Below are 67,890 nucleotides of genomic sequence, written 5' to 3' on the forward strand. Positions count from 1 at the left end.
AAATTAGTCTTTTGATGCAATTGCTGATGGAGCTCTGGTGTATGGTGGTTAAAGTGCAATATTGCAAGCAAAGTCTGCCCACAGCCTGTAGTTTGATCCTGATGGGGCTCAAGGTTGACTCAGACTTCCATCCTTCTGAAGTTGGTAAAACAAAGACCCAGATTGTTGGGGGCAATGTGCCAATAATGCATCTATATTTTAAACCACCCAGAGAGTCTGTAAAACACTATGGGGTGGTATATAACTCTAAATGCTATTGCTGAGTGGGTTGGCTAGGCAGGAAAGGTAGACAGTCTTAAATTTAGGTGTTGACTCTCTTCAGACCAGGAAGGGCAAAAAATATTTCTCTACACTTACAATCCCTTTGATGACACTTTTCTTACTTTGCTCAACCTCAGCCTGCAAAATTTGAAACAAGAAACAACAACAAAAAAATCCTACTCAACTACAACACATCTAAGAGGAAAACTATTCTGATCTAAAAACTACAAATGAGGAACAACGTATTTTACAGAAAAAATGTTTAATTTTCATACCTGGTTATATTTCTCCATATTCTTTTCCTTGGTGCCATAGTCATATGCTTGAAACACCTTTTTATTATAGATCTACAAAGAATAGTATAGAAATACAGAACTGAATAAAAGAATTACCAGTCATTTTGCTAACATGATGCCACTACTATATAAGCTACATTGGCTTCCAGATGCAACTCAAGGTGCTGGTTGTCACCTTTCAAAGTCTTCATGGGTTGGGACTGAGTTGGGACCAGTGGTCTCTATCTGTCCCATCCAGCAGGAGGACCCATTCTGAGGGCTGGTTTGATTGCATCTATGCTGATCTTCTGCAAGACTTTGAAAACTTGGATTGGTGCCCAAGACTGTAGTGTGTCAGCGTTCCAAATATGATCTCCCCCCCCCACAAGTCCATCACATAGTCCATCTTCCACTGGAATGCTGACATTGTGCTGGGTGAGTGACATAATTCTGACTGTGCTGACAATTGTTTAAATAATGCTAATTGTTTAGATAATGCTAATGTTTTGTGTTATGTGTTATTGTGTTTCTTATAGATATGCACGCATGCGCGGAAAGACGTGCGCGCGCGCATACACACACACACACACACACACACATATATATATGTTTTCTGCCTGCATGATCTTCTGTGATAAGCCGAAGGACAGAAAGAGGGAGTAGTGACCTTCCTCCCATATTTAGTCATACCAGGGGTTGTAACACAAATACATACCTATTTCCCTGGCTTAACTGATAAGGAAGAGAACCCGTGGCTTAGTGGTTAAGACTCCTGCCTAAGATATATACAGCCCGGGTTCTAATCCCAGTAAGGGTATGGCTAGCTGATGAGAGCTAATTAGCTCGAAATAGATCTATCCTAGTCTCCCTTTATTTATTTATCAGTACAATTACAACACAAATATAAAAAAAGGCAACAGTAAAAATAAAAATATGGTTTTCTGCCTGCATGGTCTTCTGTGATAAGCCGAAGGACAGAAAGAGGGAGTAGTGACCTTCCTCCCATATTTAGTCATACCAGGGGTTGTAACACAAATACACACACACACACACACACATATATATATGTGTGTGTGTGTGTGTGTGTGTGTTGTATTTGTGCTGATAAATAAATAAAGGGAGACTAGTATAGATCCATTTCAAGCTATTTAGCTCTCATCAGCTAGCCATACCCTTACTGGGATTCGAACCAGGGCTGTATTGCATACCAGGCCAATGTAATTGCCACTAAGCCACAGGCTCTCTTCCTTATCAGCAATATGTGTCAGCAATATGTGTCAGCAATATTCCTTATCAGCAATATATATATGGCATTAGCTCGAATTTGTACATAAGCCAGACAGGTTTTTATTGCATAATATTGTATAAGTAATATTGTGTAATGAAATTGAACCTTTGTAAGCAACCAATATAGTAAGCTTTGGTGGATTTCTTTTTCCTGCTCTGTTCTGTTCCCTTCCCTTCCACTCCACCCTACTCATTAACTTGTTCTATTTGTATCTAGTACTGCTAGCTTAATGGGATTAATGTGTATGCATGTGATTTATTATTTATGATTGTCACTGATGCTTGAAATGTTTAATAAATTCACACATGGCTCCACTGCATCCAGATTTAGAAGAAATCCACATATAGTACAATGATTAACAGATTTCTTTTGTGTATGGTTAGAACTAGATTCAATCCATGGTACAAAAACCTACCTGATTCCAGTGAAGAAGTTTCTGTACAGATGTTCCAGCAGGAGAATGTGCTACATACACGTCCATACGACTCTGAAATACAACAATTGTTTATCTTAATTCCCTAATTAATTTCATCTGCTGTGTAGCAAAAATTCAATTAGAGCTTATTGTAAATTTGCGGGCCTACTTACATTCATGAGTAGACCTGATACAATAGATGAACATCCCCAATCCAGGATACTCTCTAGTAATGTGCAGTGCAGTAGATTTAATTTTCATAACTCAGCTGGAGTTACCCTGTTCGTTTGCTGTATAGTTACTTTTTTTTTTGAAGTTGAATGCATACATCAATAGTTTTGGATGTCTAGAACCATTTGTTACCCTGCAACTAGCCAGAAGGATAAAGGGGCAGCTCAGAATGCAGTCTCTATGCTTTGTATTTTTCGTTTTCAAACAATTCTCATTCCAGTTTGCTGATTCTTTATACAATCCATTAGTTTTTGGAACAATCGTGGTGCTTGATTCTTCAGTTTTATTGGCATGACATTTGGTAAAAGCAGCTTGGAAAGTTTCCACTTCCAATATAATGAACATTATAACCAGGGCAGAGAACCGGTTGTTAAATTGTTTGAATCCCACCACTGCTTAGCCTGGTTTGGACCATCGTCTAAATCCCACAACTTATTTTGGGTTATCTTTTCAGAATTATTTCTTTGTTAAAAGGAATAACACTTCCTGTGTTTACTTCTCCAGGATTTGAATCTGAAACCTGGTAAGCTTTTGCTCCAAATGTGCCATTTAATTTATTCTTTTTTCTTTAGGGATATGTAACCAAATGCCTTTAGTGGACTTGCTCCCCTTCCATATATTGAGTTTTCCTGGCTTTGTGAAGTTCTTCTTTCCCTTAGAATGTATCCAGCAGGTTTCCACCCAGCAGAAGGCGTATTAACATGTTTAGCAAACTTTGATTCTTTTCTATTGCTGTCCCATTTTGTTAGTACTATGACCTAGTAATGCTGCTTTGATGGGCAGCCAAATTTTAAAAAAGGAAATGTCCTGACTGTCTATGAGAATTTAGTTCGTTTATCAATTGTAGAGGAATAAGGCAAAGAATTCAGAGGAAATGGGACAGTTTGAAGAAGTGGTTTTTAATGTAAACACTATTTGGAGAAATAGTGTTAAGTCAAGTTGCAAATATTTCTTCAATTAATTCATCGGGTCAGCTGCATTAAGACTTCAAGGTGTGTTTATCATCACAGCCTTAAGATGTTTTTTTTTAATTGTCATTATGCAACATGGTTTATATGTACATCACTGCTGAGGAATCATGGATATCTTTTGATTATCTCAATTATATGCTTGTACATAACCTCAGTTGCATCAAGTCCCCAAATTAAATCTAGATGTTGCCATTTCAGAATATGTTGGTGATATATGACATTACTAAGCCGTGCTATTAATGCCTGGACGTCTGTTATGTTCACAAGTAAGTCATTTCCACCAGACCAAAGTGCAACAGGTATTTTTATATCTTCTATCTTGTATACAGGAGGAGTCGTCTGGGAAGAAAAGCAAAACATTTAAATAATTAGTCAAAAAGTAAAGGAAGAGATACAACATGTAAAACATTGCAAATTACCACTTTAAGAAAAGCCGGTGAGCAAGCAAAGTAATAGGACTTTCTAGAATTCAATGCAACCACTATACCTGGGATGAAACTGAATGGTGTATTTGTGTGTGAGTGTGCGTGCGTGCGTGTGGATTACATGTGGTTTTTTTAAAACTATGACATTTGCCTTCAATACATAGCTGACCAGATCAGAGCCCCAGATAGGACAGGACATTCTGCCATTGGTCCCAAAGAGAACATGCTAGCTTAAATTAGTCCTTTGATGCAATTGCTGATGTAAAGGAGCTTTGGTGTATGGTGGTTAACCCGCAATATTGCAGGCAAACTCTGCCCACAATCTGGAGTTTGATCCTGATGGGGCTCAAGGTTGACTCAGATCTCCGTCCTTCTGAAGTTGGTAAAGCAAAGACCCAGATTATTGTGGCAATGTGCAATAATGCTTCTATATTTTAAATTGCCCAGAAAGTCTGTGAAGGGTGGTATGTAAGTCTAAATGCTATTGCTATTTCCATTGCTAAATGGTTTGGTTGAACAGGAAAGGTATAATCTTAAAATTTCGGTGTTCAGACCAGGAAGAACCAGAAATATTTCTCTACACTTACAATCCCTTTGATGACACTTTTCTTACTTTGCTCAACCTCAGCCTGCAAAATTTAAAATGAGAAACAAAAGAAAAAAAATTCTACCCATCTACAACACAACCAAGAGGGAAATTATTCTGATCTAAAAGCTGCAGATGAAGTATTTAATAGCAAAACTTTTATTTTCATACCTGGTTATACTTCTCCATATTCTTTTCCTTAGTGCTATAATCATATGCTTGAAAGACCTTTCCATCATACATCTATAATGAATAACAATTACAGAACTGAATAAAAGAATTACCAGTCATTCTTATAACATACCACTTGTCAGCATTCCAAATATCATGCAGAATTAAATCAGAGTCCAAGGCAGAGCTATCCGTTTTTTTTGCCAAAAACTTTTTTATTTATTTTTAATTCTTAAAACAAACATAAAAGCCCTCCTTCTTTACATCCTGTAGAAAGTGTATCAGTTGGTTACAAATGGTTTTTGTGCATCTCTTCTACCGTCATCAAGTATAATTCTTATTAACTCTGGTATCTTAACTCAAATGTTTATACATATTACCATCATCATACCTCCAATTTTATTTGACTATAATTGTTTAAATGTCCTTCATCATGAAATATAGCAAAATTTAATACATAACCACATACTGGCATTTCATTTACTTATTTGTAAAATCCTCCATTAACATTAAATCCTTATATCCTATTCTAGCTAAACATCCATAATATTTAATAGAGTTTTCTAATCCTTCTTTCCAGATCACTGTTTACAATTTACATCCAGTTTCCTTATATTATATACATACATACATACACACACACACACACACACACACACACACACACACACACAGATATATATATTGTGTATAGATATATAAAATGTTGTGACGTAGAATATAGCCAAATAAAGAAAGGATAATAATAATATATATATATATATATATATATATATATATATATATATATATATATATATATATATATATATATATATATATATATATATATATATATATAATTATCCTTTCTTTATTTGGCTATATTCTACGTCACAACATTTTCCCCCTAATAATCAAAACTTAACTGCGTCTAATTTAGTTCTCTTTTTTATTGTTATTATTATTATTAGCCTTTGTATATAATCTCGGGTATCATTCAACATTCATATCCAATTATTGCTTATCAAAGGGACATCTGGCTTACCCCTATCGCTCTGTAATGAGCTGTCAAAACAAACCATGAAGAAAGGGAAAAGTTCCACTTGAATACACAAAGCTCCAAAAAAAAAAAAAAAACCCTCTCTGCATGTAGCACTTTTAAGATATTTCTTTTTTTATCTGTTTTGTATTTCAAATTAGAAAAAGAAGTCCAGTCTTTAAATGAATTAAATAATAATAATACTCACAGCGATGAAAGAGGAAAGCTTTGGTTTATAAATCACCGAGAGTCACAGGAAAAAAAGATAGAAACAGAAGACTTAATCCGTCCATTTAAAAAAAAACTTGTAAAGGTTTCATCCATGAAGATAGCATATAAGAAAATGGGATAGCCACTGTCCAGAACCATTGCAAGATTAATTGCACCGTGTGAATCTTCTATTCTTCAATTTAAATCAATTTTTAAGTTTTTATAGGCAGTGTCTCTTTTAAAACAATAAGGGTTCCTCACCAGCTGGAAACACTTTCACTTTCCATTTCTTCCGTTTTGGGGCTGCCCCGACTTCATCAGCCTTGGCTGGATTTTTTGTCACCGGCTTGAAGAAATTTCTCTTGCTTCTTTCGGGGATTTTGCAATATCTTTGAGTTCAGCAAGACATGTTCTTCCTATTCACTGTCTCTACGGGACAGTTTAGATCCGTTTGGACCTCCCCAGTGGCAAAAGTGTCGACCGGATCTCAGAGCATTGAGATCACACATCAAATCATCACGACTTCGGCCCCGCCCCTTGGCAGAGCTATCTTAAAGTTCCAATTTAATAAGACAGACATGTTGGCACATCTGTGGAATCCCAAATCTGAAAACTTCCTGGGATTCCACCCAGTTTAAAGTTCATGATCTTATCCCCACACCCATAAATCCATCACATGGTCCAATCTTCTTCGGCAACGCTGGCATCTCCACCCAGCTGGTTCTGGTCAGGTGCAGAGGTGCGGAGACAAAAGATGACCTTGGGCTTCTAGAAAAGAATGACAACAACACATTCCACAACTCTACTCCTTCCTATTCCCCGCTCCCAGTTACTACACTAATGAAACAGCATAATGAAATAATAGAAAGTGTGGCAGGCAAAAGATCCTAAAAAGGAATATAAGTGCAGGCCTGACACCACTGCTATACAAGCTACATTGGCTTCCAGATGCAACTCAAGGCGCTGGTTGTCACCTTTCAAAGTCTTCATGGTTTGGGATTCAGTTACTTATGGGACCGTCTCTCCCCAGGGCAGGAGGGCCTGCTCTGGGTACCATCAGCTGTGGGCTGGGTTGGTCCCATACATCCTGGGTGACCTACATGACCTTCTTTCCCCACTTGATATCACTCCCTTTCCTGGCTTCCTCCCCGCTCCCCCGCCCCCTGCCTCTTTGGTTGCTTACCTTCTGTGGCAGCTGGCCGCAGGCGACTGAAAAGTCCTCCAGTTGGCGCAAAAGTGGCTGCTATTGCCACCCTCTTCTTCACGCATACGCATCCCATTGTCTTGCAAATCCAAGTAACTTTCAAGGCAATGGGTTGCACATGCATGAAGAAGATGGCAATGGCAGCTACTTTTGCACCAACCAGAGGACTTTTCAGTGGTCTGCAGCCAGCAGCTGGCCTCTTTCAGAATGGTATGCAAAGAAGTGGCAGAAGTGAGTGGCGACTGGACGGGCGAGGTGAGCAACCAGTGACAGGGGGACTGGTTCAGGGGCATGGTCAGCTGGCCATCAGTACTGATTTGCCAAACTGAGCAAAATTTCTGCCACCGGTTTGGGCGAACCGGTGCAAACCGGCTGAATGCCACCTCTGATTTTATTCTTTTATTTTACTGTATGCTGACTAAAATCACATACAGTATATAAGATGGACAACTCTGTAAAAGAAATAAAGAAATAAATGAGCATGTATCAAAACAATATTACACACGCTTCAACAAAATTTAAAGGACAATTTACTCTAATGCAACTATAACATTAAGGATTTAGGTTAGAGATAGCCTACTTAAGCAGTCACAATATTTATTTCAATACTTTTATAAAAAGGCCTGCAACATAGATCAGTATGATTATTTTCAACATATTCCTACAGTTACTTCAATAGAAATTCTAGATTATTTTTTTATAATTTTCCAAAAGAGAATTTAGAACATTTTCTTTTGAAAAAACTTTGAGACTTTTTTTTGGGGGGGGGGTGGGGAGGAATGCTATATTTCAATAGATAGTCCACAGTTCAAGAATGAGTTCTGTGCCCAAGGCATGTCATTAGTTTGAATTTGTATGTAAGTCAGTATAGTTTTATTACTGTATTATTGCATAATACTATATAAGTAATATTGTGTAATTAAATTGAAGCATTTTTATTTAACCTGAATCATAGGGTATTTAACTTGAATATTGCGACAGTAAGCTCTATTCTTAACTATGGTTCATCCTTAAACTAGGACAGTCTTAATCGGAGATTTGCAATATAAATCTCCATAAATCTCAATAAAGATTGCAGCATAAACTGAAAAGCTATATGCTAAAATGCTAAAATTATTTGCTGAATGAGTTGAAAGTAGTCCTAGTTATAACAAGTTGCAGATTGTTATCCTCAGATGAGGCAATTTTGGATAACCTTACAATTCTAGGTTACCTTCTCAGATCTAGCACTCTTCTTCTTAGCCAGATTCTTCACTTTAAATTAGTACTGTTTTTAACTTTTTAACTGATTTAAAAACAAAGCAAAAAACTTTCAACCGTAAACTCTTGATTGTACAGTTTCAGACATTTGATTTGTTTCCTCCCTTTATATGTGACTAGATCAGTGGTTCTCAACCTGTGGGTCGGGACCCCTTTGGGGATTGAATGACCCTTTCACAGGGGTCGCCTAAGACCATCGGAAAACACATATTTTCAATGGTCTTAGGAACCAAGACACCAATTTTATGGTTGGGGGGGGGGGTCATCACAACAGGAGGAACTGTATTAAAGGGTCGCAGCATTGGGAAGTTGAGAACCACTGCACTAGATGATCAAGAATGGTTCACATTAGACATAAATTTAATAGAACAAGGGAATGTATAAATTATATACTATATTTCTTTTGAGCTATTCCAAGTCATTCTATTTGTGTCTAGTAGTAGTCTAGTTTAGTATAATGGGATTTGTGTGCATACTTGCCTTTTATTAGGTTGTATTTTAATTACAATTGCCACAAGTGTTAGGAATGTTTAATAAATTCACACATAGATCCACTATATCCAGAGTTAATCAGAAGAAATCCACATATAGTACAATGATTATGCGAGGGTAGACAGAGATCGCATCACCGGTTGGGAGACCGCGGTCGTTGGGTTCGGCCGGTCATATGTCCCAACCCCCGCAATCTAGGTGGTCAGGACCTACAGAGCCAGGGCCTGAGGCTGATGCTATGCAATTCCAGGTCCGTTGTCAACAAAGCCCCCCTCATTAACGACCTGGTGTCGGAGGGGGAGCCGGACCTGGCAGGAATTACGGAAACCTGGCTGGGCCACGAGGGAGGCCTCCCTCTCGTGGAAATGTGCCCGCCAGGTTACCATGCATTTCATCAGCCACGGGCACTAGGCAGGGGTGGTGGGGTAGCGGTCATTGTGAGGGAAAGTCTTGAGCCGAGACAGACCACTGTGCCACAGATAACTGGTTGTGAGTCCCTGTGTGTGAAGTGGGGCCCAGGGAAGCAGTTGGGCTTGCTAATTGTATACCTGGCTCCTCGCTATGCATCAGCAGCCCTGCCCGAGCTCCTTGGGGTGATCGCCGAGATGGCAGTTGAAACGCCTAGACTGTTGGTCATAGGTGACTTCAACTTGCCATCGGTAGGGGAGGCATCCGAAGCAGCTCGGGAGTTCATGGCTTCCATGACAGCCATGGACCTGACCCAAATAATTCAGGGCCCCACACATGAGGGAGGACACACACTGGATTTTATTTTTGTCTCTGGCCAATGGAGGAGTGATCTGGGAGTAGGGGATTTAGCTATCACTCCCCTGTCATGGTCTGATCACTCACTGCTCCGGCTCGACTTTCCAGCCGCTACTCCCCACCGCGGGGAGGCGGAACCAGATTACCCAAGATGGTTCCGCCCCAGGCGCCTGATGGAACCTGATAGGTTCCAGACGGAGCTTGGGCCATTTCCTGTAGCCCTGACCCACACCTGATCGGAGGACCTAGTGGCTGCATGGAACAGTGCGGCCGCGGGGGCCTTGGACCGGGTGGTGCCTTTGCGGCCTCTCTTGCGGCAGCGATCCACCCAGGCCCCTTGGTTCACCGAGGGGCTAGGGTGATGAAGCGCCACAAGAGACGCCTAGAGAGCAGATGGAGATCATCACGCTCTGAATCTGACCGAACTCAGGTGAGAGCCCATTTACGGACTTACCTTGTGGCGTTAAGAGTGGCCAAGCATCAGTATTGTGCCACTCTTATTGCGTCCGCAGATAACCGCCCTGCCGCCCTATTTGGGGTGACCTGCTCCCTCCTCCAACAGAGGCCGCGGGAAACTCCTCTGCAGGGCAGAGCAGAGGAATTTGGGGAGTATCTGCAGGACAAAATCGCTCATATTCGAAGCGAGTTGGTCCCTACTAGTGGTCTGGAAGGGTTGTCGGAGGCGGGTCGTGAGGTCCCATTCTGGGAGGAGTTTGACTCTGTTACCTCCGAAGATATGGACAGGTTGCGTAGGCGACTGCGAGCCACCACATGTTTATTGGACCCGTGTCCCTCCTGGCTTGTACTGGCATCCTGGGAGGTCTCACGAGGCTGGCTCCAGGAGTTAGTCAACACTTCCTTGAGTGAGGGGTTTCTGCCGGCCGCCCTGAAAGAGGCAGTGGCGAGGCCCCTCCTCAAGAAGCCTTCCCTGGAGCCAGCTCTGTTAGCCAACTACCGTCCTGTCTCCAACCTTTGCTTTCTGGCGAAGGTTGTAGAGAGTGTGGTGGCACAACAGTTTCCGCGCCACTTGGAGGAAAATGATTATCTGGACCCGCACCAGTCCGGTTTCCGGCCCGGCCACAGCACGGAGACGGCATTGGTCGCGTTGGTGGATGATTTCTGGAGGGCCAGAGATAATGGTTGTTCCTCCATCCTGGTCCTATTAGACCTCTCGGCGGCTTTCGATACCATCGACCATGGTATCCTATTGCATTGATTGGAGGGGTTGGGGGTGAGGGGCACCGTTTTACGGTGGTTCTCCTCCTACCTCTCTGGTCGAGTGCAATTTGTATTGGCAGGGGGGCAGAGGTCGACCTCGAGGCCGCTCTCTTGTGGGGTGCCACAAGGGTCAGTCCTCTCGCCTCTCCTGTTCAATACATATATGAAGCCGCTAGCCAAGATCATTCGTGGGTTTGGGGAGGATTACCATCTGTACACGGATGATACCCAGCTGTACATCTCTACCCCAAACCACCCCAACGATGCTATCGAAGTGATGTCCCGGTGTCTGGAAGCCATACGGATCTGGATGGGAAGTAACAGACTCAAGCTCAACCCATCCAAGACTGAGTGGCTGTGGCTACCGGCACCCCGGTTCAACCAGCTTACTCCATCACTGGCCATTGGGGGCGAACGTCTGTCCCCCGTGGATCGGGTACGCAATTTGGGCGTCCTTCTGGATACCCGGCTGTCCATGGATGACCATGCCCTGGTGACTTCCCGCCTTGATTACTGCAATGCTCTCTACATGGGGCTCCCCTTAAGATGCACCCGAAGGCTGCAGCTGGTCCAGAATGCAGCCACGCAGACAATTATGGGGAGTACTAGGTACTCCCATGTAACACCGCTCCTGCGCGAGCTGCACTGGCTGTCTGTGGCTTTTCGGGTGCGTTTCAAGGTGTTGATTATCACCTTTAAAGCGCTCCATGGCTCAGGACCTAGTTATCTGCGGGATCACATCCTACCCCACACATCCCTGCGACCAATCCGCTCTCATAGAGAGGGACTCCTCCGGGTACCATCCGCTAAGCAATGCGGGTGGGCGGTGCCCAGGAGTAGGGCCTTCTCTGTGACAGGCCCAACCCTCTGGAACGACCTCCCCCCCGATATTAGAACTACTGTTGATCTCCGCTCCTTCCGTAAGAAACTCAAGACCCACTTGTTCCAATTAGCTGGCCTGGCCCAATCGCAATGATAGGTATAAGTACAATTTAATCCTGACCTTTCTGGATGGCATTTTAAATTTTTAAATTTTGGGGGTATTTTAACTTTTTAAATTGGTTTTAACTATTAGTTAGTTTATGGTACTGTACAGACTGTATGCTAAAGTCGTTTTGTCTGGGGCTTTGTGTTTTGTTTTGTTGTCATGTATATATTTATTGTCTGTACACCGCCCCGAGTCCCTTCGGGGAGAGGGGGCGGTTTATAAATTTAATAAACTATAACTATAAACCATGTGACAGCCGTGACCAGGGGGGCGTTCCACCAGGTTCACCTGGTGCGCCAATTGCATCCCCTATTGGACCGGAGCGCCCTTCGCACAGTCACTCATGCGCTTGTGACATCCCGGCTAGACTACTGTAACGCTCTCTACATGGGGCTCCCCTTGGGATGCACCCGAAGGCTGCAGCTGGTTCAGAATGCGGCCGCGCGGGCAGTCTCGGGAGTCTCTGGCTACTCCCACGTAACACCTCTCCTGCGCGGGCTACACTGGCTGCCTGTGGCTTTTCGGGTGCGTTTCAAGGTGTTGACCATCATTTTTAAGGCGCTCCATGGCACAGGACCTAGTTATTTGCGGGATCGTATCCTGCCCCATACATCCCTTCGGCCGATTCTCTCACACAGAGAGGGACTCCTCTGGGTGCCGTCCACTAGGCTGTGCCAGCGGGCGACGCCTAGGGGAAGGGCCTTCTCTGTGATGGGCCCGACCCTCTGGAATGACCTTCCCCCCGACATTAGAATGACTACGGATCTCCGCTCCTTCCGTCAGAATCTTAAAACCCACCTATTCCAGCTAGCCGGCTTGGCCTAATTCCATCTTCCCACCTCAGTTTTATTTCTAAATTTTTTAGGGTCTGTTTTTAATGTTTTTAATTTTTATAAATTCGTACAGGGGTTGTTTAATTTGATTTTTAGCTATGTATATGATTGTTTGTATGTTTTTAAATTTATTCCTGTACACTGCCCCGAGTCCCCCCGGGGAGAGGGAGCGGTCTAGTTGCTACTGCCGATTCACTTGTGGATGCTCTGTGCACGCATGCGCAGTACAATAAAGATTGCTCTGTGCATGCACAAAAGCAAAAAGCAAGATGGCGGCACCTACGCTGCCGCCCAGAGAACTAGTTCGGGAGCGTGGCAGGCCTGGGTCACTGCCGGTTCCAGAGACCCAGGCCACCAAACAACTACCAGTTCAGCCGATCATGGAAAACTGCAAAACAATTGAAGTATTAGTTCAGTGGTTCTCAACCTTCCCAATGCCATGACCCTTTAATACAGTTCCTCATGTTGTGGTTACCCCCAACCATAAAATTGGTGTCTCGGTTCCTAAGACCATCGGAAATATGTGTTTTCCGATGGTCTTAGGCGACCCCTGTGAAAGGGTCTTTCGACCCCCCAAAGGGGTCCCAACCCACAGGTTGAGAACCACTGTATTAGTTGCTAATAAAACTTGCAAAGAATCAACATTTGTGGTACATTGTCACAATCTCTTATTAGAAATAATGTAAGTTACACTGGCTTGGAATAAAGCATGATCATTATACAGTTAAATCCATAGAATTTAGGAACTGAGGTTTTATTGATTCAATGAATCTACTCTAAGCTTATTCAAATCCATTCCTTTGTCTCCAACATGATATATTCTCAACAGTATCGTTGTATAATCTCCAAATATAGACTCTTATACAGGAGTGAAATCTACTGGTTTAACAACTTGTTTGCTGAGCGCGCGCTGAACACGCATGTGTGAGTGAAGCAAGCACATGCACCAGGATGCGTTAGATTTGTTAGTCTTTTAAGCAAAAGGTTCATTTGTTTCTTCTGCTTGGTTGGGTGGCGTGTAGTATATGCCTATAGCAGTGTCATTCTTTTATATTGACCCATATGGATCCTGGGAAGTTTTCATCCTTGGTTTTGTGGATTTCTGTAGGGATGCAGTGATCTTTTATGTATAACGCAACTCCACCTCTCTTTTGTTAGGTCTGTTTCTTTTGAATAGTTTGTATCCTTCTATAAATATATTCCAGTGATGAGTTTCATCCCATCATGTTTCAGTATATAGTATTTACTTTCATATACTAGTATTTCAAGTTCACCCTGTATGTTCCCTAAACTTTGAACGTTCATGTATAGGCATTTGAGTACTTTATGGATCTTGTGTATGTTTCTCCTACTTTGTATCTGGGCTTTCTATCCTTTCCATCATTCTCTTCTTCATTTTGTTTTTCCTTTCTTCTTCTTCTTCTTTCTCTTTACTCCCTACCTCCTTATAAGATTGGTTATCTAATGGTATTTGCTTGGAATCAGATTCTAAATGTCTTCAAGATTGCCGCCCTCAATTTTAGTTTAAAGCCCTTCTAATAAGATGAATTAGTCATTTTCCAAATATTTCCTTTTCAGTTTTTGTGAGATTCACTCCATCCTTTGCCATCAGCCCTTAATGTAGATCATGCAGATCATGGTCTAGGAAACTGAAGTTCTCTCAATTTACTCGCAAACTGAGAATATATTTTTCTTAATCTTTCAAGATTCAAATTAAATTATGTATTGGACTATAAAAAAACAGTTTTTCCCCTCATGGCATCACAACTAATTCCCACAACACTGTCAAACTATTTACTAAGACTGTATTACTATTATTCTTCTCATCCTTCCTATTACCTATCTCCTTATCTACTTATAACTATAACCTTGTTGCTTGTATTTTTATGATTTACATTGATTTATTTAGTTTCGTAGTATTATTTTGATTGCTTATTTAGTATCCCATGACTATCATGAAGTATTGTAACTTAGGATTCATGATGCAAGTATTTATAATGACTATGAGCATGATTTATCACTTATATATTTTATGTACACTGAGAGCTTAGGCACCAAAGACAAATTCCTTGTGTGTGCAATCACACTTGGCCAATAAATAATTCTATACACAGGTTTCTTAAACTAGACTGTCATTGGATGCCATTTGATTTGTCCATGGTCTTACCATTATTTGCACTATTATACCTTCCATGTGGTATTCTGTAAATGGTAAGTATATATCCATCTTCTGTTTCAACATGATATTCCTCACTTGGATAGTTATGAAAATGGATAATTTCACTCTGTAAACAGGAAGCAAACTTGCCTGAAGTTCTATTTTCTGAACATAAATGGCAGACAAGAGGATGAATTTTGCAAAAAGGTCAGGAACATTCTACTTCTGTGACCTCCAACAACAAGGAGGTTGCCCAAGAGATAAACCTTCAAAAGGTAAAGCATAAGCAAGATCGGATTTATTTGTTGAGGATCCACCACCAAAGTCAGAAAAACTGGTGTTGTAAAAACATTGAAAATCACTGGAAATATGGAGGCTGAATGCACTTGAGCTCCCTACTCCTGTGCAAGAACATGTCTTTTATTGGCTGTTGTCAGTTTCCTATGGGGTCATGTAGGGGTTATGTAGGGGTCATAGCTGGCTCTATAGGCAAAGTACAAATCCTAGGTGTTTGTCTGAGCTAGGTTTGGTTGACATTTGGACTGCTCTGATGGTGATACAACAATTCCTATTGTGGCTTAATGGCTTTATCCTTTGTTGGCTCTTGGGTCATGGCTGCTTCTAATCTTATCATTCTGCCTTTGTTTCAAAATATCCTGTCTTGAATGGATTACCAAATCTGCATTTCTAAAAGTGAGGCTATTAAGGAAAGTGGGTGTTGCTTTCTGCCTCTAAGAAAAAAGTTTCTCCACTTCTCCCTTTGGAAAAATATAATAATCTCCCCTTTTTAATATTCCTCAACATATTTTATTCTTCTAGAAAGGGGGTGGTTTCCCACAATTTCCATAAATCTTTTGGATCCTCTTTAGGCTCACTATAAATGAGCAAAGCAAACTAAGTGGGGATGAAAAGAATCGATGTGGCTAATTTCCCTCTGTATCCTAAATTCATATTTACATAATAAAAGACACCCCCCCCCCAACAGGTCCCATTCTACCCAGCTCATTTCTGCAGCCTTCTCTACCATCTTTACTGGGAAATCTTATCTTCTTTACCATCTGATCATAAACATCGTGGGTTAAAGATTGTACAAAGAATTTTAAATTACATATACCTGAGGCATCAGCATGATGAAAGCCAGTTAGGTAACATCAATCTCAGTTACTTTCTCAGCCCAACTCATCTCACAGAGTAGTTGTTGTGGGAAAAATAAGAGGAAGAAGGAGTACTGGGGGTGTATTTGTCACCTTGAGTAATTTATAAAAATACAGGTTGGATATTAAAAAATTAAAAATGTTCTTGACTTATTACTCTTATTATTTGGTGATTTTTATATTGTATAATATAGCATTTAGCATTAAACATTTCTACATCCCACTGGAGTAAATATAATAAAGAACCTTTGAAGTGTATAGATTTGGCAGTGATGCCTCTTTTGCATTTCCTTTGTGTATCTGGCTTCACCTATCAAAAGATATCAGTAAAAATGAATGTAACGTACAATATTCATAAAACACTCAGGGTCCATATTGCAGTTAATGTCAAGTCTTTCTGAAGTTTCCAGTTCTTCCAAGCTGAGCATTCCATGGCACAAATAAACCATTATGATGAAACTCCTCATCTTCATCCTATACGAAGCAATTTAGTCATTGATTAACCTTTTAGAAACACGAGCTTCCTGAAGATACAAAGCACCACTTGCCCTGAAATATCTTCTGCTATCCATTGCAAACAGCCCATTGTGCAGAATTTTACTTCTAAAGAGAATGGAAACAAGTCAACACCAATTAGAATATGGTTCCAATCTGAATGAGTGCTGTAAAATAATTAAACTCACTTCAACATTTAAACAAATAGGTAGCCAAAGATCAGCATCAAGGTTAAGCAACAGAGAAACCTACTGGCTAGGATTTATACATATCTTTCTCTCATGTTCCCACATTACCTGTTTTACCTCCAATTTGAATTAAACGATATGAAAAAGGACTCTAGGATGAATTTTCCAACCAATCAAAAATAGTTGAAGACCTTTGGATTTCCAATAGTTGAATTTTAATAATGCAGATTTCCCCAAAGATAGTTACACTCCATGATCTTATCCATAAGCTAGGCTGAATGGTGCCACAGGTTTTATACAGTGGTGCCTGGGTACTCATTATTTATTTGTTTCTGGAGGTGCGATGAGTGCCAAAAACAATGAGTGTCAAACAAATATTCCCCATAAGGAGTAATATAGCGAGTCATAAGACAGCCAACATTGAGAAGGTCTAGCTTGTGCATTGAATGCCAAATAAATGATAAGTACCAGGTCAAAAAGTTTATGTCAAAATGCATTGTGTACCAAATTGAATGGATTTCAAAGCAGTTGGTTACCTGATATCACTGTGACTCAAAACATTTGTAGGACACTAGACCAATAGACCAAACGCCAGGCTGTTAGCATACACTATTTTGTCCTGTTTCAGGTTCTAATCACACCCAAAAATAGTTGCAATGGAATTTAACACTTCACTTCAAGGCTTCAGAAATAAACAGTGAACAAAGTATGTAAACAAAACAGGAGCTTGCCTTTAAATCTTGTTTTTAACAGAAACATGCAGAAGATGAGTCTAAATCCAATTCACATTCCAAGAGCCAAGTCAGGGTTGTCATCCAGTCAAAAGATCAGAGATCCAGATGGAAGCCACACACAAGTATCATATGAGCTAGAAATCAGTCCTTGTTTCCCAGACTCAGGAAAGGCAGCAGGCATCAGAACTGCTTCTTAAATAAGGGTACAGTCAGTTATTCCTAACTGAGGGATTCAGTCCCTTGTTTGACAAGACGTTTAATAGAACCTTGCTGCTTTAATCTCTTCTCTACTCATTGAGTCCAGGTATGGGAGGCCTTATGGGAGGATGGATGGGAGGGTACTTATTCATCCTGACAGAAATGGCAAAAGAAATTATCATATCTATTAGATCAATTTCTGTTAGATCAGCTTCAGTTGGAAGAAACCTTTGTGGGTTGCAAGTAAATAATTTAAAAACCCTGATCAAGCAGAACTGTAATTATGTCTTGGAAAATCAAGTGGCCAGGAGCCAAAGAAATAGGCATTACATCCTACAACTTGTTTTGCTGGACACAGGTCCAGCACATCTAGCAGGCACCAGATTCATAAAGTTTTTGTGGATATGCATTTCTTAAATAGCTGCCTTGGCCCATTCCTATTTTCATATGCAGATTCCTCTTATTAGAGATATGCCTGTTTTGGATCGGGTTGCCTTCCCCTTACATATCAGAACCTTGGCCTGGCAATTGCATTCATATTTGATAGCCTTATTGCAGTGGTGATGGTGATGAGGAATGTGTGCCTTTATGAGTTGATTCTATATGACTGAAAAAAAATTACTGACATTGAGGCTGCCCCATTGCCCTTGTTGCAATCTAGATGGTGTTTAATTGCTGGAATATTATGTGAATATCTGTAATACTATCATTAATTGGATGGTGACAGTTCTCCTTATTTATAATTTATAAGGCTGTTTTATTTGTTTTACACCAGAATGCTGGTAATCTAAGGAGGGATAGATAAATTATTGGTAATATTTGTAAGGAACATTCACAAGAAGTGAAAGATCTTCAGAATAAACCAAGTCCAGTTGCCTTTTGAAAAAACACCTTGGGAACAACCATGATCTGGATGACTGAGAATCTCCATAGATATTTTATTCGTCAATAGTTTTGAGGACTCTTTTTGACATTTCATGGAAATTTCTACAATTATATATTAGAGCTGAGGTGGCGCAGTGATTAGAGTGCAGTACCGCAGGCTACTTCAGCTGATTGCTAACTGCAGTTCGGCAGTTCAAATCTCACTGGCTCATAGATGCACAAACATTTCCCACAGTTTCTGGTTCTGTTTGCTTTGGTTTTGTGCTTTTGGGTGTTTGGTTTGGTAGGGATTTACATTGTTTAATCTGGATCATTTATCATTGTATTCTGACCTAGGCTTCCCCAGCAGCATGAAGCTGAGTCCTCATCCCGATAAACTCCTTTTATTTAATTTACAATGAATTCCTTTCCAACAAAGTCCCGGCCCACAGTCTATCAAGATAGTTCACAATTACCAGCCTTTATCAGCCTTGGAGGGGTGGCCAGACCGATATCTTTCAGACACCATAATACTTGGCAAAAATGCTAGAATGAAATAATTGTCTCCTGCAAGCACCCCTCTCCTTTTGCTGCTTTTTTATTCCCTATGGGAGGGGCCATTCACCATCCACCTGTCGACCCTTGATCCTTAGTTGTTCCCTTTGTCTGTCAACTCTGTGCATGCGCACACTGGGAACAGGCTCCAGCTGTTCATCTGCCTCACTGATGTCTGACTTCGAAGGCAGCTGATAACTGTCAGACAGCCCTGGCCCCATCTCTGTCTCTGACACAAAGCCCTCATCAGAGCCTTCCCCAGATTCTAGGATTGGCCCATGTTCCTCCCCAACCTCCACACTGTCCAAATCTGCTGCCAGCTCCCCTGGCTGCTGGCGGGCCACAACACATTGCAACAAATTGTGTATATATGTAATAGTTTAAGGTATTGCCTTTAAACAATGGAAATGCAAAAGAAATTAATCCAAATGTGGAAATAGGTTCAGAAGGATGATTTTCCATGGATGGTGGTGGTGGTGGTGGGGAGAATACAACTGACAGGAATAAATTCTGAATAAGATTACGTCTTTGGGCATAAGGATGAATTGAAAAAATCTTGAAGGACTTGCTTGTCTTAATAAAATAGAGTTGCAAAACAACACAGAGAAGATTGCTTAGATGAGAAATGGGAACCAGTCTGATGCAACATCAAGGCATTGCATCAGAAATGGAGAAATATGGAAACAATGGGTTTAAGTAGCATCTGAGAAACAATAGTATAGATCTGCATGTACTCTGTCCACTTGATACCATAATGTGAGATGTCTCAATGCAGGGATTTGGATGTAAGAAAGAGGACTAGCGAATTCTGTTTGGCAAATGCTAGTGCAAGCTAGTTTGATTTGTATAGTATTTGAAAAGCCAACCAAATAGCTTTATTTCAGAAACTAAAAAACCAAAAACAAAGCGATGTCCAGATCTCTAAATTTAAAAACTACAAGGAACCTGTTGTTTAAATGTGGATTTTCATGCCTTAAAAATACATTGTGGTAGCCTACAGGAATCCATGCCTCTTTGCAAGTCTATCCAATAAATCTTTTCTTGGTAATTGTTAAGCAGAAACTGAGCATGGGAGAAGGAGAATAGTTCGTGGAGTCCTTGGTGCTTTTTGTTCTTGGTTGTTTGCTTGCAGACATTTCATTACCCAACTAAGTAACCCTATCAGTGCTAGTCGGTGTGAGATTTACTCCGTTTATATTTATTACTTTCTTAAATTTATGATGTCTGTCTCACTATCCCTAGTATGTGAGTATATACAATAGCTTGTTCTTCCAGTGTTGGTGGGACTGTGGATATGAGCAGCAGTGGTTAGAGTGCAGTACTGGAGGCTACTTCTGCTGACTGCCAGGTGCCTGCAATTTGGCAGATCAAATCTCACCAGGCTCAAGGTTGACTCATCCTTCCATCCTTCAGAGGTCGGTAAAATGAGGACCCAGATTGTTGGGGGCAATAGGTTGACTCTGTAAACCTCTTAGAGAGGGCTGTAAAGCACTGTGAAGCGGTATACAAGTCTAAGTGCTATTGCTATTCTCCTTGGTAGCTTTATTATTATATGCATAAAGGCCTTTCTCACAAAAACTATTCTGCGTAGTGCACAACAATAAAATAAAGCAGCAGATATCAAAACAAGAGATATAACAATCCACATTAAAAGATAAATATTACAAAAGCAAATAAACCTAGGCGAAGAGAGGGTAAGAATGGCCACTTCAACAATGGAGCCATCTAAGGATGTCTCTGGTTTCCTGGGAGCCCCAGACCTGATAACATAATCACATCTTGAAGGACTTTTGAAATGTCAAAATGGATATTGCTAAACTAGTTTCAGGAGGAAGAATGTTCCATAAGTGACTGCCACAGCAAAGACCCACCAAATGTAAGATCCCTAGTAGCCTGCCTTCTCTCCCAGATATAATGTGGCTGATGTAATGGGGAGAGGCAGTCCTTTGGCTAATCCTATGTCATGAAGAACTTTACAGGTTAAAAGCAACACCTTGAATTAGACCTGGAAGCAAATTGGCAATCAGTGCAGCTCATGGAGCAGATGTGTAACATGTGTTATTCTAGGACTGCTCTTAACTGCTGCATTCTAGATCTGCTAAAGCTTCCCAATTGTCTTCAAGGGCAGCCCCATGTAGATCTCATTGCAGTAGTCTAATCTAGAGGTAACTAGGGCATGATTGATATAAGCAGAGTTAGTGTTAGCAGTTTCCTTGAAACCCAACCTATTGTTGTCTGCATCCTGCCAACAAGACACAATGCAGGATACGTATACATATGTAGGATATATTTTACCATGTGCCCAAACAAATGAATGGCAGCATCACATTGTATATATTTTTTTCACCCATGTTGAGTGATACATATGTGTGCATGCAATTACAGACTATATGTTTGTGATAGGCTTGCCATAACTTATTCAATTAACACTAGTTTTGGATTTGCATGATCCATTGGGCTGAAGTGAGTTGTGCAACAGTCACAATTAAGTTTCTGCAATGGAAAGTGAGCACTGAAAGATTCAGCAAATCTGTCTAGCGGGGCTAAATTTAAAAAAACATAGCAAAAAACAGGTCTTTCTCTAATCTTGTTCTATGCAGGTAAATTATTTATGATTGATCACTTAGCAACCACTCCAATTTACAACAGACCCCATCCCAAATAATTACAAACTGGTTCAGAAATTCCAATGTGCTTCCCACAGTCATGAGACTAACTTTGTTACGGTAATTTGTAGCATCCTACAACTGCTTGAGGAATGTGGTGGCTCAGTGGCTAAGATGCTGAGCTTGTTAATCAGAAAGGTCAGCAGTTCAGCTGTTCAAATCCTTAGTGCCGCGTAACAGAGTGAGCTCCTGTTACTTGTTCCGGCTTCTGGCAACCTAGCAGTTTAAAAGCATGTAAAAATGCAGGTAGAAAAATAGGGACCACCTTTGGTGGGAAGGTAACAGTGTTACATGTGCCTTCGGCATTTAGTCATGCCAGCCACATGACCATGGAAAGTCTTTGGCTCTTTGGCTTTGACACGAAGAAGGGCACCACCTCCTAGAGTCCGGAACGACTAGCACATACGTGCGAGGGGAACCTTTACCTTTACATTACAATTGCTTGACTGTAATTTTACAATGTTTTTGCCCAAAAAACCCAGCCTTTACTTCCAGCAAAAGTACCCGGTTATGACCAATGGGTTTGCTTAACAACTACTAGGCTCATTTCATAATAGCCGTAAAAAAAGCTTCCGAATTCGAATCAGTCACGTGGTAATCTGGTTTAACAACCATCATGACTTACAACTGTCCTGGGCAGGCTCCATTACTGTTGTAAGTTGATAACTATTTGTATTACCTTTCCCCTCCCCCGTTTCCTGATAACACTATTCCAAACATTTAATTGCCTTCAACTCAACTGAATTCAAAGAGAGGGAAATGATTGTGATGTAAGTTGTATGAGAGGGGAGCAATTTGGATTGCGATTTCAATATTTGAAATGGAAAAATTGACATTATGCAATGTGTATTACAGAGAACAGATTCCCTTCAGCTAAAACTACACATAGCTCATTAAATCAAGAGATGATGCTATGGGTGACAAACACGGGAGAATTACAATGAAGATCATTACACTGATGCTAAAGTTTATCCATTTTTTGGAAGAGATTATGCATGTGTCTGTGTTTCTCACAAAATAAGTCTTATTTTCTTTTAGTCTTGAAAATAAGCACTTGGGTTTATTTTCGAGGCGGTTTTACTTTTTCTGAGGTGCAGCAGAAAAAGGGAGGAAAATGGGGAGGGGGATTTTCCTGCCTGTCATCCTTCTTTCAGTCTGTGCTGAGCTTGAGGGATGGATGACAGGTAAGAAACCCCCTCCCCTTTTTTTTCTCCCGTTCACCAAAAAATCTCCTGTTCGCTCCCAAAAAGAGGGAAAAAGCAAAGCAGCTGCCCTTGGAACTGCTGGCTTCGGGGAAGGGGCCCAACAAGCAGAAGCCCCCAGAAAGAGAAAGACAAAAGTGGTATTTGCGCCGCCCCAAGGGGCCAGTGGGCTGCAGCTGCAGCCAGACAGTTGCCCCCTCCCCTGCCACCACTCATGCTGGCCACACCCATCCCCCCTGGGGTTTTTTAAAGGGTAGGGGAATATTAGGCCCACCAGCCAAAAATTAGGGCTTATTATTGGGGTGGATCATGTTTTTGGAGAAACACAATTCTTCAACAGAGCAATTATTTCATTATTCATGCATTGGGATGCGTCCAGACCTCAGATGAAATTGGGATGTGCCAGTCTGGAATGGATTTATAGGAAACAAGGTGGTTGATTTACCTTTTTTTCTCTAGTTTTTGCTTTTCCACTTGTCTGCCAAGGCCATTTCCAGTTATAATTATAGTAACCATGGAACAGCACTTCCCTGTTCAATGTCCATGTTTTGTAATGTTTGATTTAGGGTATCAGAACTTTGGCTGCCTCTTTTAACCCAGACTGGTGGTTAGCACATATCAATTTCTTCTCTCAGGTCACGTGGGGGGAAAAGGGCTTAAATGTCTAAAATATCTAAATGCTCCACCTGTAGTTTTCTGACTGGTGCTATACTAATTTGATGCTTGCTTCTTTAACTGCATGCACAAAAAATTGTCACAACCCCCATCATGATTTTGTATTTAGCATTTTATTAACCCAGTTTATGGCATAGCATATAACCATGAGTACCATGATGTACTGTAGCCTATGCTTTCTTGCCTTTTGGTAGTTCTGTGGGATTGGGGCCATTCTTTGCACATTAATATCAGATGGAATTCCTTTATTAGGGAGTTTGAGATCTTTTAGATTTTAATTCTGATTCTTGCTCTTATTATATGACAGCAGCTCTGAATCATAGATTTGAGTGCTACTAGTAAACTTAGGCTGGTTTGAACCAGCGTCTAAATCCTGCAACTTATTGGGGGTTATCTTTTCAGAAATATTTCTTCATTAAAAGGAATAATACTCCCTATGTTTACTTCTCCAGGATTTGAATAAAAAACCTGGTAAGCTTTTCTTCCAAATGTGCCATTTAATTTATTCTTTTTTCTTTAGGTCTATGCAACCAATTACCTTTAGTGGACTTGCTCCCCTTCCATATATTGAGTTTTCCTGGCTTTGTGAAGTTCTTCTTCTCCATAGAATTTATCTAGCAAGTTTTCACCCAGCAGAAGGTGTATTAAGTTTGTTTAGCAAACATTTTTTTTTCTATTGCTTTCCCATTCTATTAGTACTATAACTTAGTATTCCTGCTTTAATGGGGAGCCAAATTTAAAAAGAAAAAAAAAAGAAATGTCCTGGTTGTCTATGAGAATTTAATTTGTTTATCAATTGTAGAGGAATAAGATAGAGAATTCAGAGAAAATGGGAACAGTTTGAAGAAGTGATTTGTTAATGTAAATACTAGTTGGAGAAATAGTGTAAAGTCAGATTGCAAATATTTCTTCAACAAATTCATCAGTTCAGGCTTCATTAAGACTTCAAGATGTGTTTTTAAATTGTCATCATACAACATGCATTCTCTCTACATTACTGCTGAGGAATCACTGATATTTTTTCATTATCTCAATGATAGGCATGTACATAACCTCAGTTGCATCCAGTCCCCAAATGTAATCAAGATGTTGCCATTCAGGAACACGTTGATGATGTATGACATTACTAAGCCGTGCTATTAATGCCTGGAGGTCTTTTATGTTCACAAATAAGTCATTTCCCCCAGACCAGAGTGCAAAGGGTATTTTTATATCTTCTATCTTGTATACGGGAGGAGTCGTCTGGAAAGAAAAGCAACAAATTTAAATAATTGGTCAAAAACTGACAGGAAGAGATATAACATATAAGACATTGCAAATTACCACTTTTTAAAAAAACTCCTGAGCAAGCAAACTAATACTAATAGGACTTCCTAGAACTCAGTGCAAACACAAAACCTGTGATGAAACTCCCTCCCTCCCTCCCTCTCTCTCTCTCCCTCCCTCCCTCCCTCCGTGTGTGTGTATGTGTGTGTGTGTATTACAAGTCATTTTTAACTCTGACTTTTGCCTTCAATACATAGTTGATCAGCTCAGAGCCTCAGAAAGGCCAGGATCTAGATTGTTGGGGGCATTGTTCACTGCCCAGAGAGTCTGTAAATTTGAAACAAGGTACAAAATAAAATTCTACCCATCTACAACACATCCAAGAAGGAAACTATTCTGATCTAAAAAGCTGCAATTGAAGAATTTAATAGGAAAACTTTTATTTTCATACCTGCTTATACTTCTCCATATTCTTTTCCTTAGTGCCATAATCATATCCTTGAAAGACCTTTTTATTATAGATCTACAAGGAATAGTATGGAATTACAGAACTGAATAAAAGAATTACTAGTCGTTTTGATAACATACCACTGCTATATAAGCTACATTGGCTTCCAGTTGCAACTCAAGGTGCTGGTTGTCACCTTTCAAAGTCTTCGGGGCTTGGGACTGAGTTACTTATGGGACTGTCTCTCCCCAGGGGTCTCTATCTGTCCCATCCAGCAGGAGGGCCTGTTCTGTGAGCTAGTTTGGTTGCATCCATGCTGATCTTCTGCAAGACCTCGAAAACATGGTTTGCTGCCCAAGACTGTAGTGCTGGGTGAGTGCGATAATTCTGACTGTGCTGATAATTGTATGGATAATGCGAATCCCCAAATAATCTATGGTACAAAAACCTACCTGTTTCCAGTGAAGAAGATTTTGTATAGATGTTCCAGCAGGATAATGTGCTACATACATGTCCATACGACTCTGAAAAAAAACCATTTATTTATCATAATTCCCTAATTAATTTCATCTGCCATGTAACAAAAAAATTCAATTAGAGCTTATGGTAAGTTTGTGGGTCTATTTAAATACATGAATAAACCTGATACAATAGATGAATATCCCCAGGATAGTACTGATTCTTTATACAAGCCATTAGTTTTTGGAACAATCATGGTACTTGATTCTTCAGTTTCATTAGCATGACATTTGGTAAAAACAACTTGGAAAGTTCTCAGTTCCTATATAGTGAACATAGTTACACCTTCTATTCTAAATCTTTTGTGCAGTTAATTCTTTCTTCCAGGAAATCTTGAAATGCAAAAGTTAATACCAGTGGTGGGTTTCAAAATTTTTTAGAACCTATTCTATAGGTGTGGCCTGTTTTGTATGAGTGGCTTGGTGGTCATGTGACCAGGTGGGAGTGGCTTGGCAGCCATGGGACTGGGTGGACGTGGCCAACTTATAAAACTCACTTAACAACGCTCTTGCTTAGCAACCAAAATGTTGGCTCAGAAACTCTGGCATTTGAAGCATGCAAATCTTAAAGCTGTCAAGTTACAAGACCCTTGCACCCCTAACCCTTTAGAAAAAAACAACCCCAGGGGTGTTCAAACTTGACAGCTTTAAGACTTGTGGACTTCAACTCCCAGAATTCCTCCTTCCCTCGCTCAGCTGCTACTGCCAGGGTGCCACCAGGATAAGCAAGGTTTTGGGAGGGACCTTCCCTCCCCCTCTAGAGAGCCCATGCCAGGAGAGAGGAAGTGAGCTGGTTTGAATGATGGCTAACAGGTGGTTTAGTGGCCAGTGAGTGCCTCCTTCACATATTTGAGCAGGCAGAGAAAGAAAGGAGGTGCGCGTAGACAATGCAAAGGAGCCTGCCGCTTGCTTCCTTCACACGTTCGGACATTGGGACTGCTTTCTCGCACGTCTTCGGAGAAAGAAAGAAGGCATGCAAGAAAGCAGCCCCACTGCCCAAACACGTGAAGAAAGCAAGCGGTAATCTCCTTTGCCCTCAGCTACATGCACCTCCTTTCGTTCTCTGCCTGTCCAAATGGATGAAGGAGGCAGGCAGAGAATGAAAGGAGGTGCACGTAGCCAAGGGCAAAGGAGCCTGCAGCTTGCATCCTTCACACGTTCGGGCAGTTAAGGTGCTTTCTCACACGCCTCCTTCATTGCCACCCGCCTGCGTTCCAACTAGGCCACCTCCTATCTCCCCACATGGGCACTCTGAAGGGGGAGGGAAGGTCTCTCCCAAGACCTGCTTCCCTTACCTCACAACGCAGTTCCGGGATGGCGGGAATGGGATATTCTTTTTTTTGCCAGTATGGGCGCGTAGCCTCGACCCATGCTTTCCTGCCACCTCCAGTCCAGCCCCGGGCAATTTCCCTTCCAACCCACTGACCTCGGAACACTCTTCTGGATGGCCTCTCCTTCATGTCCTGTTGCCCGCGTCCGGGCAGGTGCTGAACCCCTAGAGTGGACCCATGGCAGTGGTGCGTGGGCTGCTAACCATCCCAGGGCCTGCCTGGTTGCTTCTAGAGGGGGCAGGCAAATGGGCAGCATTCCCACCCACCTTCCCGGCCACCTGCAGCCTCGGAGCCTTAGCTGGGCAGGCAAAGGAAGTGGGTGGGTGGGGCAAGCATGGTGTGGACAAGTGGGGAAAACAAGCAGGGTTGTGGGCAGATTAGGGGAGGGAACTTTCTGGTACGGGGCCTACAGAAGAAGGGGTATGGGAAGGTGTGCTAAATTTCACCAACCGGTATGCCTATACCAGGGCGTACCGGTTGAAACCCACCCCTGGTTAATACTCAAGCTTGTCTTATTTAAAATTTGAGAAAGGCTTTAATCTAAGGGTTGGCAAACATTTTATGTAAATGGCCAGATTCTATCCCCTTCCCTTGCCTCCATGTGAGTGGCTGGGAGGTTACATCAGGCATTGGACAATGTTGGCCCAGCAAGGCCTCAACCAGTAGTGGGATTTAACTTTTTTTACTAATTGTTCTGAGGGCGTGGCTTTGTGGACGTGGTGTAGCTTTGTAAGTATGGCTTTGTGGGCGTGGCAGGGGAAGGATACTGCAAAATCCACATTCCCTCCCTACCCCACTAACCTGCTTTCCAGCTACGTTTTCCTGTTCAGGGCAACAAAAGATCAGCTGGGAGGCTGGGAGACAGCGGGAGCAGAGGCAGCCTATTTGCCAGTTCTCAGAACTACTCAAAATTTCAGCTACTGCTTTTCCAGAACTGGTCAGAACTGACTAAATACCACCTCTGGGCTAGGGGTAGGATTCTGCCAGTTTTACAACCATTTCGCAACTCAGGTGCAACGCACGGGCACATACATGCGATAATACAATAGCAGAGTTGGAAGGGACCATGGAGGTCTTCTAGTCCAACCCCCTGCCTAGGCAGGAAACCCTATACCATTCCAGACAAATGGCTACCCAACATCTTCTTAAAGACTTCCAGTGTTGGGGCATTCACAACTTCTGGAGGAAACTGTTCCACTGATTAATTGTTCTAACTGTCAGGAAATTTCTCCTCAGTTCTAAGTTGCTTCTCTCCTTGATTAGTTTCCCCCCATTGCTTCTTGTTCTACTCTCAGGTGCCTTGGAGAATAGTTTGACTCCCTCTTCTTCGTGGCAACCCCTGAGCTATTGGAACACTGCTATCATGTCTCCCCTAGTCCTTCTTTCTATTAAACTAGACATGCCCAGTTCCTGCAACCGTTCTTCATATGTTTTAGTCTCCAGTCCCCTAATCATCTTTGTTGCTCTTCTCTGCACTCTTTCTAGAGTCTCCACATATGTTCTACATCGTGGTGAGCAAAACTGAATGCAGTATTCCAAGTGTGGCCTTACCAAGGCATTATGAAGTGGTGTTAACACTTCATGTGATCTTGATTCTAGCCCTCTGTTTATGTCGCCTAGAACTATTTTGGCTTTTTTGGCAGTTGCTGCGTACTGTGGGCTCATATTTAAATGGTTGTCCACTAAGACTCCAAGATCCCTCTCACAGTTACTACTATTGAACAAGGTACCACCTATACTATACCTGTGCATTTCGTCTTTGTTGCCTAAATGTAGAACCTTACTCTTTTCACCATTTAATTTCATTTTATTAGATAGTGCCTAATGTTCAGGTTTGTCAAGATCCTTCTGTATCTTAAGCCTATCTTCTGGAGTGTTGGCTATTCCTGCCAGCATGGTGTCATCTGAAAATTTGATGAGTTCCCCATTTATTCCCTCATCCAAATCATTGATGAAGATGTTGAAGAGTACTGGGTCTAAAACAAAGACTTGGGGTACTCCACTGCATACTTTCCTCCATGTAGATGCAGTTCCATTGAGGACTACACGTTGTATACAGTTGGTCAGCCAGTTATGAATCCATCTGGTGGTGATGCTGTCTAACCCACATTCTTCTACTTTATCTAGTATTGGTTATGGTCTACCTCAAATGCCTAACTGAAGTCCAAGTAAACTATATCAACGGCATTCCTCTAGTCCACTAATTTTGTTACTTTGTCAAAGAATGCAATAAGATTAGTCTGGCATGATCTGCTTTTGACAAACCCATGTTGGCTTTTGGCTATTACTTTATTTAATATTAGGTGTTCACTAATTTGCTGTTTAATTATCTTTCCTAGAATCTTTCCTGGTATTGAGGTCAGGCTGATAAGTCTGTGGTTTCCTGGATCTATTTTTTTTTTGAAGATGAGAACCACATCAGCTCTTTTCCAGTCCTGTGGCAGTTCCCTGGTGCTCCAGGATCTCTGAAAGATGTAGTTCAGTGATTCTGAGATTTTGTCTGCCAGTTCCTTCAGAACCCTGGGGTATAATGCATCTGGTCCTGGTGATTTGAACTCGTCTAGGGTAGACAGGTGCTTACTTACCATTTCCTTCCCTATTTCAACTTGTGTTCCTAATCTGATTTTTGTGGTGCTGTTTTGAAAAGTTGGACTGTTTTATCCCTTTGTGTAACAGACATATGCAATAAATGAGTTAAATAGTTCTGCTTTCTCCCTGTTGCGTGTCACCTTCTTGTCACTTTCTCCCAGCAATGGACCAATTGTTTCCTTAACTTTTTCTTGTTTTTAACATGTTGGAAGAAGCTTTTTTTTTGTTATTTTTTACTTGTGTGGCAAGCCTTTCTTCATTGTGAGCCTTAGCTTTCCTCACTTCATCTTTACAGACTCGGGATATTTGTTGATATTCTGCCTTAGTTATGTCCCTCTCTTTCCACTTTTTATACTTATCTTTTTGGTTTTTCAATTTGTCAGACAATACTATATGCAGCCATGCTGGTTTATTTTGGGAGCTTTTATCTTTCTTCTTCATTGGTATTTTGCTAGACTGGGCTTTTATAATCTCATTTTTCAAAATTTCCCAAAATTTTTGAGTTGTTTTCACCAGCTTCAGGAAGGTTCCAATGAAATAGAGTTAAAGTCCCCCTACCTCAGTCTCTTTGTCTCTCTGACTCACCGCCTTGTATCCATCCACTCTGATTACCAGCCTCAGGAAGGTTCAAATTAAATAGAGTTAAGGGGCCCCTACTCAGTCTCTTTGTCTCTCTGACTCACCCCCTTGTATCCAGTAGCTCGAATCACCAGCCTCAAGAAGGTTCCAATGAAATGGAGTTAAAGGGCCCCTACCTAAGTGTCTTTGTCTCTCTGACTCACCACCTTGTATCCATCCACTCTGATTACCAGCCTCAGAAAGGTTCAAATTAAATAAAGTTAAAGGGCCCCTATCTTAGTCTCTTTGTCTCTCTGACTCCCCCCTTGAATCCAGCAGCTCCAATCACCAGCCTCAGAAAGGTTCAAATTAAATAGAGTTAAAGGGCCCCTATCTCAGTCTCTTTGTCTCTCTGACTCCCCCCTTGAATTCAGCAGCTCCAATCACCACCCTCAGAAAGGTTCAAATGAAATGGAGTTAATGGTCCCCTACTTTAGTCTCTTTGTCTCTCTGACTCCTCCTAGTATCCAGCAGCTCCAATCACCAGCCTCAGGAAGGTTCAAATGAAATGGAGTTAAAGGGCCCCTACCTCTGTCTCTTTGTCTCTCTTATTCACCCACCCCCTTGTATTCAGCATCTCCAATCACCACCCTCAGGAAGGTTCCAATGAAATGGAGTTAAAGGGCCCCTACCTCAGTCTTTTCATCTCTCTGACTCCCCCTTTTATCCAGCAGCTCCGATCACCAGCTTCAGGAAGGTTCCAATGAAATGGAGTTAAAGGTCCCCTACCTCAGTCTCTTTGTCTCTCTGACTCCCCCTTGCATCCAACAGCTCTGATCACCAGCCTCAGGAAGGTTCAAATGAAATGGAGTTAATGGTCCCCTACCACAGTCTCTTTGTCTTTCTGACTCACCCCCTTGTATCCATCCACTCTGATTACCAGCCTCAGGAAGGTTCAAATTAAATAGAGTTAAAGGGCCCCTACTCAGTCTCTTTGTCTTTGTGACTCACCTCCTTGTATCCAGCAGCTCCGATCACCAGCCCAGGAAGTTTCCAATGAAATGGAGTTAAAGGGCCCCTACCTCAGTCTCTTTGTCTTTGTGACTCACCCCCTTGTATCCAGCAGCTCCAATCACCAGCCTCAGGAAGATTCAATGCACTTTCAAAATAAATTGTTCTTCATGCATGCATGGAACCATTTACAGTGAACTGCCCATGCACAGTCACTAAAATCCAAAATGGTTGTGAGGGAAGTGGTTCAGGGGCATGGCAGGCCTGGGATGCTGCCGGTTCTGTGACCCAGCCCTGAATTCCACTACCAGTTCGGCTGAACTGGGCCAAACCGGCAGCAACCCACCTCTGCTCTGGGCTCAACAGATAGACCACTGCTGCCCAGAATTTCCTACCCTTGTCCCTTTGCTTTGCTCCAAACCCTTAAAAGCTCAGCTGAACCTTGGGCTTTGTGATCCGCTGTCCACCCTACCATACCGTCTTAGCTCGGAGGCCATATAAAAACAGGTGGCAGGTGAGATTTGGCTTGTGGGCCATACTTTTCCTCCTTTGCCTAAGAAAAAGTGTTATTTTGCAACTGGCATTACAAATATATTTCATAGAAACCAAGCCTGACCCATACATACCATGTTGAAATTGGGAGTGTTAGGACCAGCCAGAAAAGAAAGAATCGATTCGCAGAATTTAGGTTGAAGTTTACAAAACACAGCCCTTAGATTTCTGACATAAAGAGGATAGTGGAAAATTCCTTTGCAGCCATACAGTGCCTGAAATATATTCATTAACACATTAATTAATTAACTGGTACTGATACAATTAAGCCAAATCAAACATCATCCTAGCCCCAACTCCTCTGTAAACCCTAGGCCTGGGATGGCGAAGCTATGGCATGTGTGCCACAGGTGGCACGCTGAGCCATTTGTCAGAGCACGTGAGGCGTTGCCCTGTCAGCTGGCCAGCGTGCATACGTGCGCTGGCCAGCTGAATTCAGCCTTTTTAAAGCCATTTTTCGCCCTCCCCAGGCTCCAGATGTTTTATAGGAGCCTGGGTAGGGTGAAAACAGCCCTCCCTGGAGGCCCTCTGGAGCTTCCCTGAAGCCTCCAGAGCGCAAAAAACCAGCCCTATGGGCAAACCGGTAGTTCGGGAATGGACTTCCAATTTGCTCGTAGGGTCGTTTTTAGTCCTCCGGAGCCTTCAGGGAAGCCTCTTGAAGGTCCCTGAAGGCTCCGGAGAGCCTCCGGGTGGAGGGGAGGCTTTTTTCGCCCTCCCCAGGCTCCTATAAAGCCCCTGGAGCCTGGGGAGGGCGAAAAAAGCATGCAAAAAATGGGGGGAGCGCCTGTCATGCACACATGTGCACTGGGGGGGGTGTCGCACATTGCATTATGGGTGCAGCACGCCCATGCACGACCCCCCCTGCACTCCCCCCGCTTATGGCACGCAAGCCAAAAAAGTTTCACCATCACTGCCCTAGGCAGTTTCTCTCCTACGTAAATTTAAGAAGAAACTCTTTCATTCAGGAATAACCAAACTGGATCTTTGCAGGGTACATGAGAATTGAAATTCCAAATGGTGTACAAGAAAACAAAGCAAAAGTTGGTTTAATTTACGCTATTGTGATTAAAACTATACTAATGAAATATAGTTAATTTGATAATCTTCACATACCGAATAATAATTTTGATGATTTTTTTCCAAAAAGCAAACTGTAGTCAGTTACGAAGATTTTTTTTATTAATTTACTTTACTATTTTATTTTAAAATTTAATTAAATTAAATCATAGTGTTTGATATTTTTAAATTTATTTTGTATGTTATTATTTTTATTTTATTTTTATAACCATCAACTTTCAGCCAACTCTGGTGCCTCCCAGTGGTTAAAATCTTGTTAAACACGGTAAAACACAACCAGTGAAAATATAAAAACTGGCACAAGTCAGGTTAATGTCTCATCATCTAATCTTTTCCTGATGCTTGGGGGGGAAATGTCAGGGGAAAAACACCCTGAAGGAAAATGAGGTCTATGGACCGGGCTGATTCCCAGCAGCATATCATTGAGATGTTAAGAAAAGAAAAGAAAAGTCTTTGAGAAGTGTATTCTAATTAATAAACCAACTTTAATACGAAAATAATAAAAGTAAATAAAACAAAACTAACTAATGGTTACATTTTGATAATAAATGTTCCGTCTGCCAACTTGGCAGCCGGACAAAAAAAAACCCAAAAGGAAAGCTTTCTCTTTCTCCTTCTCCTCTCTCTGGAATGTGTGAAGACATGCACAATAAATCACTTTCAGATAACTTTTTATGACCTGCGCAATAACTCTTTCTCAGTTTAACTCTTCAGTGTCAGTTTCAGTCAGTTCATATCTAGCAAACTTTTTAACATCGTGACAGGAAAGGCAGGTCTTTAGGGCTTTAATGAAGGCTAAAAGGCTGCCCCTTGAACTTCAAGCAGCAAAGCATTTCCTAGGACAGGGGCTGCCACTGAAAAGGCCCACTTCTTAGCTCCCCTCTGATGGCAGTGTTGAAAGGACTCTATAGGACCTGGTAGAATGGGTAGATGTCCTTAGGGAAAAGTGATCCTGTAGATAACCCGGCCCTGCAGGACTTTAAAGATGATGACCAGCACTTTGAATAGCACCTGAAATGCTATCCCTACCAGTAGCTTTCATTACTTTAGTGTAACTTTAGCCGACGCACTTACCCGAAACAGTGGAGGATACAGCCAGATTTTTACAATCGGACTTGTAGCATATGTTAGTGTGGCTATAGGTCCCATTCCGAAAAAGACCTTGATTTTTTCAGCCAGTTCTGGCCAAGAAGAGAATGCGATGAAACCTGAAGAAAATAAAGTTTTACTATAAACAGCTATCGTATTGTTTTTCCTCTTGCTCCTGCATTTCTGCAGGGTATACAATAATTGTGCATTCTGTACACAATGCATGGAGGAGAATTGCATCTTTGGATTGCAATCAAAGAGCTGGATTGCATGATGAGTGTGAGATGCAGAGGAGGGAGAAATAGCTATTTCTTGTTCTCATATTCACGATGGGAAGATGCATTACATGATTCAGGTGCCTTCATTGATCAGCCAGAAGAAAATTGCTGAAACACAAGACTATCACTTCATGCTAGGACACATCGTTTACATGCAAAACTCTTAGGCTTATCTTTGTGTAGAGTATGGAATGGCTAATTGCAGAAAATTCTTAGAGAGAAAGGGCTGGGTTAGATGAGCCAAGCATTTCAAAGTGGCTCATGATTTATAGGAATTCAGAAGTTGATTTGTTCAATTCTTCCTGCCTTGGCCTCCTCCAGAAACTATTTGCCTGGAGAGATTCATTCTCAAATTGTACACTGCAAGTTGCACAATTCCAATGTGTAGACTGTATTGGTTTTCCCCATTCATCCCTGCTCATGGATTTGCCTCTATAACTTACCAGCAGTTGTGCCTTCTGAATGGCCCACATAATAAAGCTGCTGCTGTTTGGTTTCGTTCAGGATAAAGTTTATGACGGCTGGAATGTCATAGTATCCCATCTCATGGAAACTAGGAAGGAAGGAAGGAAGGAAGGAAGGAAGGAAGGAAGGAAGGAAGGAAGGAAGGAAGGAAGGAAGGAAGGAAAAAAGGAAGGAAGGAAAAAAGGAAGGAAGGAAAAAAGGAAGGAAGAACATTGCTTTATAAATGCCAGCCTATGTCATCTTGCTCAGAAATTGGCTCAGTTGACCCCATGGAAAGGATCACGGGATAAAAAGCCATAAAGATATTCATGCAAGTGTAAGAAGGATTTTACAAGAGGGAAATCAAGATCAGGTTGTTGGAAAAGGTTGTTTCTTAGGAGAAAATAATAGGATGCAACACTACAGACATTATCAAACTAGTACTACCAGATTAATACTCTCAGCCCACATCTAAGAATGGCTGACCATACATGACTGAACTTGGAGCCAGAGGAAGTTTAATAAGGACATATTTCAGAGACCTTTTTATTTCAGATCCTGGTTTAGATTAATCTTGGAACCAGCCAGTTCACTGAATATCACTAGATTGAATGTAATTAAAATGTTCGCTGAGAAGAATTGCTGAACACACAAGTGTAGGAAGGAAATATTTTAGAGTTCTTTTTAGTGGCAGGAAAAGTAAACCACAGACAACTGTGCTTCCTGCCCAATGGAAAGTAAAGAGCATTTGAAAGTGACTTCCATCGTTATATCTCTCCCAGATAATGTTAAATCGTAAAAAAATTAAAACGATTAAAATCTGCAAATTCATGCATAGGTCAATTGCATAATTTAGCAAATATATTTTTGTTATTTATCACCAGATATTGCAGCATTAAAAGAACTTTCTCTTCAGGTTCTCTTCTGAACCTGGTCTTTGTGTTCTCCAGAAGCACGTGGCCAGCAACCACTGTTTGATTCTGAGGGAGTTTATATAGTTTGTTTTGAGATAAGAACTGGAATAAGATCAGTAGAATGAAACCTTTTATCTTTCATTCTAATTTTAACCTCATTATTTTATCTTTTGACCCCTTCAAGTCAGCCTTGATTCCAAAAAAACTGTCTGGAAAAGTCACTGAAGTTTACTTGGCAAGATTTCAGAAGTGGTTTGCCATTGCCTGCATTCTAGGACTAGGAGAGATGGACAAGCCCAGGGGCTTCAAGTTGGGTTCATGCCCAAGATAGTATTAGAACTCATAGTCTCCTGGTTGATGAACAAACTGCCTCCTGCGCCTATCTTTTTAAGATAATAATTAATTATAATCTGCCAATCCCCTTTAGATGTTCTTACCTAAAGCTCCAGAATTCCTTCTGCCATGGCTTCAGTGTCTTATGTTTTGAAGACCAGGTGTTTCCTCTGCTATTTCCAAGCCAAACATCATAACCATTATCTGCTAATATGAAACCAAAACTGTTGTGGGGCTGGTTAGATATCCAGAGGGAACCATCTCCAATGACACTATGTAGTAAAAATACAGCAGGTCGTGCAGCTGTAAAATAAGAAGAGATGCTTTTTAAAAAAATGAGCCAGATCATTGAAGACTGTAAAACAATTGAAGTATTGATTGCAAATAAAACTTGCAAAGAATCAACATTTGTGGTTCATTGTTACAATATCTTATTAGAATGCACTACCTGACTCTGTTGTTACATCTTCAAATCCCCAAAACTTTAACCTTAAACTGTCTTCTATTGACCTCACTCCATTCCTAAGAGGTCTGTAAGGGGCATGCATAAGTGCACCATAGTGCCTGTAGTCCCTGTCCTACTGTCCTCGTTTATTTGTACCTATTTCATTCATACTCATGTTTATTCTTATACCTATTATCTTGTAAACGATTGACAAATCAAATAAATAAATAGTATATGTTACACTGGCTGGCATGAAAGCATGATCATTATGTGATTAAATCTATAGAATTTAGGAACTGGGGTTTTATTGATTCAATGGATTTACTCTAAGTATATGCAAATCCATTCCTTTGCCTCCAACATTATGATATATTCTCAATAGTATCATGATATAATCTCAAAATCTTATATACAAATGATGTAGTACTTTTCTTTTTTTTAATGAAATTGCCTAGAACTGTTTATCTTATTGGATTATTAATTGTCTTAGAAACAGTATCATGATGTACAATACCTCAGGATCCCTCAGTATACCCACAAATTGAGGTTATATTTTTTATTAATCTTTCAAGACTCAACCTATTTAAATTATGCATTGGACTACTAAGCAGGTTTAATAGCTAAAACTTTTTCCCCAATTCTTCTTAAATGGGATTCACCTTTGAACATTTTAAAGAAATTTAGTTTGCAATTGGGCGTTTTTGTTCTTGGTGGTTTTTTCCTTGCAACATCTGGTGCAATGATTTGTCACAATAGTGTGCTATTTGATTATATCATTCCTGTTTTTAAAACCTTTTTATTGAAAAGACGAGTGTAAGATTCTCAAAGTCTCAATTAATCAGTCAGTTGGTCTCCTAAGCATATAGGTCCTTCAAGACATTTTGACTATCTCCTTTTCTAAGATATTGAAAGAAGAAGGTTACAGTACAATTTCTTGTAACACCCAATATGAATGTCGGTGTTCATTCTGAAATTATCGCATTTCATTTTGAAGAGATAGATCATTCCACTTCAATTATTGAAAAGTATTCTCAGCCATGTTCTATAATAATCTTACGGTCACATAGATTCGTCAAGAGTAGAATGGTCCTCCACTTCAGATCTGAAGAGGAAAAAGTGCTTCCCAGGTGTGGAGAGCAAAGGTAGCCCATTTGTAATTTCTTAAACCCAACTGCAATTGGATGCCATTTGATTTGTCCCTGGTCTTACCTTTATTTGCACCATTATACCTTCCGTGTGGTATTCTGTTAATGGTAAGTATATATCCATCTTCTGTTTCAACATGATATTCCTCACTTGGATAGTTATGAAAATGGATAATTTCACTCTGTAAACAGAAAAAAAAGATAACAGCGGAAACTTGTCTGAAGTTATATTTTCTGAACACAAATGGGCGGACAAGATGATGAATATTGCAGAAAGCTCAGGAACAACAAGGAGGTTGCCAAAAATATGAACATTCAAAAGATGGAACATAAGCATCAGATTTATTTGCTGAGGATCCCCCCTCCCCCCCCAAAAAAGTCAGTGGAATGGAAAGTTGTAAAAACATTGATAAACCTTTGCAGTACTTTGAATGAAACGGACAAAAATAAAAGCTAGGGTTAGCTATGTACAGTAACATGCATAGAACCCTGTAGATAATTTTCAAGTTTTTCTTTCCATGCACTGATACCTCTTTTGCATTTCCTTTATGTATCAGACTTCACCTATCAAAATATAACAGACAAAATAAATTTAACATACGATATTCATTAAACACTCAGGATCCACATTCCAGTTAATGCCAAGTCTTTCTGAAGTTTCCAGTTCTTCCAAGCTGAGCATTCCATGGCACAAACAAGCCATTATGATGAAACTCCTCATCTTCATCCTATACGAAGCAATTTAGTCATTGATTAACCTTTTAGAAACACGAGCTTCCTGAAGATACAAAGCACCACTTGCCCTGAAATATCTTCTGCTATCTGTTGCCTTAACCAGAAACAGCCCATTGAGCAGAATTTTACTTCTAAAGAGAATGGAAACAAGTCAACACCAATTAGAAAATAGCTTTGATCTGAATGAATCCTGAAAAATAATTAAACTCACTTCAGCAGTGGACTAAATAAATAGGTAGCCAAGGATCTGCATCAAGATTAAGCAACAGAGAACCTACCCGTTAGGATTTATATATATCTTTCTCTCATGTTCCCATGTGACCTCTTTCACCTATGGTACCTCCGATTTGAATTAAATGACATAAAAAAGAGCTCTAGGATGAACTTATCAACCAATCAAAAGTAGTGGAAGCCATCTGTTCAGATTTTGCCAAAGATATTTGCATTCCATAATCTTAAACATTGCATTTTTTTGTATAGTGCTCATTGTTAATTGGTTCCAGGACGCACATTGAGAACCAAAAATAATCAATACCAAACAAATGTTTCCCATAAAGAATAATATAGTGAGTCACAAGGCAGCCAACATTGAGAGGGTCTAGCTTGTGCATTGATTACCAAATAAACGATAAGTACCAGGTCAAAATTTTAATGTCAAAATGCATTGCGTACCAAATTCAATGGATTTCAAAGCAGTTGGTTACCCGGTACTACTGTGTTTCAAAGCATTTGTAGGATACTAGGTTTAGTTTTAGTTAAACTAAGTGGACACTAGACCACTAAACCAATAGCCAGGCTATTAGCATATACTATTTATCCTTCTTTCAGGTTCTAATCACATCCAAATATAGTTGCAAAGGAATTTAACACTTCACTAAGATGTGAGAGATAAACATTGAACAAAGTATGTAAATAAAACAGAAACTTGCCTGTAAATCTTGTTTTTAACATAAACATGCAGAAGATGAGTCTAAATCCAATCCAGATTCCAAGAGTCAAGTCAGGGTTGTCATCCAGTGCAAAGATCAGAGGTTCAAGGGTTCTTACACAGATGGAAGCCACACACAAGTATCATATAGGAGCTAGAAATCATTCATTGTTTCCCAGACCCAGGAAAGACAGCAGGCATCAGAACTGCTTCTTAAATAAGGGTATAGTCTGCTATCCCTAACCAAGGGATTCCCTCCCTTATTTGGCAAGAAGCCTAATAAAATGTTGCTGCTTTGATCTCTTCTCTACTGTCTGGGTATGGGAGTCTGGGTATGGGAGGTCTTATTCAGCTTGACACAAATAGCAAAAGAAATTGTCTTGTCTATTAGATCAGTTTCTGTTAGATCAGTTTCAATTGGAAGAACTTTTTTGTAAGTGCGTTGCAAGTAAATAAATCTTGCAATAAATCTTAAAATCTAGACCAATTAGAGCTATAATTATTTCTTGGGAAACTGGCCAGGAGCCAAAGAACTGCACAAATAATACATCCTACAACTGGTTATGCTGAACTGTGTGATCCACCACATCTAGCAGGCACCAGATTAGTTAAAACCAGATAAAACTTTTATGGATATTTGTTTCTTAAATAGCTGCCTTGCCCTATTTCCATATGGGGACTCCTCCCATTAGAGATAATCCCTTTTTTGGGAGGTGTTGCCTTCCCCTTACAGAACTATAGCCTGGCAATTGCATTGATGCTTGATAGCCCTATTGCAGTGGTAATGGTGAGAAGGAGTGTGTGCTTTTATTAACTGACTCTGTATTATGGAAAAACATGTTATTGAAATTGAGGCTGCCCCATCACCCCTGTTGCAATTTAGATGGTGTTTAATTAGTGGAATATTAGGGGAAGATCTTTAACACTATTAACGCTATTGTGACAACTCTCATTAGTCTTAATTTGTAGTGCTGTTTTATTTGTTTTGCTGATTACACCGGAAGGTTTGTCATCTAAGGAGGGATAGAAAATTGTTGGTAATATCGCTGAGAGGTAAGATTTCTCTTCATATCTGGAATATTCAAGTCAAGGGTTCAGCAACTGTATTATGAAAAATACCTTTCCTCCTTTTTTAATCTCATGGAGAAAGAGCAATAACAATAGCATTTAGGCTAAAACACATTGCCTTTCTAGATGGAACAGGGAACATTACACAAGATATGAAGGAGGGAGGGGCTGTGGCTCTGCCAGAGGACAGGGGGGAGGAAGCAACATCGAGAACACTCAGGTCACAAAAATAAGTTTGAAGTATTATTGCAATTGTTGTTATAATGTAATTGTTGGAAGTGACATATAAGATGATTGAATATATTGTTGATATAATGTAAAACAAAAAGCTGCCAATGTTTATCTTTTAATTTTTGATCTTTATTTTTTTTCTGTAGAAGTTGTGAGATTTGGGGGGATTTCTACCTTTTCTACGATGTAGCTGTACCTTCCTATAAATATTTGTAAAAACCAATAAAATTCTTTTTTTTAAAAAAAACAATAGCATTTAGGCTTATATGGGCAGTAGCCCATTGCACTTTGCAGCACTATCTGAATGATTTATAATGTAGAAGCATTGTTTGCATATTGCCCCAATGATCTCAGTCTCCATTTTACCAGAACTCAGAAGGATGGAAGGTTGAGCCAACCTCAAGTTGCAGGATTGAACTACAGGCAGAGGTTACCTGCAATGCTGCACTTTAACCACTGCACCATCAGGGCTCAGAAAGAGGGAGTGAGATACACAAAATTCAAAGTCTTTAAGCACCGTCCACCATCTAAACATAAAAGCAGACTGTAAATTATAGAAAAAAGAGATTTCAGGAGAAACTGAAGCCTGTGCAGTACAGTGGGAGGTGGTGAGGAGACCAATATTTTCATCCAGCCTGAGTAGAAACTGAAAGAGTGTCCACCAGAAAATATAGGGCCTGAGCAGAACTATAAATTTGTAGAAGGTGTGGGAAAACCTATGACAAAGAGAGTTCATTGATTTAACTGGCCATCATTAGATGAATTGCCAAATAATAATCAGATATTTAATTACCAATCTTGTGGAGAGAGTATGAGCCCATCAACCCAGTCAAAAACAGCTGCACAAAGCAGCCACCAGGTGTTGGAAGGAGAGGACATACCATGTGATAGTCAATCAGAATTAGGGCTATCACTAGATCACAAAGAAGGGCTTTAAAAGCACTTTTTAAAGTGGAGCTAATCAGAGGTGGGTTGCTCCCAGTTCGGCCCGGATCAGGTGAACTGGTAGCACTGGGATTTGCAACCCACCTCTGGAGCTAATAGAGGGAGAGATTTGATAGCAATTTTAACTAGGTGAGTGAAGATCACAAAGACCTGATTTCATTCACTATTTTATTGAAAGAAGGCACCAATATTTTCTGAATGGGAAAACAAATACAGTGTGCAGATTCATATAAATGAATTTAACTAGGAGGGGATTAATTAATTTTCTAGTCCAAAGTTTCCCAGTTTATTCAACTATCCTTCTTCTACCCCATGTTTGGCATTACATAGTAATATATTCTAGAAGCAATCTGGAATAAACGTAAGTGGGTGTGAGATTAAAAAATACATTTTCATTGATTTTGTACTCACTGATCCTAAAGATATCTTTTCAGTCACTGATCCAGTTGTTTCTTTTAATTCCTCCTTCTCTCTTCTCCTCTCTAGAAGACATTAACTTTCAAGGTGAAAGATTTTTTTAAAAATGCTGAACCTGTGGAAGGAGTCAATGTTGCTCTGATGACATCACCCTCTCTGAATAGCTATGAATTTGGTGTTTATAGCTGCCAGGGGAAAACTTTGCTCATGAGGTTTTCCTTACAGCCGTTTTTCTGGCCATAGACATAGAATTGCCGGCGAGAATGTTCTCAGTGGGTGATCCTTTTGAACAGCATCAATAAGGGAGGAATAGCTAATGGAATTGCTTGTAAACCAGTGCTTCCCTTAAAATTAAATTCAGATAATGAGGGTTGCTAGAAAGGAAGCCAAAATACAGTTCCTTGTGAAGCTCTCAGAATGATCAAGAAAACTTGGATTTTACAGAGAAATGGATGAATGAGAATTGACTGTGGATTAATGAGCACTGGGCATTAACTGGTCACATCGACATATGGGAAATTGGGAGTAATTGGAAAAAGAAACTTGGAAATTTGATTGACAAATTCGTAGCACTCCAGTTATTAAACGATGGTATCACACATCTTCCTCACAGCTCTCACCAGAAGGAATATTGGTTTCAGTCATGTGAAGTTCTAATTTGGCAATATTCCCAAAGATGCTTTTTTCAAAAGGCAAGTGGACTTGGTTTTCCTTGAAGACATTTTGTCAAACCTGCCCCAGTTAGATCCCTTAGGAAAGAAAGACCCTTCACTCCATTTAACTGATAAGCTCTTTTACTAAAGGTTGCTAGTTGCAGTAAAGTCAGGTCAGAACGGAGGTTTCCCATGCAAAAGATTGCAAATTTTTCCTGTTAGATTGGGTAATGAAAGGCACAAAAGGCTAAGATAGCAACAGCTCTTTATTTGGTCAAGTACAGGCATCCACACTTAGTGAGAGGTCTGGCAGCTCCCTTTTTAAAAGGGAGCTGGCCAGCGCTTCAGCCAATCAGGTCTCTCTCTGTTCCCGCCTGAAAAGAGAGGACCTGACTGGAAACTACTATTGTCCTTGCAACAACTAGAGGGGGGAGTATCTAACACCCCTCCCCTCTAGGACGGAACATCCTAACGAGTGACGTAGTCACGCAGGTAAGCGGGCCTCTGGATCGACCTGCTGGACCTGCGCAGTTCAGACGGTGGGGTTTCCCCGCGCTGGGTGGTTGGACCTGTTGCTTCTCTGGACCCATCGGGTGGAAACTCCTGGAAGCTTTCGGAGGCCTCGGCTGGCACCATCATTTGGCACTATCACTTCAACATGAGGAACCAGATGGAACCAGATGGACGGCGAGACAATAAATGAGTACATCACTGTGTACTCAGCCCATTGTGAGTTCCGTGAGCTGGATGACGTCATCTTGGACTGGATCATCATGGGGGTCTGAGACCAGAGCCTACAGGCAAGACTGCTGGCAAGAAGCATCCTCTCCCTCCAGGTCACTCTCGATGAGGCAAGAGCAGCCGAGTCAGCGCAGAAGTCTGTCAAGACCCTCCAGTGCCTCCACACACCCGCTGAGGCAACCAAGAGCACCCGCGTCCACCATGAGACCGGCGAGCAGGAGAGCTCTGAAAGTGACAAAGAGAGCAGCCACCGCATGCGCAGTACCCACGCAGTGCCGGTGCGAAACTTCAAGTCACCCGGCCTGCCCTGTGCCAGCTGCGGAGGCAACCACGCAAGAGCAACCTGCCGGTTCTGGGATGCAACATGCCAGCGATGCGAGCAGAAGGGACACATCGCCAGAGTGTGCCGCAGCGAGTTCCCGGTGACAATCGGTTGCCCCGAGAGAGCGGAGAAGGGGGCAAACCGAAGACAACGTCCCAGCCACAGACACCCCCAACGGCCAGAGGACGACGACCAAGTGACCAACCTCACCGCATCTGCCCAGGAACACCAGAGCTGCCACCCGAAACCGAACATCACAGTCCCAGTAAAGCACATCCGAATCAGCCGCCCCAGGCAACTGAAAGTCACAGTCTTCCTCGAGGGTGCCCCTGCGAGATGGAGATAGACACCGGGTCATCTCTCACGATCATCTCATGGGCAGTGCTGAAATGGACGATCCCCACAATGCAGAAGGAGGACCTCAAGAGCCCTGATGTCCACCTCCGCGACTATCAGGGAAACCTGATTCCCCTCGTGGGGCAAAGCATGTTCACCGTCAAATACAAGCAGATCACCAAGAAGCTGCAGGCGATCGTGGTGCGGGACAACCTACAGTGCCTTTACGGACTAGCCTGGTTTCAGGCTCTAGGAATGGTCGTGGCCGAAGTCAACGCCCTAGATCAGCGATGGCGAACCTTTTTTGGCTCGCGTGCCACAAGTGGGGGGAGCGTGGGGAGTCGTGTGCGGGAGTGCCACACCCATAATGCAACGCGCGATCCCCCAGTGCGCATGCGCGCACAATGCGCCCCCCCAATTTTTACATGCTTTTTTCTCCCTCCCCAGGCTCCAGAGGCTTTATAGGAGTCTGGGGAGGGCGAAAAGAGCCTCGCCCGCCCCCCTCGAGGGCCTCCGGAGGCTTCAGGGACCGTCCGGAGGCTTCCCTGAAGCCTTTGGAATGCTTAAAACCACCCTCTGAGCAAACCGGAAGTGACTTCCGGGTTGCTCTGAGGGTCGTTTTAAGCGCTCCGAAGGCTTCAGGGAAGCCTCTGGACGGTCCCTGAAGCCTCCGGGGGGCGGGGAGGCTATTTTCGCCCTCCCCAGGCTCCTATAAAGCCTCTGGAGCCTGGGGATGGCGAAAAATAGCTTTTAAAAAGGTGAACTCAGCTGGCCAGCACGCGCATGCACGCTGGCCAGCTGACAGGGCAGTGCCTCACGTGCCCTGACAAATGGCTACGCATGCCACTTGTGGCACGCGTGCCATAGGTTCGCCATCACTGCCCTAGATGAAGCAGGCCAAACACCTGGGAACGCCTGAAAAGAGAGGACCTGACTGGAAATTACTATTGTCCTTGCAACAACTAGAGCGGGGGGTATCTAACATTTCCCCTCTTCCCAGCCCTTCCGTTTTTGACCAGTTCATCTTAAGCCAATGGAAAGTCATCTAATGTTTTAAGAATCACTTAGATGTTTGGAGCAATCCACATTCCATTCTCAGGGTGTGTGGCCTTTTTTTTTTTTAAACAAAGTTTTATTGGTTTTTTAGTATTTTTCAAAGGGAAAAGGTATGGGAAAGGTTACAAATTTTGGCAGCCGCGAAATGCAGTAGGTGCACCCCCCCTCCAAACTCATAGTGTACATTTACATAATATTCAAATATTACATAATAGCATATAGTCAGTGTGGTAAATTCAATTGGTAATTTCGGTCAGTTTATATCACAAGGATTTTCTTACTTATTTGTGTGATCTGAGCTTTCTTGATGTTGCCCCATCTCCCCCAGTTGGCAGTGCTCCGGCCCCTCCCATGTCTTGTACATCTACTGTTTCTGGTTTTTCTAGGAGTAGTTTATTTTTTTCCATAAACGCCTGCGCCTCTATGGATGTATTAATTCTAACTCTTGTCTCCTCCCAGAATATTAGCATACCTTCAGGCAGTAACCATCGAAACCACACCCCCTTCTGGTATAGTTTATTCGCCAATTGCGAATAAGATTTTCTTTTCTCCCTCACTTTCCTGGGGATTTGTTTCAGAATGGTTATCTCCTTATCTTTGTATGTCAAGGCTTGCCCCCTTTGTGCATTCAAAATTTCATCTCTTGTGCTTTTCCTAAGAAATTTAATGTGTACCTCCCTGGGGACATTGTGTGTTCTAGCATACGCTGAGTTCACTCTATAGGCCAGGTCTATTTCCCACCCCATCTGTTGTTTTTCCTTCTGAATATACTCAGCCAAAATGGTTGTCATGATGTCCCTTATGTTTTCATCATCTGTCTCCATCACGTTCTAAAATCTAAGATAAAAAGACATTCTCTCAAACTCTATTTTCATTTGTTGGGTGTCAAGTTCTTTGTTTCCCCTCTGCACACCCTCTATCCCCCCCTTCATCTCAGCCGCCCCATCCTCCAAAAGATCCAATCTCTGTGAGTTCTTATTAATTTTATCCTGGTTCTCTTTAATTTCTTCTTTCATTTCCTTCAATTGTCTCTTTATTTCCTCTTGTCCCTGTAGAAGTTGTTGAAGCATTTGATGAAGCTCCAAGTCCATAGATTTAGTTTGCTTGAAGGCTGTTAACGTTGACTGTGTGCTAGGACTGGAGGTTGCAGATGTTGGGGCAGAGGCAGCAAAGCCTGATTTTCCAGGAGGTGGTCTTTTAGATGCCATTGTTTATGGAATAGAGAGTCCAGTCAGTATAAAGACGAATCAATCAGAGAGATAGAACAGCCAAGAGAATCCAGGAGACAGAGAATCCAGGCACAGGGGAGTTTTCTAGTCACCCTTGCAAAAGAGCAGTTGTTTTTCACTCCAGGGGATTCAAAAACAAACAATCCACAAGAGAGTCAACCAGGTAGCACGGAGACAAAGACCGGAAGCCTGAAGCTAAAAGGTGGAGTCAGATTTCACAGTTCATGAAGACAACGGAAGTGTGCCATCTTGCCCTGCCAGCTTCGGGTATTGAGGCAACAAATAAAGTTTTCAAGATTCAAAGTTCCCAAGGCTTCCAGATCTCATTATCTTAAGCCTTAAAAGTTTAAATCTGAAAATCCATTTAATAGGGGTGTGACATCTTTGGTTTTAGCTCTCCCCCTCCTCCTTCCCTTGGGGCTGAGAGCTCTTGTTTCCAGCCGCTTGTCCAAGGGGGGGGAAATCCCCCTCCCCTCCAGCCACACCTCTCCAACTCTAGCCAAAAGTTCAAGTTTGCACAACTGGCAAATTTTGAAGTTGGTAACAGGAATGAAGGGAGTCTACACCTCACCGCTCCGCCGCCGCATCCTTCAGCTTTCTTTTTTCACTCCAGACAGCCTGTCAGCGAAGACGCCTTACGCGCCCTCCGATCTGCTCCCCGGTGCCTTGAGCGCGCAGGGGACCTCCTGCCGGCCGCCGCCGATGCAGAGATCCCCCGCAATGCCGCCCCTCCGGCAGGACACCTCTTCGGGGCATCCTGTGCCCCCCAAGGAGTGGGGAAGCCCACCGGGGAACCGGAGCGAGCAAACGAGTTGCCCGTCGCCGTCAGCCACTGGAACCGGAACTCAAGAGAAAGTTCTTTTAATGCTGCAATATCTAGTGATGTGTGGCCTTGAGTGCTGGCATAAACTGGCTCTCTGTTGCCCTGGTCTTTGTCAAGCTGTCATTCTGCCCTCCCTATTTCCCCTCACATCCCATACATGTTTATTGCCCATTTCCCCCCTTGTCCCCTCCCCCCAGCTCTTGATGTCAGGATACTGACAAGGCACCAAACCAAAGATGACAGGACTGACATTCTGTCCTCGTCAGAGTTGTATAGGTAAAAAAAAGAGGAGGGGAAGAGACAGATGTAAATTCATAATTAATTTGATCGTCATTGAGGTTTATCTGGATATTATTCTTTGAACTTCTTAAGTAGTTTGGAGGCTTTAATATGTTTGGAATCTACGCACTCAGTTTCAGAGGGAGGGATATATGGGTTTTGCCTCAATGCTTGTGACAGTCCAGTACATCTTTGGCCTCAAAATGTTGCTCTCCTTTGATCATGATGGGATTGGGAGGAGTTTTGTTTGTAGGTGTAGGGATGAAGTGATTTCCAGTTTTAGGAAGCTACAGTGGAATATCGGATGGACTCATCTAAATGTTTTTGATAATTCAACAGTCACAGGAATAATAACCCTTTTTATGGAGGAAAATCTAATGTAGCTTGGGTCCAGTTTTTTGGGAGGGTTGTCTAGACTGTAGGTATTTGGTGAACATATATATTCTGTCCCCAGAATACCGGCCAAATGTATTAGAATTGTACAATCCACTCTTTTAAGGTGGCAGTTGGTGGGGTAGCCTGGGGCAGTTAGGGGGTAGATACAAAGTCCTGCCCTTTGGTTACCTTAAAAGGAGTGAATCCAATGCTATTGTAGATTGAGTTATTGTAAGCAACCTCAATTGTCCTGTTGATAGTTAATGTAACACCTGAAGTATTATTCCAGGATCCCATTCGGACGTTCACAGGCCCCATTCATTTCTGGATGAAGTGAGGAGCTAAGACCCTGGGTGGTTCCCAAATGTTTTCAGAACTTTTGCCAAAACCGCTAAGTGAATTGAACTCTGCAATCTGAGATTATTCTTTCTGGAGCCCCATCAATCTATATAAATGCAGCATGAATATTTTTCCAAAGTGCAAGCAGAAGGAATTTTCAGCCAGGGCACACTTGCTTAGCATTTGGGTAATTCTAAGATAAAGTCCATTAAAATTTCTTCCATGGGGCTTTAGATTCTGCCACTGTCTGTAGGAAGCCTGATGTTTTTCCTTGCTGCCTTTTGGCAGAGACACAGGTAGGGCAGCTAGCCATATAGCAATAGCCCTTTGCAATAGCACTTAGACTTATATACCACTTCATAGTGCTTTTACAGCCCTCTGTAAGCAGTTTATAGAGTCAGCATATTGCCCCCAACTATCTGGGTACTCATTCTACCCACATTGGAAGAATGGAAGGTTGAGTCAACCTTGAGCCTGGTGAGATTCGAACTGCCAAATTGCAGGCAGTCAGCAGAAGTAGGATAGAACATCTGCTAGGAAATCCCCCCCCCAGGAGGAGCTGCAGAGTGAAATTGAATTTCAGAGTGAATCAGAAGTACTGAGCCTAGCCTTGCCCCATCTTGCCACCTCTGCCATAGCTATTGATGTCAGGGTACTGGCAAAGCACCAAGATGATGATGCCAAAACTGACACATTCACTTCCCATCCAAGAAGTTTAGTTGCCTTTTGAAAAAAGCACTTTGGGGACAACCATGACCTGTATGACTAAGAATCTCCATAAACATTTAATTCAGCAATAGCCTTGAGGACGTTTGCTGACATTTCATGGAAACTCCTACAACATATTACAATGGAACGTTTCCAATTATGTCTAACAACTGGGTAGATCAAAGCAGATTTGTACCAAAGCGCAAACAAATATAATAGCCTATTAACCTGACAGGCAGATCTTTTAGAAGCAAAGTCTTGACAGAATAAATACAGGGATTTATTTCAAATGAGTTGCATGTACATTGATGAAGTAGATGTGGCTCATAAAATAGCTGGCCAAAATGTGGCAAGCAAAACCAAATTGAGTCTTCTGAAGATTGTAAGCAATTTAGTACTCTTACAAATTTAACAATCCCAAACAGACTGACAAACAAGCCAGCAGAGAGATATAAAGGAAGAGAGAGATTTTTTTAAAAAAACACCTCTCTGTCATACATTCCCTATTTAGGATTCCTGGTGATTACATTGAGACTAATTGCTATCATGATTTGCCTTTAGCATATTTCAAACCATATGTAAAATTCTAATGACATGGCATGAGATATAACTCGCCCTGGGCATAACATTTATTCTTTATTACTGCAGATATAAATCTGCAACATGTTGTTTCTGGGATATAGTAACTAGGACATGAAATGTAGCCACAGTATATAAGATTATTTAGAACAATGAAATGAAATAATTTTATTGTTTCACTTGAACTCACTTCTGAAAATCCTCCAGCTACTGGACTACAACGGAGATTGTGAGATGATACAAAGTGCCACATCAAGCCAAATATTGTCACCTTTTCACTTCAAATTGATATGTTTAGTTTCCCAAAGATTCACAAAATGACAAAATAAATGTCAGAAGGGTGTTGGGGTGGTGGTGTGTAGCGATCACTGGCCTGGATTGAAGCTAGGCCCAAGTACAAGATAAGTTTCGTTTTTCCATAAGTTTCTATTCCTGAATATTTACAAGATTTCCTGTAAATCAGGTGACCATGAAGAAGCTATGTGCAGTATCATGTTTCTGTATATGTGGCAGTAGTTATCTATGCTTATGCTTGGCTCTTTGACCAATAGAATGTTACTTCTTTGTCTAAGCTTGCTAATAAAAGGGGGTAGGACGGAGCAATCTGTGGTGCACCCCACCTCGAGGACTTCATGGTGTCGAGTCGTTCTTGAGCCAGGTGCCCCCGTGCCACGCACGCACCCTCGCGAGGGTCCCCGGAGAAGCAAGCCTCCCCCCGGTCCTTGCAGTGGCAAGGACCCCCTCACCAGTGCAGCTACGCAACTGGTGACCCCGACATGATTCCTGTCTAGGTCTGCGTCGCCTCCACCCCCCCGTCTTACGCACCTGGCAAAGGATTGATCATCGTAAGTATGGGGACCTCATTTTTCAAAGCTTCGTCAGTGCATAGGGACGAGCTTCTTATCTTGGTGGAGAAGGAAGATTGCTTGCAAAAGGTTAACGGCATCACTATTTATCCTCTTTCTAAAGTTTCTTTAAGTAAATTTTTCTAGTACTTAGAAAAACAATGTCCGGCTTATCTGGAAAAGGCTCCATAAAAATGTCTGTGTGGAAGATTGGGATTTATTTCCACAAGACACAAAGAGCCCCTGCAAAAGTGTTATCTATCAAGTAAAAATTCTTTCTCCAAAATGATCTTCAATTGGCCTCTCAACTCCTCATGGAGATGTTAATTTTTCACCTCCTCTACGTTAGAGGAACAATTAGCAAAAGAGGAGGGTTTTGTCTCTCCACCTAAATTTATTCCACAAGATCATGAAATAATTAGTTTAAAGGATTGCTTTTTTCTATCCTTCCTTATCTTGCTTCGCAAGAAAAGTTTGACTTTGTGTGTCTGCCATTTACCTCCCCCCACCTCCCCCTCTCCGGGATGTCTTTTGTTTTCCCCCACACACACACACACTTTTCCCTCTTTAGAAAGACTCTGTGTCGGCTTTTGCTTGTTGCTTCCCCCCCCCCACATTCTTTTCTTTTGAAATGTTCCCTCCTCCCCCACCTCCTCCCCTTTTTGGAAGAGCCTGTGTAAGATGTTTTAGAATAACAACAGAGAGATAATTTTGAGGCTCAAATGGAATTGTTGGTGAAATTAGCAAAGGGAAATGTTATGTTTGAATGCTGGAGAGCAATTATTGGTTTTGAGAATGATTTTGATATGGTAGATATGATTATAACCCAATTGGCTTTTAAAAATAGAAGAAATTATTTTTTATTGGAAGGAGTGCAGAGAAGGGTAACGAAGGTAATTGCTGGAGACTAGAGCATGTGAAAAATTGTTGCAGGAACTGGGTATGTTTAGCTTGAGAGAGAGAAGGAGTAGGGGAGACATGATAGCATTGTTCCAAAGTCTTGAGGATTGCCACGGAGAGTCAGGTTGTTCTCCAAGGCATCTGAGGGTGGAACAAAAGGCTGGTTAAGGAGAGAGATGGCTTGGAGCTGGAGAGACAGTTAGAGCAGTTGGTCAGTGGAATGGCTTGTTTCCAGGGGTTGTGAATGCCCCAACATTGAAGGTCTTTGAGAGGATGTTCGATGGTTATTTGTCTGAAATGGTATAGGATTTCCTGCCTAGGCAGGGGGGTTGGATTGGAGGACCTTTAGGGTCCCTTCCAACTCTGTTATTGTATTGTATGAATTGCAGATTGTTCCAGTAAAGCATAACTGCATGAAATGTTACAATCCTTTTTGTTCCAAATTTCTTTGTTTAAATAAACACGGAGTTATTTTGCTAATTAATTTATGGCAGCTATTGGGGAACCTTTATTTGGGTTCGTCCGTCTGTGTCTGCCACTACTTAAAGTTTTTTATTTGATTTTTTTTTTCTTTTTCGTGCCCTTGCTACAATTGAAAAGATTAATGAGATTTTGAGCATTCCATTCGTGGTTTGCGTAACTTGTTAGCTAATTCTTTTGATGTTTTTTTTTTAAGACAACAGACTCCGTTTTAAAATGTTTTGCCATTATTATTTTTTTAGGCAGTTGAATTAATAACCTTGGGTTTGTTGTAGAAATTGGACTGATTTAATTAATATTATTTTTCCTATTCCAAAATCTGATTTTTAATTTTGTTTTCAGAATAACTTTTTTCTTCAGTGTGCTTTAACTAACTATGTGGTCTGTATGACTTTTCTGCTTGCCTATTGTTTTTGATTTTTTGCTTTCATAAGACTTTTTTTTTTGGGATGGAGGGTGAAATTGCTTATAAGGACTCTCATGAAAGTTTCCTACCTTGCAATACTGTTCTTCTTCCAACACTAAAAATTGTCTGTTGCTATTTTAACTTTTATATCTTTTTTAAACAAGCTTTTTAACTATATTTCTGACTTTCATTATGTGTATCAATTTATTTTTAATTTTCTAGGTATTTTTTTTTAACTACGTTTTTTTTTCAGATTTATTTTTTGATTATTTTTTTTATTAAAATGCCTGAGGACCGGCACAATTTTGCCATATGCCACTCAACCAGGCCAAGCAAATTGTTTTATTTTGCTCCCAATGTTCTGGGGCATCCCCCTCTGGGGACAAGGAAGTTAATTTTTATGATTTGGCCTTTAATCACTATAGCAAATGGATGTCACCTATGTTTCCTTTTTTTTGGCTTCTTAAAAGTAAATTTATTTATCTAGTTAGGGGGTTGGACTAGAAGACCTCCAAGGTCCCTTCCAACTTTATTATTGTATTATTATTGTATTATCTATTTTTTAATTTTTGGCCACATTTTTTCATTTTTTTTCAGCCTTTACTGCCTTGGGCAAACTTTTTCTTTTAAAGACTGACAATGGCCTGGCCTATTTTTCATTGGCTTTTTGTAATTTTGTACTAATTGCAACAGTTTTAATTTTTGGGGTTTTTCCTTATAATTCCACAGGTTAAGCCATTGTGGAACGTGTTAATTGGTCCTTCAAGGACTGTTTTTTTAAACAAATAAAAAAGGAGGGATTTTGGGTACCTAACAATTTGGTGTACCCCAATTTGGCTAATTTGGCATAGGTAACATAATAGATTTAAAAAGTTTGTTTGCCTCCCCCGCAAGGGGGACGAGGATATGCTGTGCTTGTTTTTACAGATTTTTATGGATTCTAGTATGTGATGTTTGTCTAGACAAGAATATTGTCGTACCAGTTCCCAAATCCAGTTCCAGAGATGACCAAGATGACTTTACAGACAGCACAGTGGCCAATACGATCTTGCCAAAACAGCTGTCCAGTGATATGAAAAACCAAAAACCACCAAAGCAGTGCTGAAACAACGACACGACAACTTATGTGCTGCCATTTTTGCCAAGTTTTTAGTCATCATTAGTCATCATTTGTTTATGTTTACTTGTTTTGTCATCTCACCAAAAAACTCATTTGAACAGTGACTGCAATAAAAATCTATGGGTACAACTAACATAACACACACTGACTTGAACTGTACATGAAACATTTGTTTTCTACATGTTTGGATCCTGTTTGAATTTTGTCTGCAGTAATTCAACATTTCATTGGTTCGAATCATAAGACTATTTCTCATTGAGGATTAATTGCTTATGATCCTCCCCCTGATGCAATTGCTTTGTATACACTGATAGTAGCAGTTCCTGAAAATGTAATATGTGCTAAAGTAGTTAACTGTATATTTTTAAGTAATAAGCTTTACTGTCTCTTATTTCTTCCTCCTATTTTGCTCTTAATAACAGTCATGCCTTTCCTAATGCTGATCCGGAGTGCTGGATGTGCCTTTTTTCCCAACCACCATTTTATGAGGCCATTGGCTCACCCTTCCCCTTTGTGAATGCTACTTCAGATACCACCTGTCGCTGGAGTAATTCTTCTATTATTGTTTCTTCTATTATTGGTCAGGGTTGTTGCATAGGCTATGTTCCCTCTAATTATTTACAATATTGTATTAATGCCTCTACAGATTTATATCATCAATGTATGATTTATCTGCCTAAATCTCGGATGTCTTCTTCTGTTCAGTCATCTGGTATTCATGGGGGTTGAGTGACTTTGTTTTCTTCCCTCCCCACTGTTGATTTTTCCAATTATTTTACAGGATACTTTTTTATGCCCACCAATGGCTCCATTTGGGCTTGCTCTATAGGAGCCACTGCCTGCGTCCAAGGAGACATTCTTCAACAACAACGCTCCTTTTGTATCCAGGTCCACTTGTTGCCTAAGATATCTGTTTTTTCTAACTCTCAATTTATTGATGTCATGGCCCCCTCTCACTATTTTTTGAAAGCCAAACGAGAGGTCGTTACAGCACTCACTCTGTCGGTCCTTTTGGGCCTGGGGGCAGCAGGAGCTGCCACTGGAATTGCTGGTCTCGTGGTTAACGATCAGCAAATTCGCCGCCTTAGCACTGATGTTGATGCTGACCTCCAGCGCATAGAAACATCCATTGTGGCCCTCCAAGACTCTTTGACCTCTCTTTCTGAAGTTGTTTTGCAAAACAGACGTGGGTTAGATCTTTTGTTTTTGAAAAGCGGGGGATTATGTGTTGCCCTAAAAGAAGAGTGCTGCTTTTATACAGACAGCTCAGGTATTGTACTTGACTCCATGGCAGAATTGAGCAAACGCCTTAAAGAACGAGAAAGGGAAAGGCAAGCAACACATAGTTGGTATCAAGGTCTGTTTACTCTTTCTCCTTGGTTGACTACTTTACTTTCTGCCATCATAGGCCCCGTAATATTCCTCCTTCTTGTTTGTACAATAGGACCATGTGTGCTGGGAAGATTGCTTAAATTCTTAAAGAATCGCTTACAAACTTTGGATGATAATGTTGCTGAAACACGTAAGACGGCTCAATTTCTTAGTCATGTGGTCAAACATTCAGGTGATGATGTCAAACAACCGCTTTTAAATTTCCTTGATAATGAGAGCGACTTAGAGGGGGAACTAGATGCCAAAGAGGTGTTTGGTGAGAGTAGTAGGTTGGAACCGAAGGGTCTCAGCCTGCTACCTCAGACCTGCACTCTGGAGGCATCGAAAGCCCCTGGTTTTGAATTGCTTTAAGAAAATAAAAACAGAGGATATATAGCGATCACTGGCCTGGATTGAAGCTAGGCCCAAGTACAAGATAAGTTTCGTTTTTCCATAAGTTTCTATTCCTGAATATTTACAAGATTTCCTGTAAATCAGGTGACCATGAAGAAGCTATGTGCAGTATCATGTTTCTGTATATGTGGCAGTAGTTATCTATGCTTATGCTTGGCTCTTTGACCAATAGAATGTTACTTCTTTGTCTAAGCTTGCTAATAAAAGGGGGTAGGATGGAGCAATCTGTGGTGCACCCCACCTCGAGGACTTCATGGTGTCGAGTCGTTCTTGAGCCAGGTGCCCCCGTGCCACGCACGCACCCTCGCGAGGGTCCCCGGAGAAGCAAGCCTCCCCCCGGTCCTTGCAGATGGCAAGGACCCCCTCACCAGTGCAGCTACACAGTGGTGTAAGAATACAACTGATAGGAGCAAACCCTAGTAGGGCATAAGGATACGTTGGAACAATTTCTTGAAGGACTTGCTTGCCATAATAAAATTGAATTGCTAAACAACACAGAAAAAAATGGTTAGATGAGAAATGGGATTCAGTAACTTGCAATATCAATGCATTGCATAAAAAAATACGGAGCAAACAGGCTTAAGTATATACTCTGTCCATCTGATCACCATTGATACCTTGATTTGAGATGTCTCAGTGCAGGGAAGTAACTCAGAGGCCTAGTGAATACTGTTTGACAAATGCTACTGCAAGCTGGTTTGATCTACATTTAAAAAGTCAACCAAATATCTTTATTTTTAAGACTAAAAATAGATGTCTAGATATCTACAGTAACTATACTGAACCTGCTGTTTAAATGTGCATTTTCATCCCTAGTATGTGAGAATATACAATAGCGTGTTCCTTCTAGAGTTGGTGGGACTGTGGATTTCACCTTAGTAGTTTTAATATTATCTGCAGAGCTGCCTATCTCACAAAACTTATTCTGAGTGGTGCACAACAATCAAATAAAGCAGCAGATACCAAAGCAAGAGACATAACAATCCACATTAAAAGATAAATATTACAAAAATAAATGAACCTAGGCAAAGAGAGGGTAAGAATGGCCATCTAAGGATGTCTCTGGTTTCCTGGGAGCCCCAGACATGATAATACAAGCACATCTTGAAGGACTTTTGAAATGTTAGTTTGTTGTTTAGATTGTGCAAAACAGCCACTGAGTACTGAGTCTTTGTAAACCTCTACTTAATCCTTTCTAAGAAAATTCAGTTTCTGGAATAGAAAGTGACAGTTGAAAGACCATTGACAAAATTAGTGGACCAGAGGAATGCCGTCAATATAGTTTACTTGGACTTCAGTAAGGCATTTGATAAGGTGGACCATAACCTACTACTAGATAAAGTAGAAGAATGTGGGTTGGACAGCATCACCACCAGATGGATTCATAACTGGCTGACCAACCGCACTCAACGTGTAGTCCTCAATGGAACTGCATCTACATGGAGGGAAGTATGCAGTGGAGTACCCCAAGGCTCTGTTTTGGGCCCAGTACTCTTCAACATCTTCATCAATGATTTGGATGAGGGAATAAATGGGGAACTCATCAAATTTGCAGATCACATCAAGATGGCAGGAATAGCCAACACTCCAGAAGATAGGCTAAAGATACAGAAGGATCTTGACAAACTTGAACATTGGGCACTATCTAATAAATGAAATTCAATAGTGAAAAGAGTAATGTTCTACATTTAGGCAACAAAAACGAAATCCACAGGTACAGTGTAGGTGGTACCTTGCTCAACAGTAGTAACTGTGAAAGGGATGTTGGAGTCCTAGTGGACAATCATTTAAATATGAGCCAGTGGTGTGCAGTAGCTGCCAAAAAAAGCCAACACAATTCTAGGCTGCATCAACAGAGGGATAGAATCAAGATCACATGAAGTGTTAATACCACTTTATAATGCCTTGGTAAGGCCACACTTTGAATACTGCATTCAGTTTTGGTCGCCACAATGTAGAAAAGATGTGGAGACTCTAGAAAGAGTGCAGAGAAGAGCAACAAAGATAATAAGGGGACTGGAGACTAAAACATATGAAGAATGGTTGCAGGAACTGGGTATGTCTGGTCTGATGAAAAGAAGGACCAGTCTTCCAATACCTCAGGGGTTGCCACAACGAAGAGGGAGTCAAACTATTTTCCAAGGCACCTGAGGGTAGAACAAAAAGCAATGGGTGGAAACTAATCAAGGAGAGAAGCAACTTAGAACTGAGGAGAAACTTCCTGACAACAATTAATCAGTGTAACAGCTTGCCTCCAGAAGTTGTGAATGCCCCAACACTGGAAGTCTTTAAGAAGATGTTGGATAACCATTTGTCTGAAATGGTATAGCGGTTCCTGCCAAGCAGGGGGTTGGACTAGAAGACCTCCAAGGTCCCTTCCAACTCTGCTATTGTATTGTATTGTATTACTGTATAAGATTCAGCAAATCAGTCTGGCAGGGCTAAGTTACAAAAACAGCAAACGTTCTTTTTCTAATCTTTTTTTTAATAAAAATTTTATTGGTTTTTATACATATATGGGGAAAAGGTAAGGGGATATACAAAACATTTTGGCAGCTCCCACACTAGTGATAGAAATCCATCAAAAACTCACAATTTTTACAATCTTAAAAACAAAATATAAAAGACAAGCAGAAAGCCAGATCTTATTCTATATTGTCAACCATGTGTTCATTCGTTTTCCTTTGTCACTTTCTAGAGTGTCACCAATTGCTGTTATTTCAAATACTTTTATTTTTGTGATCTGAGCCTTTTCGATATTGCTCTTTCCCCCCTATCCCCAGAGGAAGCCTCAGCCCTCCCCTTTCTTGTCTTTTCTGTCTCTGGTAGGTTCTGGAATCTAAGAAAAAAGGACATTCTTTCAAATTCTATTTTTGCCAAAAAGTTTTCCAAGTCTGCATTTCCCTTCCGGATTGTTTTAATTTCTTTCCCTAGCCCAGCCGCTCCCTCCTCCAACATCACAATTTTCTGTTTATTTTCTGCAATATGATGTTTAACATCTCTGAGTTCCTCTTTAAGCTCTGTTATTTCTTTTTTTTCAATTCATTTTGACCCCTCATAAGTTCTTGAAACATTTGAGAAACAGATAGTTCTTTTGGTCCCTCTCCAGTCCCCTCTTGCTGTAACAGTGAGGTAATTTTCGTTTGTTGCATACTAGGACTGGAGGAGGCAGATGAGGGGGCCGAAAGTGACTTGCCCGTCGGTGGTTTCTTAGGCCCCATTTGTTTAAAATTCAGAGATGTGAGTCTTTTCCCAGGAAGATGGCGTCTGAGGATTTCGCAGCTGTGCTGATCCCAAGAACAAAGCCAAAAGTGACAGTTCACAGTTCCAAGGCAGAGGCAAACAAAAAGGAGGGGGTCGAATATTCAAAGTTCAGAAGAGCCACGTAGCAGGGAGGAGTCTCGGTTTCCCTCAGAGAGAGTAATAAGGCAGCTCCAAAAGGGATTTTTTAAAGGTAATTTCAAAGGGCAGACTTCATTTATAAGTAGAAAAACAAAGAAGGGCGGGTGCCATTTTGGCTCCTCTTTCCACAGGGAGAAAGAAAGCAGAAATCTCTATCAAAACTTTTAAAGGAAAAATGGCTCAGCAGTCATTTCTAGCAGTTGTGATCATGATCTTTCTCAGTTAGCCAGCTCAAGTGACGGGTCCGCCTTTGTTCTCTCTCTTCAAGAGACATTATTAAAATGCCACTTAATCCAAGTGGGGGGGTAGAAAAGAGAAACACCCCCGTCTAATCTCCATTCAAATAGATTGAACACAAAACTTATAGAAGTCTGCTGCTTTTCTGCTGCTTTTTTTAAAACGATCAAAGAGTTCATGATGGGTCCCCCACCACCAGGATCCAGCCGCGCTTCTCCAGGTATACTCTCTCCTCCAAATCCATTCGGCAAATGGGCAGACAGCTCAACGCTGTCCCTCGCCCCCCATCTGCTTCCCGGCTCCTAGGCAAAGCTGAAAAGCACCCCAGCCTCCAGGGGGGCTTCAGCAAGCCACCCTTCGGCAGAGGACCCCTCCAGGGCCCCCTGTGCTCCTTATGGAGCCAGCCAGGGAGACGAGCGGTGGACAACACATCCATCGCTGTCAGGAACCGGAAGCCATCTCCCGTTCTTTTTCTAATCTTGTTCTCTACAGGTAATTGATTTACGACCGATGATTTGACAACAACTCAAACTTACAAGGACCCCCTCTCAAGTACTTACAAACTGGTTCTGAAGTTTCAGTGCCCTCCTCCCCGTCATGAGACTAATTATGTTACAGCTGTTTGCAGCATCTTACACTCACATGACTGTAAATTGTGATGTTTTTGCCAAAAAAATGACATTTACTTTCAGTTTTTGCAAAAGTACCCCTTAATGAACAATGAGTTTGCTTAACAACCACGAGCCTCACTTAATGATAGTCACACAAAAAAACTTGTACATTCAAGTTTTCAACCAATGGTTGTAAGTCAACCATTATGACTTACAACTGTCCTGGGTAGGCTTCGTTACTCTTGTTTAGTTTAGTTTAGTTTACTTTATTGTCATTGCACCTCGTACAACAAAATTAAATGCCATCTTCAGTGTACATTATAATGATAAAAATAAAACAAACACACATCATTCACATTCTATACAATTGAATTGAAAACCAATGTTGCATTAATATTGCACTATACAGTAGAATTCAATATAGTTACTGCCTTATTGTAAGTTGACAACTATTTGTATTACCTTCCCCTTCCCCCTCTTTTCCTCATAATACTGCTCCAAAAATGTGTTTGTCTTCAACTCAACTGAATTCAAAGAGAGGAAATGATTCGGATTTAATTTGTACTGTATGAGTGGGAAGCAATTTTGATTGCAATTTCAATGTTTAAAATGGAAAATATATACGCTGTTTCCCTGAAAATAAGATCTCCCCGGATAATAAGCTCAATCAGGCTTTTGAGTGCATGAGCTAAAATACCCCCCCCCAAAAAATAAGCCCTCCCTGAAAATATTGCAACACAGCAGCAGCCGTGAGTTGACCGCGCTTGCCGCCTTCTGCACCCTAAAAATAATAAGACCTCCCTGAAAATAAGGCCAAGTACTTATTTTTTGGGGGGGGGGTCAACATGATATTAAAAAATTAACATTATCCAATGTGTATTACAGAGATCTGTCACTGCAACCAAACTTAAATAGCACATTGAATCAAGGGATGATATGATAGGTGACAAACATGGGGAGAATTTCAGTGAAGATCATTATACTCAGGTAATCCATTTTGTTTTGTTTTATTTTGGAAGAGATTATGCATGCTTCTTCATCAGAGCAATGATTTCGTCATACATGCGTCGGGGTGCATCCAGACCCCAGATGAAATCGAGGTGTGCCCAATCTGGAATGGATTTATGGGAAACAAGGTGTTTGATTTGAGGCAATAAAATAGCAATATCTTTTGGATCTGAAAGTAAATCTTTTCCTCCGGTCCACACCGCAGTTGGAACTGTCATATCACTCACTTTGTATAACGGAGGAGTAAGCTAGAAAATATATAAATACATAAAACAGTAGAAAAATGAATTAAAGCACTGTTTTTTTTTTAAAAAATTAAAACATATAAATGGAAGCAGAGTTAGTATATTGAAATGAATTCTTTATAGTTCTTGGGAGGTTTAAAAACATTAAGAAATAAAACATTTTTTTAATTATTATTTAGCGTATGAGGAGAACATAAAAACAACAATAAAATTAATGCAATGAAAATCAAGACCCTTAAATGATTTTAAGGAACATTAGTAATATTCCTCAATAAGTAAGTAATAAGTAATAATTAAATGCTTGATGGAGTAGATTCACTTTTGCCCTTTTCTTAAATATTGGAAAGGGGGAGGGGAAACCACAACATAGCCAAGCAGCAAAGGTTTTTTTCCGAAAGCCTCCCCTGCTGATCGAAACCAAATATCACAAGGCTGACAAACTCATGTTGTCACGGCATCATCATGTGGTATATTGGGACTTTCCCCCCTTCACTAAACGGGGCAAAGGCAGGGTCAGCATGCGATGCATCCAGCCCGTGGGCTATGAATTTGACACTCCTGAAGTATCAGATTCCGAGTGGGACAATTGGTCACTAAGATAGTAAGGGCTTAAGCCCTTTTGGGTTTAAGATTATTACTGCTTCCCCTTTTACATTGCTCCTTCCCCTCATAAGATGTTTAGGTTTTACTAATTCTTTACTAAATATTGGGAGTGTTATAAGCCTTGCATGGCTTTTAACAGGGAGCGCATGTCAAGTTTCCTGACCTCAATATGGGCTGTTCTCTCATGAAGGCCCACCCTAATTCCATTCTTGTACATTCCAAAAGTTTTAGATATGGTCAGAATAATTTTTTTAAAATCCTGATAGAATGCTTGTTTGATTTATGCTTTGGCACATGTGCCATTCTGATTGTCATCTGATAATTTTAACATAACAAAAATAATCAACTGTGAGCTAAGGTGCTAAGGAATCATGGTGTCATGTCAAAACTAAATATTCTGATTATAATTTTATCATGGCTTATTATGTTGTGCATGCATGAAGTGTATATACCATAGTGACATAGTGACATCCATTGGGCTCAGCCTTAAGTTCCTTTGCTATGGAAATTATTTTCAATAGCAATAGCACTTAGATTTATATACCGCTTTACAGACCTCTCTAAGTGGTTTACAGAGTCAGCCTCTTGCCCCCAACAATTTGGGTCCTCATTTTACCCACCTCAGAAGAATGGAAGACTGAGTCAACCTTGAGCGGGGTGAGATTTGAACTGCCAAATTGCAGTCAGCCGGCAGTCAGCAGAAGTAGCTGCACAACCACTGTGCCACCATGGCTCAGAAATTTGTAGAGAATTTGAAGAAATGAGTAAAGCTGATGCAACTTTGTAGTGTGCTATCAGATGCCAGGAATAGCAATCTGGCTGCCAGGTTTTGTAATGGGCAGGATATAGTAAAGAAGATGTAAAGTTAAACAACAGTGAAATAATGTAGTGAAATAAAGATGAGATAAGGAGCTTCTTAGCAGACACAGACCATCCTGCTAGGATAGAATTGATCTCCTTAGGACAGAAAAATGGCTCCTCTGGAGCAGTGTTTCTGAAATTTGGCAGTGTTGAGATGTGTGGCTCCCAGAATTCCCCAGCTAAATGCTGGCTGGAGAATTCTTGGAAGACTCCACTGAGTAGAGAGGTTTGACTCAGAGAGGAAACAAGTGTGGAAGGAATGGCTTAGACAAAGAAGAGGAAGTGGTGGGCTAATTAGCAATGGGAGGAAACAACAACAACCATGCCTGCTTGTAGCTTGGGTTCAAGAGAGGTGAATCCACCCTTGGAGGAAAGGAACCTATGTATTAGTTGGAGAGAAGATAGACAGCAAGAGAGTGAGGACTATGCCTAGTAGGAAGAGCATTATCTTTTTGACAGCTGAGAGAAGGAACTGTGACTGGATAAAGTAATGCACAACTGAGTGAATTTGGATTGTGGCTATTCCGGATGAAGTACAGGAGAAATCAACAAGACCCAATAATTCAGAGAGGAGGAGGAGGAACTACTTAAGGAAGGTTATTGAATTGTGTGGATATCTTTGGGCTTCAAAATATATTTGGCTTTTTTTTAATGTTGATGGCAGAGCAAAATAGAGGGAGGGAAAGACATTGCATTTGCCAAGCCGAGTATGAAGTAATGGAGAAATGGAATCCCTTCCTATAGAGTTGAATAATTACTGATGTGTAAATGTTATTCTTGAATTCTTTATGTAAGTTTAGTTGTAGATTAGTGTGGTTATTGTTCTAATTCAAGAAGTAGAACAGAGCTATTCCCAACATTTTGGTTCTCAGTATTAGGTATTTTCAACTGCAAGTATATCTTGGGCATTATTGGGTCAGAGAGGCAATGGCGTATTAACCATTAAGCAGACTAAGCATGTGTTTAGGGCACCAGATCCAAAGGGGGCACCACAAAGTTGAGAAAGAAAGAAAAAAACCAATGAAGATTTGTACACTATGTACAAAGGGGGCGCACCAAGATTTGTCAGTGCTTAGGGCATCAGTGGGCCTTAATCCGAGAAATTTTGCTTGATATATTTCTGCAGGGGAATTCAACTGTCCATCCCATACCCATTTTTTTTGAAGCAGAGCTTCAGTAATAGTTTCTTATTGCTGCTGGGACCATCAGGATTCCACCTCCACCCTACCTTCACAGATAGGACTATCTGATTATACCCAGAAAGTTAGATTCACAACAATGAATAGATAATAGACAAGTGTTCATGAAAAATTAAAACTCAGTTAAAAACAACATTCCTGATGTAGTTGTGATTCATTCCCAGGTTCTCTGGAATAACTTGGCTTCAACTAGCAATCTGAAGGCTATTAATAATGGAGAACATCTTCCCTCCATGGGGAAGCTATTTCAGAAGACAATGGCCATCAGAGAGAGAAATGTCACTTCCCTCTCACTTCCTGGAATTGGGGTTCCACTAATAGTTTCTCAGGGAAAGGCACTTCACATGGGTTGCATCAGATTGGATGAGATAGTCAAAGGTACCAGGTGTCTGGGGAAGATTGAGGGCAAAATAAGAAGGGGATGACAGAGAATGAGGTGGCTGAATGGAGTCACTGAAGCAGTAGGCGTGAGCTTAAATGGACTCCAGAAGATGGTAGAGGACAGGAAGGCATGGAGGAATGTTGTCCATAGGGTTGTGATGGGTCGGACATGACTTCACAACTAACAACAACAACAACAACAACAGCCAGGTGTCTATGAATTATTACTCCCAAATACATTTTCTTTGCTTTAATTTTTTCAACATTTGTGCCTATAAATAAACAAATATTGACATACCTGTTTGTGCTTTATTTTATTCTTCCTCTCATCACCCCAGTCAAAACCCTTGAATAATCCACAACGAAAAGTCTAGCAAGAAGGCAGGGATGAAATGAAATGCACCATTAGTGAAGTAGTAATGATTAATTGCAATCATACAGGTACTGCTGTCTATTGAACGTTGAAGTTATAATGGGTCTAAGACCCTGGCAGTAGGAGCATAGATCTGAACACACACAAACTTTATGTTCATGAGAAATAAAACCCTACACATATTTACCTAGTAATCTTATTCTACTATTCCACTATTTTTGAGGAGACAAGTCAATGGTGGGTTCCGGCCAGTACAGCCCGGTACAACCGTACCGGTAGTAACCGGGAGCAGTGGTCACCATATCAGTACGGTGGCACGTTCCATACCTGTTTTTAAGACAACTGGCCAATTGTGCACATGCGCAAAGTGTGTGGCACCTGCGTGACCTCCGACAAGCAGATAGGTGTCGCAGGGGTGGTGAAGTGTGCATGCGTGTGCAGCGCACGTGCACAACCAGGATGCCTGGCCCCGTGCGCAGTGCACTGGTAGCGACGGGGAGAGGAATCACTGAGACACATATTATTGCAATATAAACATTTGATTCGGATATATGACCTAGAGCTACAGAACAGCTTGCTTTAAAAGTTGATTTGCTCATTTCAGTTGGACCTCCATCAAAATGCAACTGTCTTTTAAAGTTGAATTATTAGCTCTTTTGATTGAAACTTCTTGTTTGACTAAAATTCTTCCTTCAAATCATAGTCAAGAGTGTCTAGCCCTCCAGCTCCAGCTGTCCACCAAGATCCAACCTTGGGGCAGTGGAGAAATCACCTGAAAGAAAGTAGGTGGTGATCTCCAAAATGTCATGAGGTTGGCCACAACTACACAATCAAAGGCTTTCTTTGTTTTATATGTGTGGTATGTGTGATACATGTAAGAAGTGGGTCAGGGGTGGGTTCCGGCTTCTTTTACTTAGGGACGCACTTCAGGGGCGAACTTGATGTGTGCTATGCTGCATGAACAGAAGTAAATGCGCATGCGCAGAAGCAAAATACAAGATGGTGGCGCCTACAGCATCACTGATAGAACCACTTTGGGTGCGTGTCTAGCCGAGTTACTACCTACTTGGCTGAACCGGTCCAAACTGGTAGGAACCCATCTCTGGAGAGGGTCTGCAAATTCAGTCTTAACTTTTTTGACAACTTCCTGAGGACGTTCCTACCTGATAGCATTAATCTGAGATGCACTAAGTCTGATATGAAGGGCAACGCATGCATTTTTGCTCATTATGTTCCTTGACTGCTTTCCACCCAGCTTTAAAACAGTTTGGGGTGCAAGGATATTTTGCAAATCTGAAATAGTCCTACTGCTTATACTGTCGCTTGGAAGGCTCTTCCCCCTCAGTTTGTCTATTTATAAATATGAAACGCTTAGAGAGAATCCCTTTATTTCTTTGTCGGTAAACATAACATTCAACACAAAAATAGTTTTATCACAAATGCGACTGCTTGCAAAGGCTCCTGGATTGGGGCTGAAAGGCAAAAGCAGAAGCAGTGTGCTCCATCCCATAATTGAGTAGACCAGGTTGCCCTGATAGACTGGTCTCACCAGAAAAAAAAGCTCTTAGAGTGAAAGCATAGGCTTGTGATGTTCTTTCATCAAAGAAAAATAAGGTATATAATCAGGGTTAGGTTCCTGCCAGTTCTAACCTCTTCTATAGAAGAGGTTCCACAAATCTACGGTGCCGTTTAGAACAGGTTCCAGCTCCCTCCCCCTACCCATCTGCACATTATCAAGATGAAGAGCAAGAGGAGGAATTCTGGGAGTTGAAGTCCACAAGTCTTAAAGCTGTCAAGTTTGAACACCCCTGGGTGTTTTTTTTCTAAAGGTTTAGGGATGCAAGGGTCTTGTAACTTGACAGCTTTAAGACTTGCGTGCTTCAAATGCCAGAGTTTCTGAGCCAACATTTTGGTTGCTAAGCAAGAGCATTGTTAAGTGAGTTTCATCACATTTTACAAGTTGGCCACGCCCACCCGGTCACATGGCTAGCAAGCCACTCCCACCTGGTCACATGGCTGGCAAGCCACTCCCACCTGGTCACATGGCTGGCAAGCCACTCCCACAAAGCAGGCCACACCTACAGAAGAGGTTCTAAAAAAATTTGAAACCCACCACTGTATATAATGTATAATGTAAGGCATGGCACAACATAGGAGAACAGATACATCAAGACTAGATTCAGTAGTCCATCTGAATTTAAAAGGAACAGGCCACTCCTTTGAAGACAACAAGACAGGGGATCATTGATTTGAAAGAGGGGTCAAAGAGGCCATCTATGTCAAAACTGAGCAGCCCTCTCTCAACAGAGGTGGGGGGATACAACACCATCTATCTCCAATCTACAACACAGTCCTTCCAGCAGTTCCAAGAAGGCCCCACACCCATTTGCACTACTGAGGTGACCCTGAGGACACAGATAAACCTCCAAGTGGCCTCAATAACTCTCTGAAAGGATGCAAATGACCAGCTCTCTGCAAGGAGTATAAATCCTTCCATTCCCCACCATCCAGCCCGAGCTGAAGAAGCTTCTTGGATGAGAAGTGAAACATCTTCAAAGAAAAAAAAAGAAACTCCAGTTGCCTCTTGAAAAAAAAAAGCACCTTTGAGACAACCATGACCTGGATGACTGAGAATCTCCATTATATGGAGAAAATCTCCATATAATGCCTTCACTCATAACTTGTGTGAAAGTGAACAGCAACAATTTCGCTCTTGAGATAATTTTACTGTTCTTAAAGAACCAGCCTCAAAATAAATAAATAAATAATCACTTATTTAAAATACAAAATCCTATTTTCCTATGCACTTTCGTTATTGTTACCATAGATCTGTGCTTTCAGACTTGGGAACTTTTAAGATGTGGAGACTAGCTACTAGCTAACTCCCTACTAGCCTGAGGAATTCTGAGATCTTAAAGTTGCCAAGTCCGTACATTTTAAGGTTGCCATATTTAAAAAATACTGCCATAGATCAGGACTTTCAAACTTGTGGACTACGGGCCAGATCCGTCACGCACTGGCCACACCTATTCTCGGTTTAGCGAAGGGGGGAAAAGTCACAATACATCACATGATGACACCATGACAACGCGAGTTTGACACCCCTGCCATAGATGATGCCTCAATTGCACAAATGTGTAATGCCAGTGGTGCAATTCAGCTATCTGGTTTGGGATAGGGTAGTGGTGGTGGTGGGAGGCTCCACCCTCCCGCCCTGACATCATCACATCCAATTTTTGACGCTTTGCACATGCACAGAGGCACGCTCGCATGTGCTCAAATTTGCAAAATGGTAGTGAAGGTAAGTTGATTTCACTCCTGAGTAATGCAATTCTAAACTCAGCGTTCTCTAACCTTTCTGGGTTGGTATCCCAATGCGGGTGGGGGAGGGGGGGTTGTGTGAGGAAAAGGTCTGTGTAGGGTTATTTGTGTGAGTGGGGCTATGAGGGCCGACACCCACCACTCAAGTGGCATAATTGTGAATAAACCATGGCCCAGTAGTGGGGCCGCAACCCACAGGTTGGGAACCCCCATTCTAAAGTATCGCTTCTTAACCAGCAATAATATTGCATTAAGCAAAGATACCTGGCTCCAGTGCAATATATTTTGTACTGATGTTCCAGCTGGTGTTCGGGCCGCATATATGTTTATTCGGCTCTAAAGGGAGGGAAGAAGAAAGGAAATTTTAGTCACCTCAAAATGAACACTGACTCAAGATGCATTTCTAAATAAATGTTCTTCAAAGTTGTAGCTGAAAACTACATTAAATATTTTAGAAATATAAAAACCAGGACCTAACTAACCTCAATGCATATAATAGTCTTTAGAATGATTTGAAATGTGCTTAGATGTATTATCCTTGCATAACATATTATTCTTTCTTCATCTTTTTTATGTCTACACTAGCTGATAACCGCCGTTGCCCGGGTATTTATTTATCCTAATCCATACATTTGTCTTCAAAAATAATCCCAGACCAAACGTAATTTGTAATGTTAGGTTTTCCCCCTTACCAGAGGGAGTACCTTGTGGAGTACTGTGAAGCCATTACCATGGCAACTCCACTGCGCTGTACAGTAGAAGCCATTTTACAGCAGTAAGGTAGAAGCCATTTTAAGGCACAACAAGCTGTATCTTAACAGAACACCCCCCTGAGTGGTGTTAGGGGT

General features: G+C 41.3%; 2 protein-coding genes across 2 annotated transcripts in view; both read right to left on the reverse strand.

The window, feature by feature from the left end:
* Positions 1 to 318: 318 nt before the first annotated feature.
* Positions 319 to 38,228, reverse strand: LOC309392656 (lysosomal acid lipase/cholesteryl ester hydrolase-like; the record flags this gene model as incomplete). The annotated part of the gene is made up of 11 exons (XM_081954086.1): positions 319 to 399; positions 537 to 608; positions 2,240 to 2,311; positions 4,454 to 4,495; positions 4,624 to 4,695; positions 25,221 to 25,292; positions 33,928 to 34,061; positions 34,664 to 34,773; positions 36,016 to 36,214; positions 37,566 to 37,683; positions 38,103 to 38,228. 11 exons carry the CDS (start codon positions 38,226 to 38,228, stop codon positions 319 to 321), a joined length of 1,098 nt encoding a protein of 365 aa, XP_081810212.1.
* A 21,657-nt stretch (positions 38,229 to 59,885) lies between these two features.
* LOC309392657 (uncharacterized protein) overlaps positions 59,886 to 67,890 on the reverse strand; it is a 46,442-nt gene continuing 38,437 nt past the window's right edge. The window contains exons 16-18 of the mRNA XM_081954087.1: positions 67,307 to 67,378; positions 63,647 to 63,718; positions 59,886 to 60,307 (exon numbers count right to left, since the gene is read on the reverse strand). Coding sequence (XP_081810213.1) covers positions 60,074 to 60,307; positions 63,647 to 63,718; positions 67,307 to 67,378 — 378 coding nt within the window. The 3' untranslated portion in view covers positions 59,886 to 60,073. The remainder of the gene's footprint in view (positions 60,308 to 63,646; positions 63,719 to 67,306; positions 67,379 to 67,890) is intronic.

This window comes from Natrix helvetica (assembly GCF_964273705.1).
Source record: "Natrix helvetica genome assembly, chromosome: 5".
Lineage (NCBI taxonomy): Eukaryota > Metazoa > Chordata > Lepidosauria > Squamata > Natricidae > Natrix > Natrix helvetica.